Source organism: Siphateles boraxobius, unplaced genomic scaffold (genome assembly GCF_051911475.1).
Source record: "Siphateles boraxobius isolate OS27281-9 unplaced genomic scaffold, OSU_SipBor_1 66, whole genome shotgun sequence".
Taxonomy (NCBI): Eukaryota; Metazoa; Chordata; class Actinopteri; order Cypriniformes; family Leuciscidae; genus Siphateles; species Siphateles boraxobius.
In genome coordinates, this window is record NW_027509193.1 from 2,216,502 (window position 1) to 2,270,779 (window position 54,278).

A 54,278-nucleotide genomic window follows, 5' to 3' on the forward strand; every position below is an offset into this window, starting at 1 on the left:
CACTCACAGCAATTCGTAACTATTTTACGCTTTGCTTGAAGGTAGGGTAGGCAATTGCGTAGAGGCTAGCAATGGCAAGCTAGCTTTGAAAGCGTGAGATCCCACCCCGTTGTAAAGCCTCTGGGGCGGATCTAATCCGTGGGGAATTTGCATATCATAATTAATAATTGGTAATTAATAGTTATTCATACATGTTTGGATTAGATCAGTCTTACATGTTAATAAAACTCCCGATAAGGGATGATATGTCATTTTACCTGCATGCATGTCTGTGTATCCTTGCACTTAACCACAAGTTGATTGCAATTAACTACACGGACCACGTCTTACAAAAAAGGCTAAATTAATTAGCTCAATTGTCAGACTAATATTTGTGGGACTCCACAATATCATCTTACTTTATAGGATTTCAGGAAAAGCAATTCTGTGGCCACAAGAATTGGGTTTCCTGCCCTATAAACACATACTCTTTAAAGTATCTTTAATTTGTAAGCTTGTTGCTATAAGATCTTTTGGCACTTAAGGGACTTGAAAATGAGCAAAAAGGCAGTACATCAATCAGATGAATATAATGAATTTAATAAGGCAGAACTACTTATGTATTTACTACGGTTACATGGGATATATGTATTTACAAACATAATAAACAACAATACACGATAAGGCATCGATGAACAAAAAAAATGCATAGAGTGTGGACAATGGAAACACGTGTGAGAGGGGAAGAGGAAGAGAGAGAGAGAGAGAGAGAGAGAGCATTGGCAACATTCCCCCTGACAGTCCCCTGTCTGTAACAACACGAAAACATCATCTTAATGCTTCTTAGAAGCTCTATAAACAGATATACTTAAGTTTCTGGGTCTCTCTGTGTCGCGGCATTCCTGCGCGTGTGTGAGCGGAGTCCTTTAGGAAGCGTCACTGGGTGCTGCTTGGCGCGCGTGTTGAACGGAGTTTCCAAGTCTTTGGGGTAACATTACCAAAGGAAAATAGTTCGGCTAAGTTCGTTTCACTTTGTGGAAGTGAACAGAGTCGACTACGGAAAACAAAACTTTGACTAACAAAGAAAAGAAATAAAGATCTCTACGGGGAAATCACGCGGAGTTAAGGTCACATCTTCGCATGGCTGGTGAAGAAGCGTGTGTGCGTCTCTCGCCACGTGGTCACGTGCGCGTGTTTCTCCTTCAAAACGAGCGTGCGCTCGTTTAAAGGTCCCTTGTAGATGGATTTGCTGAAGAGATATGTCACGCGGTGTTCTTTTCCCTCGTCGATTGGAATTAAACACGGAGACTTATCTAAGACTGAAAAACACAAACTAAACTAGAAACAAATAAAAGAAAGGCGAAGAGCTCGCCCGGAGGCGAGACCTTACATTATGACACAAAGACAGGCGAAGTAACAGAGCGAGCGGAGGGGGGAAGCGTCATTTATCACCTTGGAGAAATCCGGCCTCTTCCTGTTGACTTGGCCAATTAGAGGGTTGGAATTTCACAGGCGGGACTTTGGTTTTTATTGCTCTTTGTCTAAGAGAGAGACATTTGAAACCCTAATTTCGTCGGTGTTTAAGAGCAGAATCTTCACAATTCTTATAATACTAATGTGTCACAAGTTTAGCAAAATGTAATGTCAATTAACAAATGGGGAATGAAGATTGGAGTTTATCGAGACCAAACTTGCCACAAATGGATTTGGTTAAACATTAGTTGGCAAAGTTTAAAACATTATCGCATTAGAGTTGTCGAGAAACATAGACCAAACCACAAAAAGGCAACTCATGAAATAGGGAACTTAGATACATTGTTCATACAATTCTCAAGTGGATATATAATAGCATATATATATATATATATATATATATGAATACAGGATTCATTTCTCCTCCTTGGTTAGAATTCAGAGAGAGCCACAGTTCTGTGAACATTCCTTTGGGTCGTAAACGCTGCTATCTAAGAACACCAGTGATGTTAGTTTTGGTCTCTTTTCACTCCAAAGATGGAAAACATAGTAAACTATATTTTACTGGATATTACTGTACGTATTCTGATTGATCACACCGAAAGCATTCTGGAGGTGTCCAGAACTATGTGTACAAGTTATGGGAATAGACAGTTATATTTAAAATGCATAATGAAGGTATTTATAATTCACCTTAAGCTACGATAAAATCATAGTCATTCCAATGTGACATGGGCAAATGGACACACAAAAAAAAACACATCGAATATATCTGGTTAAATGTCTTTTAAAGAAAAGAAGTTCCTTTTCCCTTTGGAATCCACTTCCTTTGGGACATTCCGATCAGTCATAAAATGTCTTGTAAGCGGACACCACGCTCTGTCCTGAGTGTGGTCTTCACTGGTGGGGGAATGTGTGTGTGTGTGTGTGTGTGTGTGTGTGTTTGGGTTAATTTACATTCAGAGATTTTTGGTCTTTAGCAGAATGTATTTAGTTATTCAGATTCACCCACTTAGCCCAGTCCTTACACCGTCTTCAGAGTGTCTCCAAAGCCACACCTCCTTCAAAACATGAAGTCACGCAGCAGAGTCTGCAAAGCGTCACGAGAGACTGTGTTAAAGGAGACCTATCATGAAAATCAGACTTTTTCCGTGTTTAAGTGCTATAATCGGTGTATCTACTGTATAACTTTGGGCTGGTAAGCCTTTCCCTGCAAGCATGTCAAAAAATAAGCCCATCAGATTTCGCTCCCCTACTGACTTAGGAAGGGGATTTTATAATATTACTGCCCCTTAATCTGCATGTTTCCACCCACGGGGCTGCCATTTGGTTTTCGTGAATGACAACGGTGTAACCGGTCCTAACGCAATGGCAAAACTTTGAGCAAACTGTTCTGTCGTTGGCTGCACAGAGCACTATTTGGCCAAAAAATGTTACTGCTGTCTTATAAAGACCTCAGGGAACTACAGCAGCTCACTTGCATTTAAAGGGACACACACACAAAAACGGTGCGTTTTTGCTCGCACCCAAAATGTGGCAACTTTGACAAGCTATAATAAAGATCTGGGTTGTATTTTAAGCTGTAACTTCACAGACACATTCTGGGGACACCATAGAATTATATTACATCTTGTGAAAAGGGGCATAATATGTAACCATTAAATTCCCTCGTGTCTCAAAGCACATAACACGTAAGCAATAAGGTACGAGAGGCTGTGCTGTATCGAAGCGGAGTTATCACACGATGCAAAAATTAAAGCTGAAAAATATGTAGGCTATGAATGCAACTTTCATGAAGTAAAATCACAAAGGCTTCCTTCAGCTGGAAATAATAATCCCTGACCGTAAACAACAACAGAGTGAGTCAGTCTGTAGAGAAGAATTTTATATTGAAAGGTCTGAAACTTGTGAACACGGAGAAGCAAGATGCAACTGAAAAATGACTAGTTTGTCAGGGCACTGGAAAACCCCTTAACTGTTAAAAGGACATGATATTGCAGTGGACATTCAAACTGCATTTTTTTTATTACGGTTAAAACTGACTTGTGGTACTACTCCGACTTGTGCCACTTGATCGCTGTACCACCTGACCACTGCAGATTCTTTTGGCAAACGCTCAATCATCTCCCAACTGTAATTACTACGACATCCAACCCTAATCAAACACACATGAACAAGCTAATCAAGGTCTTCAAGATTAGGCTACTAGAAAGCTACGGGCAGGTGAAATTCATCAGGGTTGGAGTTCTCCTCGGATCTTTAAAAGCGCGTTTTTCAAGAAGCTATTTTAACCCCCTTTTCTTTTTCTTTTTTTACAGCGTTTGTTGTAGGATTCCGTTTGACGCAGCGACACGGTTTTTCATTGTATTTTTGTGTTCAGCACCTAATTCAGCGCATCTTCTAGCAGAGTTGATTGTGAGATCGCAGTCACGAGGATGACAGCTCGAGTGTACTGCTCGTTTAGTGCTGTTTTATTGTGTCTGTCTGCATGTTTGAGCACAACAGACCCTGGAGTCGTAGGTGAGAAGATCTTTTAGCTTCGGTTTACAAAAGTACAGTACAGACGTCCAGTGGAAGTTTAACTTTGTACGCTGGTTTAGTTTCAATAATAAGCAAGGAATAAATATGCCAAACTGTCATAAATTTATGCACTTATTTCATTAAACAAAAATACTACATTAATGATTGTATGGCTTTCACTGTAAAACAAGAACAATAATGTTATATGGTTACACAAGTGTTACCACCTAGACATCAGTCCTGATTTTAAACTTCAGCTTCATGTTTTGTTTTCCCTATTTTAACAACTATTTAGGCCTTGAATAGCCTATAACATGGGGAGCTATACAGTTTGTTGTGTAGCCTATTAAAATGCTCGAAATGAGGGAGGTCATGGGAATATGGCATAACAATTTTTGAAGACGTATGCTTAATTACACCAGTAAATTTATAAACCACATATTTACTGATGTGCATGTTTTCTATCAGAATTGCACTATTACTCGCCCTACTATATAGCTTGTAATGGACCTCTCAGTCTTTGAAATGGTAGATACATGGTGTATATATGTATGTCTATGCTACTTTGATTTGAAGCTGATAAATGTGAATATTATATTAAAGTTTGAGGCACATATTGCAAAACCCCTGACTTGCAAATGCTGAAACAAGCTATTACACAGCACTTCCTGGTCTCCCCTAACTATCCTCTTGAATCCTCTTCTGTAGTGTCCGATCAGTGTCCGGCGATGCTGACCGTCGTGCCGTCCCGTCGAGGATGTCTTCGTGATAGAGACTGCTCAGGAGGACACAAATGCTGTCAATTTCCCTGTGGGCGTGCGTGCGTGCCTCCTGTTTTCAGTGAGTTTAATTAATGATGGATGCTATAGATCTTCCAAAAGAAACACTGAAAAAAATGGTGTAATAAGTTTTCACTCAGAAATTGCTAGTAAATTTCACATTTGCAATGAAACTGCTAGTAACGCGTTGAACTAAACGTGAAACCACGAAGTAGAAAGACTGAATATTCCTGTAAAAACTACTCCGATCGTCTTTGACAACTTTTATTTTTTAAGCGGTGAACGAGACATTCAGTGATGTGGTTTCTCTGTCATGTGTCTGTATAACAGCAAAGCCAGGGGAGTGTCCAAGCACAAAGTCTGGAGCAGGAATTTGTGCAGAGTTGTGTTACTATGACAATGACTGTCCGAACAATGAGAAATGCTGCAGCAATGGATGTGGACGTCAGTGTATGGCCCCATATACAGGTTTTTGAGAGATTATATTAGTGTTTGGGTCGGCTTTCTCGTTATTTCCGTTTGTCTTGTTTGATTTTACTACTTTACCGTTCTCTGTGTCAAAAGTATTCAGCCGAACCAGCACCGGATGGCTTTACAATATTAGTAGATAACGATTAATACTTAAAATAAGAAACTTGCAATTTGTGCTTTCCGCTAAACGGACTGACTAAAGCGGATTATCTGTATCCATGCAGTGAAGCTTAAACCCGAACCGACCCTAGCAGCCGAGCTGCCGAATCCTCAAGTGACGCCTGCAGCCGAACAGCCGAATCCTCAAGTGACGCCTGCAGCCGAACAGCCGAATCTTCAAGTGACGCCTGCAGCCGAACAGCCGAATCCTCAAGTGACGCCTGCAGCCGAACAGCCGAATCCTCAAGTGACGCCTGCAGTCGAACCGCTGACGCCTGGAGCTGAACCACTGAATCCACCAATGACTCCGGCAGCCGAACCGCCCAAGCCTCCAGTGAAGCCTGCCGGCGAACCGCCCAAGCCTCCAGTGAAGCCTGCTGGCGAACCGCCCAAGACTCCAGTGAAGCCTGCTGGCGAACCGCCCAAGACTCCAGTGAAGCCTGCTGGCGAACCGCCCAAGACTCCAGTGAAGCCTGCTGGCGAACCGCCCAAGACTCCAGTGAAGCCTGCTGGCGAACCGCCCAAGACTCCAGTGAAGCCTGCTGGCGAACCGCCCAAGGCTCCAGTGAAGCCTGCGTCCGAACCGCCCAAGGCTCCAGTGAAGCCTGCGTCCGAACCGCCCAAGGCTCCAGTGAAGCCTGCGTCCGAACCGCCCAAGGCTCCAGGGAATCCTGCGTCCGAACCGCCCAAGGCTCCAGTGAAGCCTGCGTCCGCGCCGCCCAAGGCTCCAGTGAAGCCTGCGTCCGAGCCGCCCAAGGCTCCAGTGAAGCCTGCGTCCGAGCCGCCCAAGGCTCCAGTGAAGCCTGCGTCCGAGCCGCCCAAGGCTCCAGTGAAGCCTGCGTCCGAGCCGCCCAAGGCTCCAGTGAAGCCTGCGTCCGAGCCGCCCAAGGCTCCAGTGAAGCCTGCGTCCGAGCCGCCCAAGGCTCCAGTGAAGCCTGCGTCCGAGCCGCCCAAGGCTCCAGTGAAGCCTGCGTCCGAGCCGCCCAAAGCTCCAGTGAAGCCTGCGTCCGAGCCGCCCAAGGCTCCAGTGAAGCCTGCGTCCGAACCGCCCAAGGCTCCAGTGAAGCCTGCCGGCGAACCGCCCAAGGCTCCAGTGAAGCCTGCCGGCGAACCGCCCAAGGCTACCGGGAAGCCTGTGTCCGAACCGCCCAAGGCTCCAGGGAAGCCTGCGTCCGAACCGCCCAGGCCTCCAGGGAAGCCTGCGTCCGAACCGCCCAAGGCTCCAGTGAAGCCTGCGTCCGAACCGCCCAAGGCTCCAGTGAAGCCTGCCGGCGAACCGCCCAGGCCTCCAGTGAAGCCTGCGTCCGAACCGCCCAGGCCTCCAGGGAAGCCTGCGTCCGAACCGCCCAAGGCTCCAGGGAAGCCTGCGTCCGAACCGCCCAAGGCTCCAGGGAAGCCTGCGTCCGAACGGCCCAAGGCTCCAGTGAAGCCTGCGTCCGAACGGCCCAAGGCTCCAGTGAAGCCTGCGTCCGAACGGCCCAGGCCTCCAGTGAAGCCTGCGTCCGAACGGCCCAGGCCTCCAGGGAAGCCTGCGTCCGAACGGCCCAGGCCTCCAGGGAAGCCTGCGTCCGAACCGCCCAGGCCTCCAGGGAAGCCTGCGTCCGAACCGCCCAGGCCTCCAGGGAAGCCTGCGTCCGAACCGCCCAGGCCTCCAGGGAAGCCTGCGTCCGAACCGCCCAGGCCTCCAGGGAAGCCTGCGTCCGACCCGCCCAGGCCTCCAGGGAAGCCTGGCGCCGAACCGCCCAAGCCTGCAGTGTGTGCTGAAAACTGTCACCAAACTCACCCTGATGGCAAATGTTCTGGCAATATGGGGGGGTCCTCGTCACCTTATGGGGGGTCATAAGGAATGTGGCTATGCATAAAGTTAAGTGCGCTGATTTAACCATTGAATGTATGGGATCTCTTCCCTGTTTATCACCAAATAAATCTCACACTTTGGTAAGACTACTTTCTTTCTGTGGTAAAACAAAAAAAATTGCTTGATTGTAGAGTTGGGGTTTTTGGTATGCCGGTGTTCATTTGGCTGTTCTCACATAATAGCTCATTGGCATGAGTGCTTTAGGAAAGTTAAAAAATCCCCTCACCAAGACCCAAACACGTGCAAGACGTCTTGTAACGAAAGACCTCTGTTTTCATCTTCTCTTCATCTTCGCACAAAATGGGCACTGAAATATGCATGCACAATTTTCCACGCACATATTGGGATGTAGAAATACTTTCCGCAGACTATGCCTAAACTCTCCTTAAACTTTTGTGGGCGAAGTTAACTAAATTATTTTGAATGCCGTTTTTACACTTTATATACATTTAAAATATGCCCCTCTCGTTAATGGAGTTAAACACTTGAGTTGCGTTAAGTCTTTGTCTAGAAGTTAATGTGTTTGAATTTAACACTCACAGCAATTCGTAACTATTTTACGCTTTGCTTGAAGGTAGGGTAGGCAATTGCGTAGAGGCTAGCAATGGCAAGCTAGCTTTGAAAGCGTGAGATCCCACCCCGTTGTAAAGCCTCTGGGGCGGATCTAATCCGTGGGGAATCTGCATATCATAAATTAATAATTGGTAATTAATAATTATTCATACATGTTTGGATTAGATCGGTCTTACATGTTAATAAAACTCCCGATAAGGGATGATATGTCATTTTACCTGCATGCATGTCTGTGTATCCTTGCACTTAACCACAAGTTGATTGCAATTAACTACACGGACCACGTCTTACAAAACAGGCTAAATTAATTAGCTCAATTGTCAGACTAATATTTGTGGGACTCCACAATATCATCTTACTTTATAGGATTTCAGGAAAAGCAATTCTGTGGCCACAAGAATTGGGTTTCCTGCCCTATAAACACATACTCTTTAAAGTATCTTTAATTTGTAAGCTTGTTGCTATAAGATCTTTTGGCACTTAAGGGACTTGAAAATGAGCAAAAAGGCAGTACATCAATCAGATGAATATAATGAATTTAATAAGGCAGAACTACTTATGTATTTACTACGGTTACATGGGATATATGTATTTACAAACATAATAAACAACAATACACGATAAGGCATCGATGAACAAAAAAAATGCATAGAGTGTGGACAATGGAAACACGTGTGAGAGGGGAAGAGGAAGAGAGAGAGAGAGAGAGAGAGAGAGCATTGGCAACATTCCCCCTGACAGTCCCCTGTCTGTAACAACACGAAAACATCATCTTAATGCTTCTAAGAAGCTCTATAAACAGATATACTTAAGTTTCTGGGTCTCTCTGTGTCGCGGCATTCCTGCGCGTGCGTGAGCGGAGTCCTTTAGGAAGCGTCACTGGGTGCTGCTTGGCGCGCGTGTTGAACGGAGTTTCCAAGTCTTTGGGGTAACATTACCAAAGGAAAATAGTTCGGCTAAGTTCGTTTCACTTTGTGGAAGTGAACAGAGTCGACTACGGAAAACAAAACTTTGACTAACAAAGAAAAGAAATAAAGATCTCTACGGGGAAATCACGCGGAGTTAACGTCACATCTTCGCATGGCTGGTGAAGAAGCGTGTGTGCGTCTCTCGCCACGTGGTCACGTGCGCGTGTTTCTCCTTCAAAACGAGTGCGCGCTCGTTTAAAGGTCCCTTGTAGATGGATTTGCTGAAGAGATATGTCACGCGGTGTTCTTTTCCCTCGTCGATTGGAATTAAACACGGAGACTTATCTAAGACTGAAAAACACAAACTAAACTAGAAACAAATAAAAGAAAGGCGAAGAGCTCGCCCGGAGGCGAGACCTTACATTATGACACAAAGACAGGCGAAGTAACAGAGCGAGCGGAGGGGGGAAGCGTCATTTATCACCTTGGAGAAATCCGGCCTCTTCCTGTTGACTTGGCCAATTAGAGGGTTGGAATTTCACAGGCGGGACTTTGGTTTTTATTGCTCTTTGTCTAAGAGAGAGACATTTGAAACCCTAATTTCGTCGGTGTTTAAGAGCAGAATCTTCACAATTCTTATAATACTAATGTGTCACAAGTTTAGCAAAATGTAATGTCAATTAACAAATGGGGAATGAAGATTGGAGTTTATCGAGACCAAACTTGCCACAAATGGATTTGGTTAAACATTAGTTGGCAAAGTTTAAAACATTATCGCATTAGAGTTGTCGAGAAACATAGACCAAACCACAAAAAGGCAACTCATGAAATAGGGAACTTAGATACATTGTTCATACAATTCTCAAGTGGATATATAATAGCATATATATATATATATATATATGAATACAGGATTCATTTCTCCTCCTTGGTTAGAATTCAGAGAGAGCCACAGTTCTGTGAACATTCCTTTGGGTCGTAAACGCTGCTATCTAAGAACACCAGTGATGTTAGTTTTGGTCTCTTTTCACTCCAAAGATGGAAAACATAGTAAACTATATTTTACTGGATATTACTGTACGTATTCTGATTGATCACACCGAAAGCATTCTGGAGGTGTCCAGAACTATGTGTACAAGTTATGGGAATAGACAGTTATATTTAAAATGCATAATGAAGGTATTTATAATTCACCTTAAGCTACGATAAAATCATAGTCATTCCAATGTGACATGGGCAAATGGACACACAAAAAAAACACATCGAATATATCTGGTTAAATGTCTTTTAAAGAAAAGAAGTTCCTTTTCGCTTTGGAATCCACTTCTTTTGGGACATTCCGATCAGTCATAAAATGTCTTGTAAGTGGACACCACGCTCTGTCCTGAGTGTGGTCTTCACTGGTGGGGGAATGTGTGTGTGTGTGTGTGTGTGTGTGTGTGTGTTTGGGTTAATTTACATTCAGAGATTTTTGGTCTTTAGCAGAATGTATTTAGTTATTCAGATTCACCCACTTAGCCCAGTCCTTACACCGTCTTCAGAGTGTCTCCAAAGCCACACCTCCTTCAAAACATGAAGTCACGCAGCAGAGTCTGCAAAGCGTCACGAGAGACTGTGTTAAAGGAGACCTATCATGAAAATCAGACTTTTTCCGTGTTTAAGTGCTATAATCGGTGTATCTACTGTATAACTTTGGGCTGGTAAGCCTTTCCCTGCAAGCATGTCAAAAAATAAGCCCATCAGATTTCGCTCCCCTACTGACTTAGGAAGGGGATTTTATAATATTACTGCCCCTTAATCTGCATGTTTCCACCCACGGGGCTGCCATTTGGTTTTCGTGAATGACAACGGTGTAACCGGTCCTAACGCAATGGCAAAACTTTGAGCAAACTGTTCTGTCGTTGGCTGCACAGAGCACTATTTGGCCAAAAAATGTTACTGCTGTCTTATAAAGACCTCAGGGAACTACAGCAGCTCACTTGCATTTAAAGGGACACACACACAAAAACGGTGCGTTTTTGCTCGCACCCAAAATGTGGCAACTTTGACAAGCTATAATAAAGATCTGGGTTGTATTTTAAGCTGTAACTTCACAGACACATTCTGGGGACACCATAGAATTATATTACATCTTGTGAAAAGGGGCATAATATGTAACCATTAAATTCCCTCGTGTCTCAAAGCACATAACACGTAAGCAATATAGGTACGAGAGGCTGTGCTGTATCGAAGCGGAGTTATCACACGATGCAAATATTAAAGCTGAAAAATATGTAGGCTATGAATGCAACTTTCATGAAGTAAAATCACAAAGGCTTCCTTCAGCTGGAAATAATAATCCCTGACCGTAAACAACAACAGAGTGAGTCAGTCTGTAGAGAAGACTTTTATATTGAAAGGTCTGAAACTTGTGAACACGGAGAAGCAAGATGCAACTGAAAAATGACTAGTTTGTCAGGGCACTGGAAAACCCCTTAACTGTTAAAAGGACATGATATTGCAGTGGACATTCAAACTGCATTTTTTTTATTACGGTTAAAACTGACTTGTGGTACTACTCCGACTTGTGCCTCTTGATCGCTGTACCACCTGACCACTGCAGATTCTTTTGGCAAACGCTCAATCATCTCCCAACTGTAATTACTACGACATCCAACCCTAATCAAACACACCTGAACAAGCTAATCAAGGTCTTCAAGATTAGGCTACTAGAAAGCTACGGGCAGGTGAAATTCATCAGGGTTGGAGTTCTCCTCGGATCTTTAAAAGCGCGTTTTTCAAGAAGCTATTTTAACCCCCTTTTCTTTTTCTTTTTTTACAGCGTTTGTTGTAGGATTCCGTTTGACGCAGCGACACGGTTTTTCATTGTAGTTTTGTGTTCAGCCCCTAATTCAGCGCATCTTCTAGCAGAGTTGATTTTGAGATCGCAGTCACGAGGATGACAGCTCGAGTGTACTGCTCGTTTAGTGCTGTTTTATTGTGTCTGTCTGCATGTTTGAGCACAACAGACGCTGGAGTCGTAGGTGAGAAGATCTTTTAGCTTCGGTTTACAAAAGTACAGTACAGACGTCCAGTGGAAGTTTAACTTTGTACGCTGGTTTAGTTTCAATAATAAGCAAGGTATAAATATGCCAAACTGTCATAAATGTATGCACTTATTTCATTAAACAAAAATACTACATTAATGATTGTATGGCTTTCACTGTAAAACAAGAACACTAATGTTATATGGTTACACAAGTGTTACGACATAGACATCAGTCCTGATTTTAAACTTCTGCTTCATGTTTTGTTTTCCCTATTTTAACAACTATTTAGGCCTTGAATAGCCTATAACATGGGGAGCTATACAGTTTGTTGTGTAGCCTATTAAAATGCTCGAAATGAGGGAGGTCATGGGAATATGGCATAACAATTTTTGAAGACGTATGCTTAATTACACCAGTAAATTTATAAACCACATATTTACTGATGTGCATGTTTTCTATCAGAATTGCACTATTACTCGCCCTACTATATAGCTTGTAATGGACCTCTCAGTCTTTGAAATGGTAGATACATGGTGTATATATGTATGTCTATGCTACTTTGATTTGAAGCTGATAAATGTGAATATTATATTAAAGTTTGAGGCACATATTGCAAAACCCCTGACTTGCAAATGCTGAAACAAGCTATTACACAGCACTTCCTGGTCTCCCCTAACTATCCTCTTGAATCCTCTTCTGTAGTGTCCGATCAGTGTCCGGCGATGCTGACCGTCGTACCGTCCCGTCGAGGATGTCTTCGTGATATAGACTGCTCTGGAGGACACAAATGCTGTCAATTTCCCTTTGGGCGTGCGTGCATGCCTCCTGTTTTCAGTGAGTTTAATTAATGATGGATGCTATAGATCTTCCAAAAGAAACACTGAAAAAAATGGTGTAATAAGTTTTCACTCAGAAATTGCTAGTAAATTTCACATTTGCAATGAAACTGCTAGTAACGCGTTGAACTAAACGTGAAACCACGAAGTAGAAAGACTGAATATTCCTGTAAAAACTACTCCGATTGTCTTTGACAACTTTTATTTTTTAAGCGGTGAATGAGACATTCAGTGATGTGGTTTCTCTGTCATGTGTCTGTATAACAGCAAAGCCAGGGGAGTGTCCAAGCACAAAGTCTGGAGCAGGAATTTGTGCAGAGTTGTGTTACTATGACAGTGACTGTCCGAACAATGAGAAATGCTGCAGCAATGGATGTGGACGTCAGTGTATGGCCCCATATACAGGTATTTGAGAGATTATATTAGTGTTTGGGTCGGCTTTCTCGTTATTTCCGTTTGTCTTGTTTGATTTTACTACTTTACCGTTCTCTGTGTCAAAAGTATTCAGCCGAACCAGCACCGGATGGCTTTACAATATTAGTAGATAACGATTAATACTTAAAATAAGAAACTTGCAATTTGTGCTTTCCGCTAAACGGACTGACTAAAGCGGATTATCTGTATCCATGCAGTGAAGCCTAAACCCGAACCGACCCCAGCAGCCGAGCTGCCGAATCCTCAAGTGACGCCTGCAGCCGAACAGCCGAATCCTCAAGTGACGCCTGCAGCCGAACAGCCGAATCCTCAAGTGACGCCTGCAGCCGAACAGCCGAATCCTCAAGTGACGCCTGCAGCCGAACTGCCGAATCCTCCAGAGACGCCTGCAGCCTAACCGCTGACGCCTGGAGCTGAACCACTGAATCCACCAATGACTCCGGCAGCCGAACCGCCCAAGCCTCCAGTGAAGCCTGCCGGCGAACCGCCCAAGCTTCCAGTGAAGCCTGCTGGCGAACCGCCCAAGGCTCCAGTGAAGCCTGCCGGCGAACCGCCCAGGCCTCCAGGGAAGCCTGCGTCCGAACCGCCCAAGGCTCCAGTGAAGCCTGCGTCCGAACCGCCCAGGCCTCCAGTGAAGCCTGCGTCCGAACCGCCCAGGCCTCCAGGGAAGCCTGCGTCCGAACCGCCCAGGCCTCCAGGGGAGCCTGCGTCCGAACCGCCCAGGCCTCCAGGGAAGCCTGCGTCCGAACCGCCCAGGCCTCCAGGGAAGCCTGCGTCCGAACCGCCCAAGGCTCCAGGGAAGCCTGCGTCCGAACCGCCCAAGGCTCCAGTGAAGCCTGCGTCCGAACCGCCCAAGGCTCCAGTGAAGCCTGCCGGCGAACCGCCCAGGCCTCCAGGGAAGCCTGCGTGCGAACCGCCCAGGCCTCCAGGGAAGCCTGCGTCCGAACCGCCCAGGCCTCCAGGGAAGCCTGCGTCCGAACCGCCCAGGCCTCCAGGGAAGCCTGCGTCCGAACCGCCCAGGCCTCCAGGGAAGCCTGCGTCCGAACCGCCCAGGCCTCCAGGGAAGCCTGCGTCCGAACCGCCCAGGCCTCCAGGGAAGCCTGCGTCCGAACCGCCCAGGCCTCCAGGGAAGCCTGCGTCCGAACCGCCCAGGCCTCCAGGGAAGCCTGCGTCCGAACCGCCCAGGCCTCCAGGGAAGCCTGGCGCCGAACCGCCCAAGCCTGCAGTGTGTGCTGAAAACTGTCACCAAACTCACCCTGATGGCAAATGTTCTGGCAATATGGGGGGGTCCTTGTCACCTTATGGGGGGTCATAAGGAATGTGGCTATGCATAAAGTTAAGTGTGCTGATTTAACCATTGAATGTATGGGATCTCTTCCCTGTTTATCACCAAATAAATCTCACACTTTGGTAAGACTACTTTCTTTCTGTGGTAAAACAAAAAAAATTGCTTGATTGTAGAGTTGGGGTTTTTTTTGGTATGCCGGTGTTCATTTGGCTGCTCTCACATAATAGCTCATTGGCATGAGTGCTTTAGGAAAGTTAAAAAATCCCCTCACCAAGACCCAAACACGTGCAAGACGTCTTGTAACGAAAGACCTCTGTTTTCATCTTCTCTTCATCTTCGCACAAAATGGGCACTGAAATATGCATGCGCAATCTTCCACGCACATATTGGGATGTAGAAATACTTTCCGCAGACTATGCCTAAACTCTCCTTAAACTTTTGTGGGCGAAGTTAACTAAATTATTTTGAATGCCGTTTTTACACTTTATATACATTTAAAATATGCCCCTCTCGTTAATGGAGTTAAACACTTGAGTTGCGTTAAATCTTTGTCTAGAAGTTAATGTGTTTGAATTTAACACTCACAGCAATTCGTAACTATTTTACGCTTTGCTTGAAGGTAGGGTAGGCAATTGCGTAGAGGCTAGCAATGGCAAGCTAGCTTTGAAAGCGTGAGATCCCACCCCGTCTTCAGAGTGTCTCCAAAGCCACACCTCCTTCAAAACATGAAGTCACGCAGCAGAGTCTGCAAAGCGTCACGAGAGACTGTGTTAAAGGAGACCTATCATGAAAATCAGACTTTTTCCGTGTTTAAGTGCTATAATCGGTGTATCTACTGTATAACTTTGGGCTGGTAAGCCTTTCCCTGCAAGCATGTCAAAAAATAAGCCCATCAGATTTCGCTCCCCTACTGACTTAGGAAGGGGATTTTATAATATTACTGCCCCTTAATCTGCATGTTTCCACCCACGGGGCTGCCATTTGGTTTTCGTGAATGACAACGGTGTAACCGGTCCTAACGCAATGGCAAAACTTTGAGCAAACTGTTCTGTCGTTGGCTGCACAGAGCACTATTTGGCCAAAAAATGTTACTGCTGTCTTATAAAGACCTCAGGGAACTACAGCAGCTCACTTGCATTTAAAGGGACACACACACAAAAACGGTGCGTTTTTGCTCGCACCCAAAATGTGGCAACTTTGACAAGCTATAATAAAGATCTGGGTTGTATTTTAAGCTGTAACTTCACAGACACATTCTGGGGACACCATAGAATTATATTACATCTTGTGAAAAGGGGCATAATATGTAACCATTAAATTCCCTCGTGTCTCAAAGCACATAACACGTAAGCAATAAGGTACGAGAGGCTGTGCTGTATCGAAGCGGAGTTATCACACGATGCAAAAATTAAAGCTGAAAAATATGTAGGCTATGAATGCAACTTTCATGAAGTAAAATCACAAAGGCTTCCTTCAGCTGGAAATAATAATCCCTGACCGTAAACAACAACAGAGTGAGTCAGTCTGTAGAGAAGACTTTTATATTGAAAGGTCTGAAACTTGTGAACACGGAGAAGCAAGATGCAACTGAAAAATGACTAGTTTGTCAGGGCACTGGAAAACCCCTTAACTGTTAAAAGGACATGATATTGCAGTGGACATTCAAACTGCATTTTTTTTATTACGGTTAAAACTGACTTGTGGTACTACTCCGACTTGTGCCACTTGATCGCTGTACCACCTGACCACTGCAGATTCTTTTGGCAAACGCTCAATCATCTCCCAACTGTAATTACTACGACATCCAACCCTAATCAAACACACCTGAACAAGCTAATCAAGGTCTTCAAGATTAGGCTACTAGAAAGCTACGGGCAGGTGAAATTCATCAGGGTTGGAGTTCTCCTCGGATCTTTAAAAGCGCGTTTTTCAAGAAGCTATTTTAACCCCCTTTTCTTTTTCTTTTTTTACAGCGTTTGTTGTAGGATTCCATTTGATGCAGCGACACGGTTTTTCATTGTAGTTTTGTGTTCAGCCCCTAATTCAGCGCATCTTCTAGCAGAGTTGATTGTGAGATCGCAGTCACGAGGATGACAGCTCGAGTGTACTGCTCGTTTAGTACTGTTTTATTGTGTCTGTCTGCATGTTTGAGCACAACAGACGCTGGAGTCGTAGGTGAGAAGATCTTTTAGCTTCGGTTTACAAAAGTACAGTACAGACGTCCAGTGGAAGTTTAACTTTGTACGCTGGTTTAGTTTCAATAATAAGCAAAGTATAAATATGCCAAACTGTCATAAATTTATGCACTTATTTCATTAAACAAAAATACTACATTAATGATTGTATGGCTTTCACTGTAAAACAAGAACACTAATGTTATATGGTTACACAAGTGTTACCACATAGACATCAGTCCTGATTTTAAACTTCTGCTTCATGTTTTGTTTTCCCTATTTTAACAACTATTTAGGCCTTGAATAGCCTATAACATGGGGAGCTATACAGTTTGTTGTGTAGCCTATTAAAATGCTCGAAATGAGGGAGGTCATGGGAATATGGCATAACAATTTTTGAAGACGTATGCTTAATTACACCAGTAAATTTATAAACCACATATTTACTGATGTGCATGTTTTCTATCAGAATTGCACTATTACTCGCCCTACTATATAGCTTGTAATGGACCTCTCAGTCTTTGAAATGGTAGATACATGGTGCATATATGTATGTCTATGCTACTTTGATTTGAAGCTGATAAATGTGAATATTATATTAAAGTTTGAGGCACATATTGCAAAACCCCTGACTTGCAAATGCTGAAACAAGCTATTACACAGCACTTCCTGGTCTCCCCTAACTATCCTCTTGAATCCTCTTCTGTAGTGTCCGATCAGTGTCCGGCGATGCTGACCGTCGTACCGTCCCGTCGAGGATGTCTTCGTGATAGAGACTGCTCTGGAGGACACAAATGCTGTCAATTTCCCTGTGGGCGTGCGTGCGTGCCTCCTGTTTTCAGTGAGTTTAATTAATGATGGATGCTATAGATCTTCCAAAAGAAACACTGAAAAAAATGGTGTAATAAGTTTTCACTCAGAAATTGCTAGTAAATTTCACATTTGCAATGAAACTGCTAGTAACGCGTTGAACTAAACGTGAAACCACGAAGTAGAAAGACTGAATATTCCTGTAAAAACTACTCCGATTGTCTTTGACAACTTTTATTTTTTAAGCGGTGAATGAGACATTCAGTGATGTGGTTTCTCTGTCATGTGTCTGTATAACAGCAAAGCCAGGGGAGTGTCCAAGCACAAAGTCTGGAGCAGGAATTTGTGCAGAGTTGTGTTACTATGACAGTGACTGTCCGAACAATGAGAAATGCTGCAGCAATGGATGTGGACGTCAGTGTATGGCCCCATATACAGGTATTTGAGAGATTATATTAGTGTTTGGGTCGGCTTTCTCGTTATTTCCGTTTGTCTTGATTGATTTTACTACTTTACCGTTCTCTGTGTCAAAAGTATTCAGCCGAACCAGCACCGGATGGCTTTACAATATTAGTAGATAACGATTAATACTTAAAATAAGAAACTTGCAATTTGTGCTTTCCGCTAAACGGACTGACTAAAGCGGATTATCTGTATCCATGCAGTGAAGCCTAAACCCGAACCGACCCCAGCAGCCGAGCTGCCGAATCCTCAAGTGACGCCTGCAGCCGAACAGCCGAATCCTCAAGTGACGCCTGCAGCCGAACAGCCGAATCCTCCAGAGACGCCTGCAGCCGAACCGCTGACGCCTGGAGCTGAACCACTGAATCCACCAATGACTCCGGCAGCCGAACCGCCCAAGCCTCCAGTGAAGCCTGCCGGCGAACCGCCCAAGCTTCCAGTGAAGCCTGCCGGCGAACCGCCCAAGGCTCCAGTGAAGCCTGCCGGCGAACCGCCCAAGGCTCCAGTGAAGCCTGCCGGCGAACCGCCCAGGCCTCCAGGGAAGCCTGCATCCGAACCGCCCAGGCCTCCAGGGAAGCCTGCGTCCGAACCGCCCAGGCCTCCAGGGAAGCCTGCGTCCGAACCGCCCAGGCCTCCAGGGAAGCCTGCGTCCGAACCGCCCAGGCCTCCAGGTAAGCCTGCGTCCGAACCGCCCAGGCCTCCAGGGAAGCCTGCGTCCGAACCGCCCAGGCCTCCAGGGAAGCCTGCGTCCGAACCGCCCAGGCCTCCAGGGAAGCCTGCGTCCGAACCGCCCAGGCCTCCAGGGGAGCCTGCGTCCGAACCGCCCAGGCCTCCAGGGCAGCCTGCGTCCGAACCGCCCAGGCCTCCAGGGCAGCCTGCGTCCGAACCGCCCAGGCCTCCAGGGAAGCCTGCGTCCGAACCGCCCAAGGCTCCAGGGAAGCCTGCGTCCGAACCGCCCAAGGCTCCAGGGAAGCCTGCGTCCGAACCGCCCAAGGCTCCAGTGAAGCCTGCCGGCGAACCGCCCAGGCCTCCAGGGAAGCCTGCGTCCGAACCGCCCAGGCCTCCAGGGAAGCCTGCGTCCGAACCGCCCAGGCCTCCAGGGAAGCCTGCGTCCGAACCGCCCAGGCCTCCAGGGAAGCCTGCGTCCGAACCGCCCAGGCCTCCAGGGAAGCCTGCGTCCGAACCGCCCAGGCCTCCAGGGAAGCCTGCGTCCGAACCGCCCAGGCCTCCAGGGAAGCCTGCGTCCGAACCGCCCAGGCCTCCAGGGAAGCCTGCGTCCGAACCGCCCAGGCCTCCAGGGAAGCCTGCGTCCGAACCGCCCAGGCCTCCAGGGAAGCCTGCGTCCGAACCGCCCAGGCCTCCAGGGAAGCCTGCGTCCGAACCGCCCAGGCCTCCAGGGAAGCCTGGCGCCGAACCGCCCAAGCCTGCAGTGTGTGCTGAAAACTGTCACCAAAGTCACCCTGATGGCAAATGTTCTGGCAATATGGGGGGGTCCTCGTCACCTTATGGGGGGTCATAAGGAATGTGGCTATGCATAAATTTAAGTGCGCTGATTTAACCATTGAATGTATGGGATCTCTTCCCTGTTTATCACCAAATAAATCTCACACTTTGGTAAGACTACTTTCTTTCTGTGGTAAAACAAAAAAAATTGCTTGATTGTAGAGTTGGGTTTTTTTTTTGTATGCCGGTGTTCATTTGGCTGCTCTCACATAATAGCTCATTGGCATGAGTGCTTTAGGAAAGTTAAAAAATCCCCTCACCAAGACCCAAACACGTGCAAGACGTCTTGTAACGAAAGACCTCTGTTTTCATCTTCTCTTCATCTTCGCACAAAATGGGCTCTGAAATATGCATGCGCAATCTTCCACGCACATATTGGGATGTAGAAATACTTTCCGCAGACTATGCCTAAACTCTCCTTAAACTTTTGTGGGCGAAGTTAACTAAATTATTTTGAATGCCGTTTTTACACTTTATATACATTTAAAATATGCCCCTCTCGTTAATGGAGTTAAACACTTGAGTTGCGTTAAATCTTTGTCTAGAAGTTAATGTGTTTGAATTTAACACTCACAGCAATTCGTAACTATTTTACGCTTTGCTTGAAGGTAGGGTAGGCAATTGCGTAGAGGCTAGCAATGGCAAGCTAGCTTTGAAAGCGTGAGATCCCACCCCGTTGTAAAGCCTCTGGGGCGGATCTAATCCGTGGGGAATTTGCATATCATAATTAATAATTGGTAATTAATAGTTATTCATACATGTTTGGATTAGATCAGTCTTACATGTTAATAAAACTCCCGATAAGGGATGATATGTCATTTTACCTGCATGCATGTCTGTGTATCCTTGCACTTAACCACAAGTTGATTGCAATTAACTACACGGACCACGTCTTACAAAAAAGGCTAAATTAATTAGCTCAATTGTCAGACTAATATTTGTGGGACTCCACAATATCATCTTACTTTATAGGATTTCAGGGAAAGCAATTCTGTGGCCACAAGAATTGGGTTTCCTGCCCTATAAACACATACTCTTTAAAGTATCTTTAATTTGTAAGCTTGTTGCTATAAGATCTTTTGGCACTTAAGGGACTTGAAAATGAGCAAAAAGGCAGTACATCAATCAGATGAATATAATGAATTTAATAAGGCAGAACTACTTATGTATTTACTACGGTTACATGGGATATATGTATTTACAAACATAATAAACAATACACGATAAGGCATCGATGAACAAAAAAAATGCATAGAGTGTGGACAATGGAAACACGTGTGAGAGGGGAAGAGGAAGAGAGAGAGAGAGAGAGAGAGCATTGGCAACATTCCCCCTGACAGTCCCCTGTCTGTAACAACACGAAAACATCATCTTAATGCTTCTTAGAAGCTCTATAAACAGATATACTTAAGTTTCTGGGTCTCTCTGTGTCGCGGCATTCCTGCGCGTGTGTGAGCGGAGTCCTTTAGGAAGCGTCACTGGGTGCTGCTTGGCGCGCGTGTTGAACGGAGTTTCCAAGTCTTTGGGGTAACATTACCAAAGGAAAATAGTTCGGCTAAGTTCGTTTCACTTTGTGGAAGTGAACAGAGTCGACTACGGAAAACAAAACTTTGACTAACAAAGAAAAGAAATAAAGATCTCTACGGGGAAATCACGCGGAGTTAACGTCACATCTTCGCATGGCTGGTGAAGAAGCGTGTGTGCGTCTCTCGCCACGTGGTCACGTGCGCGTGTTTCTCCTTCAAAACGAGCGTGCGCTCGTTTAAAGGTCCCTTGTAGATGGATTTGCTGAAGAGATATGTCACGCGGTGTTCTTTTCCCTCGTCGATTGGAATTAAACACGGAGACTTATCTAAGACTGAAAAACACAAACTAAACTAGAAACAAATAAAAGAAAGGCGAAGAGCTCGCCCGGAGGCGAGACCTTACATTATGACACAAAGACAGGCGAAGTAACAGAGCGAGCGGAGGGAGGAAGCGTCATTTATCACCTTGGAGAAATCCGGCCTCTTCCTGTTGACTTGGCCAATTAGAGGGTTGGAATTTCACAGGCGGGACTTTGGTTTTTATTGCTCTTTGTCTAAGAGAGAGACATTTGAAACCCTAATTTCGTCGGTGTTTAAGAGCAGAATCTTCACAATTCTTATAATACTAATGTGTCACAAGTTTAGCAAAATGTAATGTCAATTAACAAATGGGGAATGAAGATTGGAGTTTATCGAGACCAAACTTGCCACAAATGGATTTGGTTAAACATTAGTTGGCAAAGTTTAAAACATTATCGCATTAGAGTTGTCGAGAAACATAGACCAAACCACAAAAAGGCAACTCATGAAATAGGGAACTTAGATACATTGTTCATACAATTCTCAAGTGGATATATAATAGCATATATATATATATATATATATGAATACAGGATTCATTTCTCCTCCTTGGTTAGAATTCAGAGAGAGCCACAGTTCTGTGAACATTCCTTTGGGTCGTAAACGCTGCTATCTAAGAACACCAGTGATGTTAGTTTTGGTCTCTTTTCACTCCAAAGATGGAAAACATAGTAAACTATATTTTACTGGATATTACTGTACGTATTCTGATTGATCACACCGAAAGCATTCTGGAGGTGTCCAGAACTATGTGTACAAGTTATGGGAATAGACAGTTATATTTAAAATGCATAATGAAGGTATTTATAATTCACCTTAAGCTACGATAAAATCATAGTCATTCCAATGTGACATGGGCAAATGGACACACAAAAAAAACACATCGAATATATCTGGTTAAATGTCTTTTAAAGAAAAGAAGTTCCTTTTCCCTTTGGAATCCACTTCCTTTGGGACATTCCGATCAGTCATAAAATGTCTTGTAAGCGGACACCACGCTCTGTCCTGAGTGTGGTCTTCACTGGTGGGGGAATGTGTGTGTGTGTGTGTGTGTGTGTGTGTGTGTGTGTGTGTGTGTGTGTGTGTGTGTGTGTGTGTGTGTGTGTGTGTGTGTGTGTGTGTGTGTGTTTGGGTTAATTTACATTCAGAGATTTTTGGTCTTTAGCAGAATGTATTTAGTTATTCAGATTCACCCACTTAGCCCAGTCCTTACACCGTCTTCAGAGTGTCTCCAAAGCCACACCTCCTTCAAAACATGAAGTCACGCAGCAGAGTCTGCAAAGCGTCACGAGAGACTGTGTTAAAGGAGACCTATCATGAAAATCAGACTTTTTCCGTGTTTAAGTGCTATAATCGGTGTATCTACTGTATAACTTTGGGCTGGTAAGCCTTTCCCTGCAAGCATGTCAAAAAATAAGCCCATCAGATTTCGCTCCCCTACTGACTTAGGAAGGGGATTTTATAATATTACTGCCCCTTAATCTGCATGTTTCCACCCACGGGGCTGCCATTTGGTTTTCGTGAATGACAATGGTGTAACCGGTCCTAACGCAATGGCAAAACTTTGAGCAAACTGTTCTGTCGTTGGCTGCACAGAGCACTATTTGGCCAAAAAATGTTACTGCTGTCTTATAAAGACCTCAGGGAACTACAGCAGCTCACTTGCATTTAAAGGGACACACACACAAAAACGGTGCGTTTTTGCTCGCACCCAAAATGTGGCAACTTTGACAAGCTATAATAAAGATCTGGGTTGTATTTTAAGCTGTAAATTCACAGACACATTCTGGGGACACCATAGAATTATATTACATCTTGTGAAAAGGGGCATAATATGTAACCATTAAATTCCCTCGTGTCTCAAAGCACATAACACGTAAGCAATAAGGTACGAGAGGCTGTGCTGTATCGAAGCGGAGTTATCACACGATGCAAAAATTAAAGCTGAAAAATATGTAGGCTATGAATGCAACTTTCATGAAGTAAAATCACAAAGGCTTCCTTCAGCTGGAAATAATAATCCCTGACCGTAAACAACAACAGAGTGAGTCAGTCTGTAGAGAAGACTTTTATATTGAAAGGTCTGAAACTTGTGAACACGGAGAAGCAAGATGCAACTGAAAAATGACTAGTTTGTCAGGGCACTGGAAAACCCCTTAACTGTTAAAAGGACATGATATTGCAGTGGACATTCAAACTGCATTTTTTTTATTACGGTTAAAACTGACTTGTGGTACTACTCCGACTTGTGCCACTTGATCGCTGTACCACCTGACCACTGCAGATTCTTTTGGCAAACGCTCAATCATCTCCCAACTGTAATTACTACGACATCCAACCCTAATCAAACACACCTGAACAAGCTAATCAAGGTCTTCAAGATTAGGCTACTAGAAAGCTACGGGCAGGTGAAATTCATCAGGGTTGGAGTTCTCCTCGGATCTTTAAAAGCGCGTTTTTCAAGAAGCTATTTTAACCCCCTTTTCTTTTTCTTTTTTTACAGCGTTTGTTGTAGGATTCCATTTGATGCAGCGACACGGTTTTTCATTGTAGTTTTGTGTTCAGCCCCTAATTCAGCGCATCTTCTAGCAGAGTTGATTGTAAGATCGCAGTCACGAGGATGACAGCTCGAGTGTACTGCTCGTTTAGTACTGTTTTATTGTGTCTGTCTGCATGTTTGAGCACAACAGACGCTGGAGTCGTAGGTGAGAAGATCTTTTAGCTTCGGTTTACAAAAGTACAGTACAGACGTCCAGTGGAAGTTTAACTTTGTACGCTGGTTTAGTTTCAATAATAAGCAAAGTATAAATATGCCAAACTGTCATAAATTTATGCACTTATTTCATTAAACAAAAATACTACATTAATGATTGTATGGCTTTCACTGTAAAACAAGAACACTAATGTTATATGGTTACACAAGTGTTACCACATAGACATCAGTCCTGATTTTAAACTTCTGCTTCATGTTTTGTTTTCCCTATTTTAACAACTATTTAGGCCTTGAATAGCCTATAACATGGGGAGCTATACAGTTTGTTGTGTAGCCTATTAAAATGCTCGAAATGAGGGAGGTCATGGGAATATGGCATTACAATTTTTGAAGACGTATGCTTAATTACACCAGTAAATTTATAAACCACATATTTACTGATGTGCATGTTTTCTATCAGAATTGCACTATTACTCGCCCTACTATATAGCTTGTAATGGACCTCTCAGTCTTTGAAATGGTAGATACATGGTGCATATATGTATGTCTATGCTACTTTGATTTGAAGCTGATAAATGTGAATATTATATTAAAGTTTGAGGCACATATTGCAAAACCCCTGACTTGCAAATGCTGAAACAAGCTATTACACAGCACTTCCTGGTCTCCCCTAACTATCCTCTTGAATCCTCTTCTGTAGTGTCCGATCAGTGTCCGGCAATGCTGACCGTCGTACCGTCCCGTCGAGGATGTCTTCGTGATAGAGACTGCTCTGGAGGACACAAATGCTGTCAATTTCCCTGTGGGCGTGCGTGCGTGCCTCCTGTTTTCAGTGAGTTTAATTAATGATGGATGCTATAGATCTTCCAAAAGAAACACTGAAAAAAATGGTGTAATAAGTTTTCACTCAGAAATTGCTAGTAAATTTCACATTTGCAATGAAACTGCTAGTAACGCGTTGAACTAAACGTGAAACCACGAAGTAGAAAGACTGAATATTCCTGTAAAAACTACTCCGATTGTCTTTGACAACTTTTATTTTTTAAGCGGTGAATGAGACATTCAGTGATGTGGTTTCTCTGTCATGTGTCTGTATAACAGCAAAGCCAGGGGAGTGTCCAAGCACAAAGTCTGGAGCAGGAATTTGTGCAGAGTTGTGTTACTATGACAGTGACTGTCCGAACAATGAGAAATGCTGCAGCAATGGATGTGGACGTCAGTGTATGGCCCCATATACAGGTATTTGAGAGATTATATTAGTGTTTGGGTCGGCTTTCTCGTTATTTCCGTTTGTCTTGTTTGATTTTACTACTTTACCGTTCTCTGTGTCAAAAGTATTCAGCCGAACCAGCACCGGATGGCTTTACAATATTAGTAGATAACGATTAATACTTAAAATAAGAAACTTGCAATTTGTGCTTTCCGCTAAACGGACTGACTAAAGCGGATTATCTGTATCCATGCAGTGAAGCCTAAGCCCGAACCGACCCCAGCAGCCGAGCTGCCGAATCCTCAAGTGACGCCTGCAGCCGAACAGCCGAATCCTCAAGTGACGCCTGCAGCCGAACAGCCGAATCCTCAAGTGACGCCTGCAGCCGAACAGCCGAATCCTCAAGTGACGCCTGCAGCCGAACTGCCGAATCCTCCAGAGACGCCTGCAGCCGAACCGCTGACGCCTGGAGCTGAACCACTGAATCCACCAATGACTCCGGCAGCCGAACCGCCCAAGCCTCCAGTGAAGCCTGCCGGCGAACCGCCCAAGCTTCCAGTGAAGCCTGCCGGCGAACCGCCCAAGGCTCCAGTGAAGCCTGCCGGCGAACCGCCCAAGGCTCCAGGGAAGCCTGCGTCCGAACCGCCCAGGCCTCCAGGGAAGCCTGCGTCCGAACCGCCCAGGCCTCCAGGGAAGCCTGCGTCCGAACCGCCCAGGCCTCCAGGGAAGCCTGCGTCCGAACCGCCCAGGCCTCCAGGGGAGCCTGCGTCCGAACCGCCCAGGCCTCCAGGGGAGCCTGCGTCCGAACCGCCCAGGCCTCCAGGGAAGCCTGCGTCCGAACCGCCCAGGCCTCCAGGGAAGCCTGCGTCCGAACCGCCCAGGCCTCCAGGGAAGCCTGCGTCCGAACCGCCCAGGCCTCCAGGGAAGCCTGCGTCCGAACCGCCCAGGCCTCCAGGGAAGCCTGCGTCCGAACCGCCCAGGCCTCCAGGGAAGCCTGCGTCCGAACCGCCCAGGCCTCCAGGGAAGCCTGCGTCCGAACCGCCCAAGGCTCCAGGGAAGCCTGCGTCCGAACCGCCCAAGGCTCCAGTGAAGCCTGCGTCCGAACAGCCCAAGGCTCCAGTGAAGCCTGCGTCCGAACCGCCCAGGCCTCCAGGGAAGCCTGCGTTCGACCCGCCCAGGCCTCCAGGGAAGCCTGCGTCCGAACCGCCCAGGCCTCCAGGGAAGCCTGCGTCCGAACCGCCCAGGCCTCCAGGGAAGCCTGCGTCCGAACCGCCCAGGCCTCCAGGGAAGCCTGCGTCCGATCCGCCCAGGCCTCCAGGGAAGCCTGCGTCCGAACCGCCCAGGCCTCCAGGGAAGCCTGCGTCCGAACCGCCCAGGCCTCCAGGGAAGCCTGCGTCCGAACCGCCCAGGCCTCCAGGGAAGCCTGCGTCCGAACCGCCCAGGCCTCCAGGGAAGCCTGCGTCCGAACCGCCCAGGCCTCCAGGGAAGCCTGCGTCCGAACCGCCCAGGCCTGCAGTGTGTGCTGAAAACTGTCACCAAACTCACCCTGATGGCAAATGTTCTGGCAATATGGGGGGGTCCTTGTCACCTTATGGGGGGTCATAAGGAATGTGGCTATGCATAAAGTTAAGTGCGCTGATTTAACCATTGAATGTATGGGATCTCTTCCCTGTTTATCACCAAATAAATCTCACACTTTGGTAAGACTACTTTCTTTCTGTGGTAAAAAAAAAAAATTGCTTGATTGTAGAGTTGGGGTTTTTTTTGGTATGCCGGTGTTCATTTGGCTGCTCTCACATAATAGCTCATTGGCATGAGTGCTTTAGGAAAGTTAAAAAATCCCCTCACCAAGACCCAAACACGTGCAAGACGTCTTGTAACGAAAGACCTCTGTTTTCATCTTCTCTTCATCTTCGCACAAAATGGGCACTGAAATATGCATGCGCAATCTTCCACGCACATATTGGGATGTAGAAATACTTTCCGCAGACTATGCCTAAACTCTCCTTAAACTTTTGTGGGCGAAGTTAACTAAATTATTTTGAATGCCGTTTTTACACTTTATATACATTTAAAATATGCCCCTCTCGTTAATGGAGTTAAACACTTGAGTTGCGTTAAATCTTTGTCTAGAAGTTAATGTGTTTGAATTTAACACTCACAGCAATTCGTAACTATTTTACGCTTTGCTTGAAGGTAGGGTAGGCAATTGCGTAGAGGCTAGCAATGGCAAGCTAGCTTTGAAAGCGTGAGATCCCACCCCGTCTTCAGAGTGTCTCCAAAGCCACACCTCCTTCAAAACATGAAGTCACGCAGCAGAGTCTGCAAAGCGTCACGAGAGACTGTGTTAAAGGAGACCTATCATGAAAATCAGACTTTTTCCGTGTTTAAGTGCTATAATCGGTGTATCTACTGTATAACTTTGGGCTGGTAAGCCTTTCCCTGCAAGCATGTCAAAAAATAAGCCCATCAGATTTCGCTCCCCTACTGACTTAGGAAGGGGATTTTATAATATTACTGCCCCTTAATCTGCATGTTTCCACCCACGGGGCTGCCATTTGGTTTTCGTGAATGACAACGGTGTAACCGGTCCTAACGCAATGGCAAAACTTTGAGCAAACTGTTCTGTCGTTGGCTGCACAGAGCACTATTTGGCCAAAAAATGTTACTGCTGTCTTATAAAGACCTCAGGGAACTACAGCAGCTCACTTGCATTTAAAGGGACACACACACAAAAACGGTGTGTTTTTGCTCGCACCCAAAATGTGGCAACTTTGACAAGCTATAATAAAGATCTGGGTTGTATTTTAAGCTGTAACTTCACAGACACATTCTGGGGACACCATAGAATTATATTACATCTTGTGAAAAGGGGCATAATATGTAACCATTAAATTCCCTCGTGTCTCAAAGCACATAACACGTAAGCAATAAGGTACGAGAGGCTGTGCTGTATCGAAGCGGAGTTATCACACGATGCAAAAATTAAAGCTGAAAAATATGTAGGCTATGAATGCAACTTTCATGAAGTAAAATCACAAAGGCTTCCTTCAGCTGGAAATAATAATCCCTGACCGTAAACAACAACAGAGTGAGTCAGTCTGTAGAGAAGACTTTTATATTAAAAGGTCTGAAACTTGTGAACACGGAGAAGCAAGATGCAACTGAAAAATGACTAGTTTGTCAGGGCACTGGAAAACCCCTTAACTGTTAAAAGGACATGATATTGCAGTGGACATTCAAACTGCATTTTTTTTATTACGGTTAAAACTGACTTGTGGTACTACTCCGACTTGTGCCTCTTGATCGCTGTACCACCTGACCACTGCAGATTCTTTTGGCAAACGCTCAATCATCTCCCAACTGTAATTACTACGACATCCAACCCTAATCAAAGACACCTGAACAAGCTAATCAAGGTCTTCAAGATTAGGCTACTAGAAAGCTACGGGCAGGTGAAATTCATCAGGGTTGGAGTTCTCCTCGGATCTTTAAAAGCTCGTTTTTCAAGAAGCTATTTTAACCCCCTTTTCTTTTTCTTTTTTTACAGCGTTTGTTGTAGGATTCCGTTTGACGCAGCGACACGGTTTTTCATTGTAGTTTTGTGTTCAGCCCCTAATTCAGCGCATCTTCTAGCAGAGTTGATTGTGAGATCGCAGTCACGAGGATGACAGCTCGAGTGTACTGCTCGTTTAGTGCTGTTTTATTGTGTCTGTCTGCATGTTTGAGCACAACAGACGCTGGAGTCGTAGGTGAGAAGATCTTTTAGCTTCGGTTTACAAAAGTACAGTACAGACGTCCAGTGGAAGTTTAACTTTGTACGCTGGTTTAGTTTCAATAATAAGCAAGGTATAAATATGCCAAACTGTCATAAATGTATGCACTTATTTCATTAAACAAAAATACTACATTAATGATTGTATGGCTTTCACTGTAAAACAAGAACACTAATGTTATATGGTTACACAAGTGTTACCACATAGACATCAGTCCTGATTTTAAACTTCTGCTTCATGTTTTGTTTTCCCTATTTTAACAACTATTTAGGCCTTGAATAGCCTATAACATGGGGAGCTATACAGTTTGTTGTGTAGCCTATTAAAATGCTCGAAATGAGGGAGGTCATGGGAATATGGCATAACAATTTTTGAAGACGTATGCTTAATTACACCAGTAAATTTATAAACCACATATTTACTGATGTGCATGTTTTCTATCAGAATTGCACTATTACTCGCCCTACTATATAGCTTGTAATGGACCTCTCAGTCTTTGAAATGGTAGATACATGGTGTATATATGTATGTCTATGCTACTTTGATTTGAAGCTGATAAATGTGAATATTATATTAAAGTTTGAGGCACATATTGCAAAACCCCTGACTTGCAAATGCTGAAACAAGCTATTACACAGCACTTCCTGGTCTCCCCTAACTATCCTCTTGAATCCTCTTCTGTAGTGTCCGATCAGTGTCCGGCGATGCTGACCGTCGTACCGTCCCGTCGAGGATGTCTTCGTGATAGAGACTGCTCTGGAGGACACAAATGCTGTCAATTTCCCTGTGGGCGTGCGTGCGTGCCTCCTGTTTTCAGTGAGTTTAATTAATGATGGATGCTATAGATCTTCCAAAAGAAACACTGAAAAAAATGGTGTAATAAGTTTTCACTCAGAAATTGCTAGTAAATTTCACATTTGCAATGAAACTGCTAGTAACGCGTTGAACTAAACGTGAAACCACGAAGTAGAAAGACTGAATATTCCTGTAAAAACTACTCCGATTGTCTTTGACAACTTTTATTTTTTAAGCGGTGAATGAGACATTCAGTGATGTGGTTTCTCTGTCATGTGTCTGTATAACAGCAAAGCCAGGGGAGTGTCCAAGCACAAAGTCTGGAGCAGGAATTTGTGCAGAGTTGTGTTACTATGACAGTGACTGTCCGAACAATGAGAAATGCTGCAGCAATGGATGTGGACGTCAGTGTATGGCCCCATATACAGGTATTTGAGAGATTATATTAGTGTTTGGGTCGGCTTTCTCGTTATTTCCGTTTGTCTTGTTTGATTTTACTACTTTACCGTTCTCTGTGTCAAAAGTATTCAGCCGAACCAGCACCGGATGGCTTTACAATATTAGTAGATAACGATTAATACTTAAAATAAGAAACTTGCAATTTGTGCTTTCCGCTAAACGGACTGACTAAAGCGGATTATCTGTATCCATGCAGTGAAGCCTAAACCCGAACCGACCCCAGCAGCCGAGCTGCCGAATCCTCAAGTGACGCCTGCAGCCGAACAGCCGAATCCTCAAGTGACGCCTGCAGCCGAACAGCCGAATCCTCAAGTGACGCCTGCAGCCGAACAGCCGAATCCTCAAGTGACGCCTGCAGCCGAACAGCCGAATCCTCAAGTGACGCCTGCAGCCGAACAGCCGAATCCTCAAGTGACGCCTGCAGCCGAACCGCTGACGCCTGGAGCTGAACCACTGAATCCACCAATGACTCCGGCAGCCGAACCGCCCAAGCCTCCAGTGAAGCCTGCTGGCGAACCGCCCAAGCTTCCAGTGAAGCCTGCTGGCGAACCGCCCAAGGCTCCAGTGAAGCCTGCCGGCGAACCGCCCAGGCCTCCAGGGAAGCCTGCGTCCGAACCGCCCAAGGCTCCAGTGAAGCCTGCCGGCGAACCGCCCAGGCCTCCAGGGAAGCCTGCGTCCGTACCGCCCAGGCCTCCAGGGAAGCCTGCGTCCGAACCGCCCAGGCCTCCAGGGAAGCCTGCGTCCGAACCGCCCAGGCCTCCAGGGAAGCCTGCGTCCGAACCGCCCAGGCCTCCAGGGAAGCCTGCGTCCGAACCGCCCAGGCCTCCAGGGAAGCCTGCGTCCGAACCGCCCAAGGCTCCAGGGAAGCCTGCGTCCGAACCGCCCAAGGCTCCAGGGAAGCCTGCGTCCGAACGGCCCAAGGCTCCAGTGAAGCCTGCGTCCGAACGGCCCAAGGCTCCAGTGAAGCCTGCGTCCGAACGGCCCAGGCCTCCAGTGAAGCCTGCGTCCGAACCGCCCAGGCCTCCAGGGAAGCCTGCGTCCGAACCGCCCAGGCCTCCAGGGAAGCCTGCGTCCGAACCGCCCAGGCCTCCAGGGAAGCCTGCGTCCGAACCTCCCAGGCCTCCAGGGAAGCCTGCGTCCGACCCGCCCAGGCCTCCAGGGAAGCCTGGCGCCGAACCGCCCAAGCCTGCAGTGTGTGCTGAAAACTGTCACCAAACTCACCCTGATGGCAAATGTTCTGGCAATATGGGGGGGTCCTCGTCACCTTATGGGGGGTCATAAGGAATGTGGCTATGCATAAAGTTAAGTGCGCTGATTTAACCATTGAATGTATGGGATCTCTTCCCTGTTTATCACCAAATAAATCTCACACTTTGGTAAGACTACTTTCTTTCTGTGGTAAAACAAAAAAAATTGCTTGATTGTAGAGTTGGGGTTTTTGGTATGCCGGTGTTCATTTGGCTGTTCTCACATAATAGCTCATTGGCATGAGTGCTTTAGGAAAGTAAAAAAATCCCCTCACCAAGACCCAAACACGTGCAAGACGTCTTGTAACGAAAGACCTCTGTTTTCATCTTCTCTTCATCTTCGCACAAAATGGGCACTGAAATATGCATGCACAATTTTCCACGCACATATTGGGATGTAGAAATACTTTCCGCAGACTATGCCTAAACTCTCCTTAAACTTTTGTGGGCGAAGTTAACTAAATTATTTTGAATGCCGTTTTTACACTTTATATACATTTAAAATATGCCCCTCTCGTTAATGGAGTTAAACACTTGAGTTGCGTTAAATCTTTGTCTAGAAGTTAATGTGTTTGAATTTAACACTCACAGCAATTCGTAACTATTTTACGCTTTGCTTGAAGGTAGGGTAGGCAATTGCGTAGAGGCTAGCAATGGCAAGCTAGCTTTGAAAGCGTGAGATCCCACCCCGTTGTAAAGCCTCTGGGGCGGATCTAATCCGTGGGGAATCTGCATATCATAATTAATAATTGGTAATTAATAATTATTCATACATGTTTGGATTAGATCGGTCTTACATGTTAATAAAACTCCCGATAAGGGATGATATGTCATTTTACCTGCATGCATGTCTGTGTATCCTTGCACTTAACCACAAGTTGATTGCAATTAACTACACGGACCACGTCTTACAAAACAGGCTAAATTAATTAGCTCAATTGTCAGACTAATATTTGTGGGACTCCACAATATCATCTTACTTTATAGGATTTCAGGAAAAGCAATTCTGTGGCCACAAGAATTGGGTTTCCTGCCCTATAAACACATACTCTTTAAAGTATCTTTAATTTGTAAGCTTGTTGCTATAAGATCTTTTGGCACTTAAGGGACTTGAAAATGAGCAAAAAGGCAGTACATCAATCAGATGAATATAATGAATTTAATAAGGCAGAACTACTTATGTATTTACTACGGTTACATGGGATATATGTATTTACAAACATAATAAACAACAATACACGATAAGGCATCGATGAACAAAAAAAATGCATAGAGTGTGGACAATGGAAACACGTGTGAGAGGGGAAGAGGAAGAGAGAGAGAGAGAGAGAGAGCATTGGCAACATTCCCCCTGACAGTCCCCTGTCTGTAACAACACGAAAACATCATCTTAATGCTTCTTAGAAGCTCTATAAACAGATATACTTAAGTTTCTGGGTCTCTCTGTGTCGCGGCATTCCTGCGCGTGCGTGAGCGGAGTCCTTTAGGAAGCGTCACTGGGTGCTGCTTGGCGCGCGTGTTGAACGGAGTTTCCAAGTCTTTGGGGTAACATTACCAAAGGGAAATAGTTCGGCTAAGTTCGTTTCACTTTGTGGAAGTGAACAGAGTCGACTACGGAAAACAAAACTTTGACTAACAAAGAAAAGAAATAAAGATCTCTACGGGGAAATCACGCGGAGTTAACGTCACATCTTCGCATGGCTGGTGAAGAAGCGTGTGTGCGTCTCTCGCCACGTGGTCACGTGCGCGTGTTTCTCCTTCAAAACGAGTGCGCGCTCGTTTAAAGGTCCCTTGTAGATGGATTTGCTGAAGAGATATGTCACGCGGTGTTCTTTTCCCTCGTCGATTGAAATTAAACACGGAGACTTATCTAAGACTGAAAAACACAAACTAAACTAGAAACAAATAAAAGAAAGGCGAAGAGCTCGCCCGGAGGCGAGACCTTACATTATGACACAAAGACAGGCGAAGTAACAGAGCGAGCGGAGGGGGGAAGCGTCATTTATCACCTTGGAGAAATCCGGCCTCTTCCTGTTGACTTGGCCAATTAGAGGGTTGGAATTTCACAGGCGTGACTTTGGTTTTTATTGCTCTTTGTCTAAGAGAGAGACATTTGAAACCCTAATTTCGTCGGTGTTTAAGAGCAGAATCTTCACAATTCTTATAATACTAATGTGTCACAAGTTTAGCAAATTGTAATGTCAATCAACAAATGGGGAATGAAGATTGGAGTTTATCGAGACCAAACTTGCCACAAATGGATTTGGTTAAACATTAGTTGGCAAAGTTTAAAACATTATCGCATTAGAGTTGTCGAGAAACATAGACCAAACCACAAAAAGGCAACTCATGAAATAGGGAACTTAGATACATTGTTCATACAATTCTCAAGTGGATATATAATAGCATATATATATATATATATGAATACAGGATTCATTTCTCCTCCTTGGTTAGAATTCAGAGAGAGCCACAGTTCTGTGAACATTCCTTTGGGTCGTAAACGCTGCTATCTAAGAACACCAGTGATGTTAGTTTTGGTCTCTTTTCACTCCAAAGATGGAAAAAATAGTAAACTATATTTTACTGGATATTACTGTACGTATTCTGATTGATCACACCGAAAGCATTCTGGAGGTGTCCAGAACTATGTGTACAAGTTATGGGAATAGACAGTTATATTTAAAATGCATAATGAAGGTATTTATAATTCACCTTAAGCTACGATAAAATCATAGTCATTCCAATGTGACATGGGCAAATGGACACACAAAAAAAACACATCGAATATATCTGGTTAAATGGCTTTTAAAGAAAAGAAGTTCCTTTTCGCTTTGGAATCCACTTCTTTTGGGACATTCCAATCAGTCATAAAATGTCTTGTAAGTGGACACCACGCTCTGTCCTGAGTGTGGTCTTCACTGGTGGGGGAATGTGTGTGTGTGTGTGTGTGTGTGTGTGTTTGGGTTAATTTACATTCAGAGATTTTTGGTCTTTAGCAGAATGTATTTAGTTATTCAGATTCACCCACTTAGCCCAGTCCTTACACCGTCTTCAGAGTGTCTCCAAAGCCACACCTCCTTCAAAACATGAAGTCACGCAGCAGAGTCTGCAAAGCGTCACGAGAGACTGTGTTAAAGGAGACCTATCATGAAAATCAGACTTTTTCCGTGTTTAAGTGCTATAATCGGTGTATCTACTGTATAACTTTGGGCTGGTAAGCCTTTCCCTGCAAGCATGTCAAAAAATAAGCCCATCAGATTTCGCTCCCCTACTGACTTAGGAAGGGGATTTTATAATATTACTGCCCCTTAATCTGCATGTTTCCACCCACGGGGCTGCCATTTGGTTTTCGTGAATGACAACGGTGTAACCGGTCCTAACGCAATGGCAAAACTTTGAGCAAACTGTTCTGTCGTTGGCTGCACAGAGCACTATTTGGCCAAAAAATGTTACTGCTGTCTTATAAAGACCTCAGGGAACTACAGCAGCTCACTTGCATTTAAAGGGACACACACACAAAAACGGTGCGTTTTTGCTCGCACCCAAAATGTGGCAACTTTGACAAGCTATAATAAAGATCTGGGTTGTATTTTAAGCTGTAACTTCACAGACACATTCTGGGGACACCATAGAATTATATTACATCTTGTGAAAAGGGGCATAATATGTAACCATTAAATTCCCTCGTGTCTCAAAGCACATAACACGTAAGCAATAAGGTACGAGAGGCTGTGCTGTATCGAAGCGGAGTTATCACACGATGCAAATATTAAAGCTGAAAAATATGTAGGCTATGAATGCAACTTTCATGAAGTAAAATCACAAAGGCTTCCTTCAGCTGGAAATAATAATCCCTGACCGTAAACAACAACAGAGTGAGTCAGTCTGTAGAGAAGACTTTTATATTGAAAGGTCTGAAACTTGTGAACACGGAGAAGCAAGATGCAACTGAAAAATGACTAGTTTGTCAGGGCACTGGAAAACCCCTTAACTGTTAAAAGGACATGATATTGCAGTGGACATTCAAACTGCATTTTTTTTATTACGGTTAAAACTGACTTGTGGTACTACTCCGACTTGTGCCTCTTGATCGCTGTACCACCTGACCACTGCAGATTCTTTTGGCAAACGCTCAATCATCTCCCAACTGTAATTACTACGACATCCAACCCTAATCAAACACACCTGAACAAGCTAATCAAGGTCTTCAAGATTAGGCTACTAGAAAGCTACGGGCAGGTGAAATTCATCAGGGTTGGAGTTCTCCTCGGATCTTTAAAAGCGCGTTTTTCAAGAAGCTATTTTAACCCCCTTTTCTTTTTCTTTTTTTACAGCGTTTGTTGTAGGATTCCGTTTGACGCAGCGACACGGTTTTTCATTGTAGTTTTGTGTTCAGCCCCTAATTCAGCGCATCTTCTAGCAGAGTTGATTTTGAGATCGCAGTCACGAGGATGACAGCTCGAGTGTACTGCTCGTTTAGTGCTGTTTTATTGTGTCTGTCTGCATGTTTGAGCACAACAGACGCTGGAGTCGTAGGTGAGAAGATCTTTTAGCTTCGGTTTACAAAAGTACAGTACAGACGTCCAGTGGAAGTTTAACTTTGTACGCTGGTTTAGTTTCAATAATAAGCAAGGTATAAATATGCCAAACTGTCATAAATGTATGCACTTATTTCATTAAACAAAAATACTACATTAATGATTGTATGGCTTTCACTGTAAAACAAGAACACTAATGTTATATGGTTACACAAGTGTTACCACATAGACATCAGTCCTGATTTTAAACTTCTGCTTCATGTTTTGTTTTCCCTATTTTAACAACTATTTAGGCCTTGAATAGCCTATAACATGGGGAGCTATACAGTTTGTTGTGTAGCCTATTAAAATGCTCGAAATGAGGGAGGTCATGGGAATATGGCATAACAATTTTTGAAGACGTATGCTTAATTACACCAGTAAATTTATAAACCACATATTTACTGATGTGCATGTTTTCTATCAGAATTGCACTATTACTCGCCCTACTATATAGCTTGTAATGGACCTCTCAGTCTTTGAAATGGTAGATACATGGTGTATATATGTATGTCTATGCTACTTTGATTTGAAGCTGATAAATGTGAATATTATATTAAAGTTTGAGGCACATATTGCAAAACCCCTGACTTGCAAATGCTGAAACAAGCTATTACACAGCACTTCCTGGTCTCCCCTAACTATCCTCTTGAATCCTCTTCTGTAGTGTCCGATCAGTGTCCGGCGATGCTGACCGTCGTACCGTCCCGTCGAGGATGTCTTCGTGATAGAGACTGCTCTGGAGGACACAAATGCTGTCAATTTCCCTGTGGGCGTGCGTGCGTGCCTCCTGTTTTCAGTGAGTTTAATTAATGATGGATGCTATAGATCTTCCAAAAGAAACACTGAAAAAAATGGTGTAATAAGTTTTCACTCAGAAATTGCTAGTAAATTTCACATTTGCAATGAAACTGCTAGTAACGCGTTGAACTAAACGTGAAACCACGAAGTAGAAAGACTGAATATTCCTGTAAAAACTACTCCGATTGTCTTTGACAACTTTTATTTTTTAAGCGGTGAATGAGACATTCAGTGATGTGGTTTCTCTGTCATGTGTCTGTATAACAGCAAAGCCAGGGGAGTGTCCAAGCACAAAGTCTGGAGCAGGAATTTGTGCAGAGTTGTGTTACTATGACAGTGACTGTCCGAACAATGAGAAATGCTGCAGCAATGGATGTGGACGTCAGTGTATGGCCCCATATACAGGTATTTGAGAGATTATATTAGTGTTTGGGTCGGCTTTCTCGTTATTTCCGTTTGTCTTGTTTGATTTTACTACTTTACCGTTCTCTGTGTCAAAAGTATTCAGCCGAACCAGCACCGGATGGCTTTACAATATTAGTAGATAACGATTAATACTTAAAATAAGAAACTTGCAATTTGTGCTTTCCGCTAAACGGACTGACTAAAGCGGATTATCTGTATCCATGCAGTGAAAACTAAACCCGAACCGACCCCAGCAGCCGAGCTGCCGAATCCTCAAGTGACGCCTGCAGCCGAACAGCCGAATCCTCAAGTGACGCCTGCAGCCGAACAGCCGAATCCTCAAGTGACGCCTGCAGCCGAACAGCCGAATCCTCAAGTGACGCCTGCAGCCGAACAGCCGAATCCTCAAGTGACGCCTGCAGCCGAACTGCCGAATCCTCCAGAGACGCCTGCAGCCGAACCGCCCAAGCCTCCAGTGAAGCCTGCCGGCGAACCGCCCAAGCTTCCAGTGAAGCCTGCTGGCGAACCGCCCAGGCCTCCAGGGAAGCCTGCGTCCGAACCGCCCAAGGCTCCAGTGAAGCCTGCCGGCGAACCGCCCAAGCTTCCAGTGAAGCCTGCCGGCGAACCGCCCAAGGCTCCAGTGAAGCCTGCCGGCGAACCGCCCAGGCCTCCAGGGAAGCCTGCGTCCGAACCGCCCAAGGCTCCAGTGAAGCCTGCGTCCGAACCGCCCAGGCCTCCAGGGAAGCCTGCGTCCGAACCGCCCAGGCCTCCAGGGGACCCTGCGTCCGAACCGCCCAGGCCTCCAGGGAAGCCTGCGTCCGAACCGCCCAGGCCTCCAGGGAAGCCTGCGTCCGAACCGCCCAAGGCTCCAGGGAAGCCTGCGTCCGAACCGCCCAAGGCTCCAGTGAAGCCTGCGTCCGAACAGCCCAAGGCTCCAGTGAAGCCTGCCGGCGAACCGCCCAGGCCTCCAGGGAAGCCTGCGTCCGAACCGCCCAGGCCTCCAGGGAAGCCTGCGTCCGAACCGCCCAGGCCTCCAGGGAAGCCTGCGTCCGAACCGCCCAGGCCTCCAGGGAAGCCTGCGTCCGAACCGCCCAGGCCTCCAGGGAAGCCTGCGTCCGAACCGCCCAGGCCTCCAGGGAAGCCTGCGTCCGAACCGCCCAGGCCTCCAGGGAAGCCTGCGTCCGAACCGCCCAGGCCTCCAGGGAAGCCTGCGTCCGAACCGCCCAGGCCTCCAGGGAAGCCTGCGTCCGAACCGCCCAGGCCTCCAGGGAAGCCTGGCGCCGAACCGCCCAAGCCTGCAGTGTGTGCTGAAAACTGTCACCAAACTCACCCTGATGGCAAATGTTCTGGCAATATGGGGGGGTCCTTGTCACCTTATGGGGGGTCATAAGGAATGTGGCTATGCATAAAGTTAAGTGCGCTGATTTAACCATTGAATGTATGGGATCTCTTCCCTGTTTATCACCAAATAAATCTCACACTTTGGTAAGACTACTTTCTTTCTGTGGTAAAACAAAAAAAATTGCTTGATTGTAGAGTTGGGGTTTTTTTTGGTATGCCGGTGTTCATTTGGCTGCTCTCACATAATAGCTCATTGGCATGAGTGCTTTAGGAAAGTTAAAAAATCCCCTCACCAAGACCCAAACACGTGCAAGACGTCTTGTAACGAAAGACCTCTGTTTTCATCTTCTCTTCATCTTCGCACAAAATGGGCACTGAAATATGCATGCGCAATCTTCCACGCACATATTGGGATGTAGAAATACTTTCCGCAGACTATGCCTAAACTCTCCTTAAACTTTTGTGGGCGAAGTTAACTAAATTATTTTGAATGCCGTTTTTACACTTTATATACATTTAAAATATGCCCCTCTCGTTAATGGAGTTAAACACTTGAGTTGCGTTAAATCTTTGTCTAGAAGTTAATGTGTTTGAATTTAACACTCACAGCAATTCGTAACTATTTTACGCTTTGCTTGAAGGTAGGGTAGGCAATTGCGTAGAGGCTAGCAATGGCAAGCTAGCTTTGAAAGCGTGAGATCCCACCCCGTCTTCAGAGTGTCTCCAAAGCCACACCTCCTTCAAAACATGAAGTCACGCAGCAGAGTCTGCAAAGCGTCACGAGAGACTGTGTTAAAGGAGACCTATCATGAAAATCAGACTTTTTCCGTGTTTAAGTGCTATAATCGGTGTATCTACTGTATAACTTTGGGCTGGTAAGCCTTTCCCTGCAAGCATGTGAAAAAATAAGCCCATCAGATTTCGCTCCCCTACTGACTTAGGAAGGGGATTTTATAATATTACTGCCCCTTAATCTGCATGTTTCCACCCACGGGGCTGCCATTTGGTTTTCGTGAATGACAACGGTGTAACCGGTCCTAACGCAATGGCAAAACTTTGAGCAAACTGTTCTGTCGTTGGCTGCACAGAGCACTATTTGGCCAAAAAATGTTACTGCTGTCTTATAAAGACCTCAGGGAACTACAGCAGCTCACTTGCATTTAAAGGGACACACACACAAAAACGGTGCGTTTTTGCTCGCACCCAAAATGTGGCAACTTTGACAAGCTATAATAAAGATCTGGGTTGTATTTTAAGCTGTAACTTCACAGACACATTCTGGGGACACCATAGAATTATATTACATCTTGTGAAAAGGGGCATAATATGTAACCATTAAATTCCCTCGTGTCTCAAAGCACATAACACGTAAGCAATAAGGTACGAGAGGCTGTGCTGTATCGAAGCGGAGTTATCACACGATGCAAAAATTAAAGCTGAAAAATATGTAGGCTATGAATGCAACTTTCATGAAGTAAAATCACAAAGGCTTCCTTCAGCTGGAAATAATAATCCCTGACCGTAAACAACAACAGAGTGAGTCAGTCTGTAGAGAAGACTTTTATATTGAAAGGTCTGAAACTTGTGAACACGGAGAAGCAAGATGCAACTGAAAAATGACTAGTTTGTCAGGGCACTGGAAAACCCCTTAACTGTTAAAAGGACATGATATTGCAGTGGACATTCAAACTGCATTTTTTTTATTACGGTTAAAACTGACTTGTGGTACTACTCCGACTTGTGCCTCTTGATCGCTGTACCACCTGACCACTGCAGATTCTTTTGGCAAACGCTCAATCATCTCCCAACTGTAATTACTACGACATCCAACCCTAATCAAAGACACCTGAACAAGCTAATCAAGGTCTTCAAGATTAGGCTACTAGAAAGCTACGGGCAGGTGAAATTCATCAGGGTTGGAGTTCTCCTCGGATCTTTAAAAGCTCGTTTTTCAAGAAGCTATTTTAACCCCCTTTTCTTTTTCTTTTTTTACAGCGTTTGTTGTAGGATTCCGTTTGACGCAGCGACACGGTTTTTCATTGTAGTTTTGTGTTCAGCCCCTAATTCAGCGCATCTTCTAGCAGAGTTGATTGTGAGATCGCAGTCACGAGGATGACAGCTCGAGTGTACTGCTCGTTTAGTGCTGTTTTATTGTGTCTGTCTGCATGTTTGAGCACAACAGACGCTGGAGTCGTAGGTGAGAAGATCTTTTAGCTTCGGTTTACAAAAGTACAGTACAGACGTCCAGTGGAAGTTTAACTTTGTACGCTGGTTTAGTTTCAATAATAAGCAAGGTATAAATATGCCAAACTGTCATAAATGTATGCACTTATTTCATTAAACAAAAATACTACATTAATGATTGTATGGCTTTCACTGTAAAACAAGAACACTAATGTTATATGGTTACACAAGTGTTACCACATAGACATCAGTCCTGATTTTAAACTTCTGCTTCATGTTTTGTTTTCCCTATTTTAACAACTATTTAGGCCTTGAATAGCCTATAACATGGGGAGCTATACAGTTTGTTGTGTAGCCTATTAAAATACTCGAAATGAGGGAGGTCATGGGAATATGGCATAACAATTTTTGAAGACGTATGCTTAATTACACCAGTAAATTTATAAACCACATTTACTGATGTGCATGTTTTCTATCAGAATTGCACTATTACTCGCCCTACTATATAGCTTGTAATGGACCTCTCAGTCTTTGAAATGGTAGATACATGGTGTATATATGTATGTCTATGCTACTTTGATTTGAAGCTGATAAATGTGAATATTATATTAAAGTTTGAGGCACATATTGCAAAACCCCTGACTTGCAAATGCTGAAACAAACTATTACACAGCACTTCCTGGTCTCCCCTAACTATCCTCTTCTGTAGTGTCCGATCAGTGTCCGGCGATGCTGACCGTCGTACCGTCCCGTCGAGGATGTCTTCGTGATAGAGACTGCTCTGGAGGACACAAATGCTGTCAATTTCCCTGTGGGCGTGCGTGCGTGCCTCCTGTTTTCAGTGAGTTTAATTAATGATGGATGCTATAGATCTTCCAAAAGAAACACTGAAAAAAATGGTGTAATAAGTTTTCACTCAGAAATTGCTAGTAAATTTCACATTTGCAATGAAACTGCTAGTAACGCGTTGAACTAAACGTGAAACCACGAAGTAGAAAGACTGAATATTCCTGTAAAAACTACTCCGATTGTCTTTGACAACTTTTATTTTTTAAGCGGTGAATGAGACATTCAGTGATGTGGTTTCTCTGTCATGTGTCTGTATAACAGCAAAGCCAGGGGAGTGTCCAGGCACAAAGTCTGGAGCAGGAATTTGTGCAGAGTTGTGTCACTATGACAGTGACTGTCCGAACAATGAGAAATGCTGCAGCAATGGATGTGGACGTCAGTGTATGGCCCCATATACAGGTATTTGAGAGATTATATTAGTGTTTGGGTCGGCTTTCTCGTTATTTCCGTTTGTCTTGTTTGATTTTACTACTTTACCGTTCTCTGTGTCAAAAGTATTCAGCCGAACCAGCACCGGATGGCTTTACAATATTAGTAGATAACGATTAATACTTAAAATAAGAAACTTGCAATTTGTGCTTTCCGCTAAACGGACTGACTAAAGCGGATTATCTGTATCCATGCAGTGAAGCCTAAACCCGAACCGACCCCAGCAGCCGAGCTGCCGAATCCTCAAGTGACGCCTGCAGCCGAACAGCCGAATCCTCAAGTGACGCCTGCAGCCGAACAGCCGAATCCTCAAGTGACGCCTGCAGCCGAACAGCCGAATCCTCAAGTGACGCCTGCAGCCGAACTGCCGAATCCTCCAGAGACGCCTGCAGCCGAACCGCTGACGCCTGGAGCTGAACCACTGAATCCACCAATGACTCCGGCAGCCGAACCGCCCAAGGCTCCAGTGAAGCCTGCCGGCGAACCGCCCAGGCCTCCAGGGAAGCCTGCGTCCGAACCGCCCAGGCCTCCAGGGAAGCCTGCGTCCGAACCGCCCAGGCCTCCAGGGAAGCCTGCGTCCGAACCGCCCAGGCCTCCAGGGAAGCCTGCGTCCGAACCGCCCAGGCCTCCAGGGGAGCCTGCGTCCGAACCGCCCAGGCCTCCAGGGGAGCCTGCGTCCGAACCGCCCAGGCCTCCAGGGGAGCCTGCGTCCGAACCGCCCAGGCCTCCAGGGGAGCCTGCGTCCGAACCGCCCAGGCCTCCAGGGAAGCCTGCGTCCGAACCGCCCAGGCCTCCAGGGAAGCCTGCGTCCGAACCGCCCAGGCCTCCAGGGAAGCCTGCGTCCGAACCGCCCAAGGCTCCAGGGAAGCCTGCGTCCGAACCGCCCAAGGCTCCAGTGAAGCCTGCGTCCGAACCGCCCAGGCCTCCAGGGAAGCCTGCGTCCGAACCGCCCAGGCCTCCAGGGAAGCCTGCGTCCGAACCGCCCAGGCCTCCAGGGAAGCCTGCGTCCGAACCGCCCAGGCCTCCAGGGAAGCCTGCGTCCGAACCGCCCAGGCCTCCAGGGAAGCCTGCGTCCGAACCGCCCAGGCCTCCAGGGAAGCCTGCGTCCGAACCGCCCAGGCCTCCAGGGAAGCCTGCGTCCGAACCGCCCAGGCCTCCAGGGAAGCCTGCGTCCGAACCGCCCAGGCCTCCAGGGAAGCCTGCGTCCGAACCGCCCAGGCCTCCAGGGAAGCCTGCGTCCGAACCGCCCAGGCCTCCAGGGAAGCCTGCGTCCGAACCGCCCAGGCCTCCAGGGAAGCCTGCGTCCGAACCGCCCAGGCCTCCAGGGAAGCCTGCGTCCGAACCGCCCAGGCCTCCAGGGAAGCCTGCGTCCGAACCGCCCAGGCCTCCAGGGAAGCCTGCGTCCGAACCGCCCAGGCCTCCAGGGAAGCCTGCGTCCGAACCGCCCAGGCCTCCAGGGAAGCCTGCGTCCGAACCGCCCAGGCCTCCAGGGAAGCCTGCGTCCGAACCGCCCAGGCCTCCAGGGAAGCCTGCGTCCGAACCGCCCAGGCCTGCAGTGTGTGCTGAAAACTGTCACCAAACTCACCCTGATGGCAAATGTTCTGGCAATATGGGGGGGTCCTTGTCACCTTATGGGGGGTCATAAGGAATGTGGCTATGCATAAAGTTAAGTGCGCTGATTTAACCATTGAATGTATGGGATCTCTTCCCTGTTTATCACCAAATAAATCTCACACTTTGGTAAGACTACTTTCTTTCTGTGGTAAAACAAAAAAAATTGCTTGATTGTAGAGTTGGGTTTTTTTTTGGTATGCCGGTGTTCATTTGGCTGCTCTCACATAATAGCTCATTGGCATGAGTGCTTTAGGAAAGTTAAAAAATCCCCTCACCAAGACCCAAACACGTGCAAGACGTCTTGTAACGAAAGACCTCTGTTTTCATCTTCTCTTCATCTTCGCACAAAATGGGCACTGAAATATGCATGCGCAATCTTCCACGCACATATTGGGATGTAGAAATACTTTCCGCAGACTATGCCTAAACTCTCCTTAAACTTTTGTGGGCGAAGTTAACTAAATTATTTTGAATGCCGTTTTTACACTTTATATACATTTAAAATATGCCCCTCTCGTTAATGGAGTTAAACACTTGAGTTGCGTTAAATCTTTGTCTAGAAGTTAATGTGTTTGAATTTAACACTCACAGCAATTCGTAACTATTTTACGCTTTGCTTGAAGGTAGGGTAGGCAATTGCGTAGAGGCTAGCAATGGCAAGCTAGCTTTGAAAGCGTGAGATCCCACCCCGTCTTCAGAGTGTCTCCAAAGCCACACCTCCTTCAAAACATGAAGTCACGCAGCAGAGTCTGCAAAGCGTCACGAGAGACTGTGTTAAAGGAGACCTATCATGAAAATCAGACTTTTTCCGTGTTTAAGTGCTATAATCGGTGTATCTACTGTATAACTTTGGGCTGGTAAGCCTTTCCCTGCAAGCATGTCAAAAAATAAGCCCATCAGATTTCGCTCCCCTACTGACTTAGGAAGGGGATTTTATAATATTACTGCCCCTTAATCTGCATGTTTCCACCCACGGGGCTGCCATTTGGTTTTCGTGAATGACAACGGTGTAACCGGTCCTAACGCAATGGCAAAACTTTGAGCAAACTGTTCTGTCGTTGGCTGCACAGAGCACTATTTGGCCAAAAAATGTTACTGCTGTCTTATAAAGACCTCAGGGAACTACAGCAGCTCACTTGCATTTAAAGGGACACACACACAAAAACGGTGCGTTTTTGCTCGCACCCAAAATGTGGCAACTTTGACAAGCTATAATAAAGATCTGGGTTGTATTTTAAGCTGTAACTTCACAGACACATTCTGGGGACACCATAGAATTATATTACATCTTGTGAAAAGGGGCATAATATGTAACCATTAAATTCCCTCGTGTCTCAAAGCACATAACACGTAAGCAATAAGGTACGAGAGGCTGTGCTGTATCGAAGCGGAGTTATCACACGATGCAAATATTAAAGCTGAAAAATATGTAGGCTATGAATGCAACTTTCATGAAGTAAAATCACAAAGGCTTCCTTCAGCTGGAAATAATAATCCCTGACCGTAAACAACAACAGAGTGAGTCAGTCTGTAGAGAAGACTTTTATATTGAAAGGTCTGAAACTTGTGAACACGGAGAAGCAAGATGCAACTGAAAAATGACTAGTTTGTCAGGGCACTGGAAAACCCCTTAACTGTTAAAAGGACATGATATTGCAGTGGACATTCAAACTGCATTTTTTTTATTACGGTTAAAACTGACTTGTGGTACTACTCCGACTTGTGCCTCTTGATCGCTGTACCACCTGACCACTGCAGATTCTTTTGGCAAACGCTCAATCATCTCCCAACTGTAATTACTACGACATCCAACCCTAATCAAACACACCTGAACAAGCTAATCAAGGTCTTCAAGATTAGGCTACTAGAAAGCTACGGGCAGGTGAAATTCATCAGGGTTGGAGTTCTCCTCGGATCTTTAAAAGCGCGTTTTTCAAGAAGCTATTTTAACCCCCTTTTCTTTTTCTTTTTTTACAGCGTTTGTTGTAGGATTCCGTTTGACGCAGCGACACGGTTTTTCATTGTAGTTTTGTGTTCAGCCCCTAATTCAGCGCATCTTCTAGCAGAGTTGATTTTGAGATCGCAGTCACGAGGATGACAGCTCGAGTGTACTGCTCGTTTAGTGCTGTTTTATTGTGTCTGTCTGCATGTTTGAGCACAACAGACGCTGGAGTCGTAGGTGAGAAGATCTTTTAGCTTCGGTTTACAAAAGTACAGTACAGACGTCCAGTGGAAGTTTAACTTTGTACGCTGGTTTAGTTTCAATAATAAGCAAGGTATAAATATGCCAAACTGTCATAAATGTATGCACTTATTTCATTAAACAAAAATACTACATTAATGATTGTATGGCTTTCACTGTAAAACAAGAACACTAATGTTATATGGTTACACAAGTGTTACCACATAGACATCAGTCCTGATTTTAAACTTCTGCTTCATGTTTTGTTTTCCCTATTTTAACAACTATTTAGGCCTTGAATAGCCTATAACATGGGGAGCTATACAGTTTGTTGTGTAGCCTATTAAAATGCTCGAAATGAGGGAGGTCATGGGAATATGGCATAACAATTTTTGAAGACGTATGCTTAATTACACCAGTAAATTTATAAACCACATATTTACTGATGTGCATGTTTTCTATCAGAATTGCACTATTACTCGCCCTACTATATAGCTTGTAATGGACCTCTCAGTCTTTGAAATGGTAGATACATGGTGTATATATGTATGTCTATGCTACTTTGATTTGAAGCTGATAAATGTGAATATTATATTAAAGTTTGAGGCACATATTGCAAAACCCCTGACTTGCAAATGCTGAAACAAGCTATTACACAGCACTTCCTGGTCTCCCCTAACTATCCTCTTCTGTAGTGTCCGATCAGTGTCCGGCGATGCTGACCGTCGTACCGTCCCGTCGAGGATGTCTTCGTGATAGAGACTGCTCTGGAGGACACAAATGCTGTCAATTTCCCTGTGGGCGTGCGTGCGTGCCTCCTGTTTTCAGTGAGTTTAATTAATGATGGATGCTATAGATCTTCCAAAAGAAACACTGAAAAAAATGGTGTAATAAGTTTTCACTCAGAAATTGCTAGTAAATTTCACATTTGCAATGAAACTGCTAGTAACGCGTTGAACTAAACGTGAAACCACGAAGTAGAAAGACTGAATATTCCTGTAAAAACTACTCCGATTGTCTTTGACAACTTTTATTTTTTAAGCGGTGAATGAGACATTCAGTGATGTGGTTTCTCTGTCATGTGTCTGTATAACAGCAAAGCCAGGGGAGTGTCCAAGCACAAAGTCTGGAGCAGGAATTTGTGCAGAGTTGTGTTACTATGACAGTGACTGTCCGAACAATGAGAAATGCTGCAGCAATGGATGTGGACGTCAGTGTATGGCCCCATATACAGGTATTTGAGAGATTATATTAGTGTTTGGGTCGGCTTTCTCGTTATTTCCGTTTGTCTTGTTTGATTTTACTACTTTACCGTTCTCTGTGTCAAAAGTATTCAGCCGAACCAGCACCGGATGGCTTTACAATATTAGTAGATAACGATTAATACTTAAAATAAGAAACTTGCAATTTGTGCTTTCCGCTAAACGGACTGACTAAAGCGGATTATCTGTATCCATGCAGTGAAGCCTAAACCCGAACCGACCCCAGCAGCCGAGCTGCCGAATCCTCAAGTGACGCCTGCAGCCGAACAGCCGAATCCTCAAGTGACGCCTGCAGCCGAACAGCCGAATCCTCAAGTGACGCCTGCAGCCGAACAGCCGAATCCTCAAGTGACGCCTGCAGCCGAACAGCCGAATCCTCAAGTGACGCCTGCAGCCGAACTGCCGAATCCTCCAGAGACGCCTGCAGCCGAACCGCTGACGCCTGGAGCTGAACCACTGAATCCACCAATGACTCCGGCAGCCGAACCGCCCAAGCCTCCAGTGAAGCCTGCCGGCGAACCGCCCAAGCTTCCAGTGAAGCCTGCTGGCGAACCGCCCAAGGCTCCAGTGAAGCCTGCCGGCGAACCGCCCAGGCCTCCAGGGAAGCCTGCGTCCGAACCGCCCAAGGCTCCAGTGAAGCCTGCGTCCGAACCGCCCAGGCCTCCAGGGAAGCCTGCGTCCGAACCGCCCAGGCCTCCAGGGAAGCCTGCGTCCGAACCGCCCAGGCCTCCAGGGGAGCCTGCGTCCGAACCGCCCAGGCCTCCAGGGAAGCCTGCGTCCGAACCGCCCAAGGCTCCAGGGAAGCCTGCGTCCGAACCGCCCAAGGCTCCAGTGAAGCCTGCGTCCGAACCGCCCAAGGCTCCAGTGAAGCCTGCGTCCGAACCGCCCAAGGCTCCAGTGAAGCCTGCCGGCGAACCGCCCAGGCCTCCAGGGAAGCCTGCGTCCGAACCGCCCAGGCCTCCAGGGAAGCCTGCGTCCGAACCGCCCAGGCCTCCAGGGAAGCCTGCGTCCGAACCGCCCAGGCCTCCAGGGAAGCCTGCGTCCGAACCGCCCAGGCCTCCAGGGAAGCCTGCGTCCGAACCGCCCAGGCCTCCAGGGAAGCCTGCGTCCGAACCGCCCAGGCCTCCAGGGAAGCCTGGCGCCGGACCGCCCAAGCCTGCAGTGTGTGCTGAAAACTGTCACCAAACTCACCCTGATGGCAAATGTTCTGGCAATATGGGGGGGTCCTTGTTACCTTATGGGGGGTCATAAGGAATGTGGCTATGCATAAAGTTAAGTGCGCTGATTTAACCATTGAATGTATGGGATCTCTTCCCTGTTTATCACCAAATAAATCTCACACTTTAGTAAGACTACTTTCTTTCTGTGGTAAAACAAAAAAAATTGCTTGATTGTAGAGTTGGGGTTTTTTTTGGTATGCCGGTGTTCATTTGGCTGCTCTCACATAATAGCTCATTGGAATGAGTGCTTTAGGAAAGTTAAAAAATCCCCTCACCAAGACCCAAACACGTGCAAGACGTCTTGTAACGAAAGACCTCTGTTTTCATCTTCTCTTCATCTTCGCACAAAATGGGCACTGAAATATGCATGCGCAATCTTCCACGCACATATTGGGATGTAGAAATACTTTCCGCAGACTATGCCTAAACTCTCCTTAAACTTTTGTGGGCGAAGTTAACTAAATTATTTTGAATGCCGTTTTTACACTTTATATACATTTAAAATATGCCCCTCTCGTTAATGGAGTTAAACACTTGAGTTGCGTTAAATCTTTGTCTAGAAGTTAATGTGTTTGAATTTAACACTCACAGCAATTCGTAACTATTTTACGCTTTGCTTGAAGGTAGGGTAGGCAATTGCGTAGAGGCTAGCAATGGCAAGCTAGCTTTGAAAGCGTGAGATCCCACCCCGTCTTCAGAGTGTCTCCAAAGCCACACCTCCTTCAAAACATGAAGTCACGCAGCAGAGTCTGCAAAGCGTCACGAGAGACTGTGTTAAAGGAGACCTATCATGAAAATCAGACTTTTTCTGTGTTTAAGTGCTATAATCTGTGTATCTACTGTATAACTTTGGGCTGGTAAGCCTTTCCCTGCAAGCATGTGAAAAAATAAGCCCATCAGATTTCGCTCCCCTACTGACTTAGGAAGGGGATTTTATAATATTACTGCCCCTTAATCTGCATGTTTCCACCCACGGGGCTGCCATTTGGTTTTCGTGAATGACAACGGTGTAACCGGTCCTAACGCAATGGCAAAACTTTGAGCAAACTGTTCTGTCGTTGGCTGCACAGAGCACTATTTGGCCAAAAAATGTTACTGCTGTCTTATAAAGACCTCAGGGAACTACAGCAGCTCACTTGCATTTAAAGGGACACACACACAAAAACGGTGCGTTTTTGCTCGCACCCAAAATGTGGCAACTTTGACAAGCTATAATAAAGATCTGGGTTGTATTTTAAGCTGTAACTTCACAGACACATTCTGGGGACACCATAGAATTATATTACATCTTGTGAAAAGGGGCATAATATGTAACCATTAAATTCCCTCGTGTCTCAAAGCACATAACACGTAAGCAATAAGGTACGAGAGGCTGTGCTGTATCGAAGCGGAGTTATCACAAGATGCAAAAATTAAAGCTGAAAAATATGTAGGCTATGAATGCAACTTTCATGAAGTAAAATCACAAAGGCTTCCTTCAGCTGGAAATAATAATCCCTGACCGTAAACAACAACAGAGTGAGTCAGTCTGTAGAGAAGAATTTTATATTGAAAGGTCTGAAACTTGTGAACACGGAGAAGCAAGATGCAACTGAAAAATGACTAGTTTGTCAGGGCACTGGAAAACCCCTTAACTGTTAAAAGGACATGATATTGCAGTGGACATTCAAACTGCATTTTTTTTATTACGGTTAAAACTGACTTGTGGTACTACTCCGACTTGTGCCACTTGATCGCTGTACCACCTGACCACTGCAGATTCTTTTGGCAAACGCTCAATCATCTCCCAACTGTAATTACTACGACATCCAACCCTAATCAAACACACATGAACAAGCTAATCAAGGTCTTCAAGATTAGGCTACTAGAAAGCTACGGGCAGGTGAAATTCATCAGGGTTGGAGTTCTCCTCGGATCTTTAAAAGCGCGTTTTTCAAGAAGCTATTTTAACCCCCTTTTCTTTTTCTTTTTTTTACAGCGTTTGTTGTAGGATTCCGTTTGACGCAGCGACACGGTTTTTCATTGTATTTTTGTGTTCAGCCCCTAATTCAGCGCATCTTCTAGCAGAGTTGATTGTGAGATCGCAGTCACGAGGATGACAGCTCGAGTGTACTGCTCGTTTAGTGCTGTTTTATTGTGTCTGTCTGCATGTTTCAGCACAACAGACGCTGGAGTCGTAGGTGAGAAGATCTTTTAGCTTCGGTTTACAAAAGTACAGTACAGACGTCCAGTGGAAGTTTAACTTTGTACGCTGGTTTAGTTTCAATAATAAGCAAGGTATAAATATGCCAAACTGTCATAAATTTATGCACTTATTTCATTAAACAAAAATACTACATTAATGATTGTATGGCTTTCACTGTAAAACAAGAACACTAATGTTATATGGTTACACAAGTGTTACCACATAGACATCAGTCCTGATTTTAAACTTCTGCTTCATGTTTTGTTTTCCCTATTTTAACAACTATTTAGGCCTTGAATAGCCTATAACATGGGGAGCTATACAGTTTGTTGTGTAGCCTATTAAAATGCTCGAAATGAGGGAGGTCATGGGAATATGGCATAACAATTTTTGAAGACGTATGCTTAATTACACCAGTAAATTTATAAACCACATATTTACTGATGTGCATGTTTTCTATCAGAATTGCACTATTACTCGCCCTACTATATAGCTTGTAATGGACCTCTCAGTCTTTGAAATGGTAGATACATGGTGTATATATGTATGTCTATGCTACTTTAATATAATATTCACATTTATCAGCTTCAAATCAAAGTTTGAGGCACATATTGCAAAACCCCTGACTTGCAAATGCTGAAACAAGCTATTACACAGCACTTCCTGGTCTCCCCTAACGATCCTCTTGAATCCTCTTCTGTAGTGTCCGATCAGTGTCCGGCGATGCTGACCGTCGTACCGTCCCGTCGAGGATGTCTTCGTGATAGAGACTGCTCTGGAGGACACAAATGCTGTCAATTTCCCTGTGGGCGTGCGTGCGTGCCTCCTGTTTTCAGTGAGTTTAATTAATGATGGATGCTATAGATCTTCCAAAAGAAACACTGAAAAAAATGGTGTAGTAAGTTTTCTCTCAGAAATTGCTAGTAAATTTCACATTTGCAATGAAACTGCTAGTAACGCGTTGAACTAAACGTGAAACCACGAAGTAGAAAGACTGAATATTCCTGTAAAAACTACTCCGATCGTCTTTGACAACTTTTATTTTTTAAGCGGTGAACGAGACATTCAGTGATGTGGTTTCTCTGTCATGTGTCTGTATAACAGCAAAGCCAGGGGAGTGTCCAAGCACAAAGTCTGGAGCAGGAATTTGTGCAGAGTTGTGTTACTATGACAGTGACTGTCCGAACAATGAGAAATGCTGCAGCAATGGATGTGGACGTCAGTGTATGGCCCCATATACAGGTATTTGAGAGATTATATTAGTGTTTGGGTCGGCTTTCTCGTTATTTCCGTTTGTCTTGTTTGATTTTACTACTTTACCGTTCTCTGTGTCAAAAGTATTCAGCCGAACCAGCACCGGATGGCTTTACAATATTAGTAGATAACGATTAATACTTAAAATAAGAAACTTGCAATTTGTGCTTTCCGCTAAACGGACTGACTAAAGCGGATTATCTGTATCCATGCAGTGAAGCCTAAACCCGAACCGACCCCAGCAGCCGAGCTGCCGAATCCTCAAGTGACGCCTGCAGCCGAACAGCCGAATCCTCAAGTGACGCCTGCAGCCGAACAGCCGAATCCTCAAGTGACGCCTGCAGCCGAACAGCCGAATCCTCAAGTGACGCCTGCAGCCGAACAGCCGAATCCTCAAGTGACGCCTGCAGCCGAACAGCCGAATCCTCAAGTGACGCCTGCAGCCGAACAGCCGAATCCTCAAGTGACGCCTGCAGCCGAACAGCCGAATCCTCAAGTGACGCCTGCAGCCGAACTGCCGAATCCTCCAGAGACGCCTGCAGCCGAACCGCTGACGCCTGGAGCTGAACCACTGAATCCACCAATGACTCCGGCAGCCGAACCACTGAATCCACCAATGAAGCCTGCCGGCGAACCGCCCAAGCTTCCAGTGCAGCCTGCTGGCGAACCGCCCAAGCTTCCAGTGCAGCCTGCTGGCGAACCGCCCAAGCTTCCAGTGAAGCCTGCTGGCGAACCGCCCAAGACTCCAGTGAAGCCTGCTGGCGAACCGCCCAAGACTCCAGTGAAGCCTGCTGGCGAACCGCCCAAGACTCCAGTGAAGCCTGCTGGCGAACCGCCCAAGGCTCCAGTGAAGCCTGCGTCCGAACCGCCCAAGGCTCCAGTGAAGCCTGCGTCCGAACCGCCCAAGCCTCCAGTGAAGCCTGCCGGCGAACCGCCCAAGCCTCCAGTGAAGCCTGCCGGCGAACCGCCCAAGCCTCCAGTGAAGCCTGCCGGCGAACCGCCCAAGCCTCCAGTGAAGCCTGCTGGCGAACCGCCCAAGACTCCAGTGAAGCCTGCTGGCGAACCGCCCAAGACTCCAGTGAAGCCTGCTGGCGAACCGCCCAAGGCTCCAGTGAAGCCTGCTGGCGAACCGCCCAAGACTCCAGTGAAGCCTGCTGGCGAACCGCCCAAGGCTCCAGTGAAGCCTGCTGGCGAACCGCCCAAGGCTCCAGTGAAGCCTGCTGGCGAACCGCCCAAGGCTCCAGTGAAGCCTGCTGGCGAACCGCCCAAGGCTCCAGTGAAGCCTGCTGGCGAACCGCCCAAGGCTCCAGTGAAGCCTGCTGGCGAACCGCCCAAGGCTCCAGTGAAGCCTGCTGGCGAACCGCCCAAGGCTCCAGTGAAGCCTGCTGGCGAACCGCCCAAGGCTCCAGTGAAGCCTGCTGGCGAACCGCCCAAGGCTCCAGTGAAGCCTGCTGGCGAACCGCCCAAGGCTCCAGTGAAGCCTGCGTCCGAACCGCCCAAGGCTCCAGTGAAGCCTGCTGGCGAACCGCCCAAGGCTCCAGTGAAGCCTGCTGGCGAACCGCCCAAGGCTCCAGTGAAGCCTGCTGGCGAACCGCCCAAGGCTCCAGTGAAGCCTGCTGGCGAACCGCCCAAGGCTCCAGTGAAGCCTGCTGGCGAACCGCCCAAGGCTCCAGTGAAGCCTGCTGGCGAACCGCCCAAGGCTCCGGTGAAGCCTGCTGGCGAACCGCCCAAGGCTCCGGTGAAGCCTGCCGGCGAACCGCCCAAGGCTCCGGTGAAGCCTGCCGGCGAACCGCCCAAGGCTCCGGTGAAGCCTGCCGGCGAACCGCCCAAGGCTCCGGTGAAGCCTGCCGGCGAACCGCCCAAGGCTCCGGTGAAGCCTGCCGGCGAACCGCCCAAGGCTCCGGTGAAGCCTGCCGGCGAACCGCCCAGGCCTCCAGGGAAGCCTGCGTCCGAACCGCCCAGGCCTCCAGGGAAGCCTGCGTCCGAACCGCCCAGGCCTCCAGTGAAGCATGGCGACGAACCGCCCAAGCCTGCAGTGTGTGCTGAAAACTGTCACCAAACTCACCCTGATGGCAAATGTTCTGGCAATATGGGGGGGTCCTCGTCACCTTATGGGGGGTCATAAGTAATGTGGCTATGCATAAAGTTAAGTGCGCTGATTTAACCATTGAATGTATGGGATCTCTTCCCTGTTTATCACCAAATAAATCTCACACTTTGGTAAGACTACTTTCTTTCTGTGGTAAAACAAAAAAAATTGCTTGATTGTAGAGTTGGGGTTTTTGGTATGCCGGTGTTCATTTGGCTGTTCTCACATAATAGCTCATTGGCATGAGTGCTTTAGGAAAGTTAAAAAATCCCCTCACCAAGACCCAAACACGTGCAAGACGTCTTGTAACGAAAGACCACTGTTTTCATCTTCTCTTCGTCTTCGCACAAAATGGGCACTGAAATATGCATGCGCAATCTTCCACGCACATATTGGGATGTAGAAATACTTTCCGCAGAATATGCCTAAACTCTCCTTAAACTTTTGTGGGCGAAGTTAACTAAATTATTTTGAATGCCGTTTTTACACTTTATATACATTTAAAATGTGCCCCTCTCGTTAATGGAGTTAAACACTTGA

The 54,278-nt window shown here is 45.9% G+C and overlaps 1 protein-coding gene across 1 annotated transcript; it reads left to right on the plus strand.

Moving 5' to 3' along the window:
- The first annotated feature begins 3,887 nt into the window (after window positions 1–3,887).
- Window positions 3,888–37,137, plus strand: LOC143722321 (uncharacterized). Its single transcript, XM_077213701.1, has 7 exons — window positions 3,888–3,972; window positions 5,082–5,219; window positions 12,853–12,990; window positions 17,593–17,730; window positions 24,958–25,095; window positions 29,928–30,065; window positions 36,992–37,137. Exons 1-7 carry the CDS (start codon window positions 3,888–3,890, stop codon window positions 37,135–37,137), a joined length of 921 nt encoding a protein of 306 aa, XP_077069816.1.
- Window positions 37,138–54,278: the final 17,141 nt, after the last annotated feature.

Excerpts from the sequence above, each read along its gene's own strand:
- LOC143722321 (XM_077213701.1), top strand. The coding sequence starts at position 3,888 with ATGACAGCTCGAGTGTACTGCTCGTTTAGTGCTGTTTTATTGTGTCTG. Across the intron at positions 12,991-17,592 it reads GTGTATGGCCCCATATACAG|CAAAGCCAGGGGAGTGTCCA; the intron begins GTATTTGAGAGA and ends TCTGTATAACAG. Across the intron at positions 30,066-36,991 it reads GTGTATGGCCCCATATACAG|CAAAGCCAGGGGAGTGTCCA; the intron begins GTATTTGAGAGA and ends TCTGTATAACAG.